General features: G+C 41.7%; 1 long non-coding RNA gene across 1 annotated transcript; it reads left to right on the top strand.

The window, feature by feature from the left end:
• The first annotated feature begins 530 nt into the window (after positions 1 to 530).
• On the top strand, positions 531 to 54,938 carry LOC126198863 (uncharacterized). Its single transcript, XR_007540106.1, has 3 exons — positions 531 to 630; positions 30,361 to 30,667; positions 53,156 to 54,938. It is a non-coding gene; the product is annotated as an uncharacterized LOC126198863 (long non-coding RNA).
• The last annotated feature ends 2,276 nt before the right edge of the window (positions 54,939 to 57,214 follow it).

Genomic DNA, 57,214 nt, shown 5'->3' with positions numbered 1-57,214 from the left:
AGACGAAGTTCACAAATGTAGGAAGAATGGATTACAATATATATATTGTATTTTAAGTATCGTAGTTTGTTTTCGCTGTTTTGAAAATACCTTCGATGTCTTATTTATTGGTAATCTATCTGGTGAGAATAATCGATGACTAATTACAGTACAGTGTAGAAACAGTGTAAGCGGAGCTCAGACTTGGAATTTCTGTTATTTTTCCAGAACGAAAGAATACTAAAGGCGACTTATGTAACTGTCTGTTTAACAAGCACTCATGCGCAAGAGCGCTTGCGCAAGCACGCAGAAATTCCGTGCGCGTCCACATGGCGATAGAATACATATTCTCCATTCTGTGATACGGCTAAACCATGTTTGTACAATCATCACTATCTTTGCCAGAAAATCTTAAGTTCGGCTTGCCCAAGGCTCACTATTCTTGGTACACACATGCAGAAAGAAGTATGCATAATCGAAATTCGATCAAACTTCAAATTGCTTGTGCAGTCTTGTTGCACAGATTTGTCGTACATACGGTAAAGCCGTGTTGAGCCAACATGCTTGCGCAAGAGTTTTTGTTGTGTGAAGTCGGTTTGAGGTGACGATGTAACAGGCTGCAGGGACATGACTGTTGAGGAACCCATCAAGGTGATTACTCCATGACCATTAAAAGCAGTATGATATGAACATTTAGATTGGACACTGATACTATTCCCCTCTACCTCTTCATTCCAGTGCGGTTTTTTGTGGCGAACAACCGTGAATAGGTACTCACCAACACACACTGAAGACAGTGTAGTGAGTCAGGCTTGAAAACTTTTTGATTCATGTAATGATTGGTTTCTAAAAAACGTATTGATTTGAGTGCTCTTGTGGGACGTGTTTGATATTACATGTGTTCATTTTGATTCCAGGCTCTGGAACAGAGAAGCACCCAAGCGTAGGCTGAGACTCCTGCGAGCATAACTCTGTTAAAATGTAACACTGTTGTTATGTCTTCTAACCAAATTCTGTAGGGCAGTGTAGCCTATAATGGGCAGGTTTTTCAGAGCCCCTGAATCCATTTGCATGTTCCAGTAATGTCAGTTTTCCAGTGTGGATAAAAGAAAATTGAGAGCATTGGATGGAGGGAACTAAGAATTGCTTTAGGCCACTGTGCATCTGCAGCCCCTTCTGTGGGAAGGAGGTGGTGGGGAGGGTTTACAGTACACATACACAAGAGTGCACCATAATCTCTTTTTCCATTTGAATTTAGCAGCAGTAGACGGGTCGACAGAAGCGTCCGATCCCACGCGTCGGCTTTGACCCGTGACGTAAGGGTGTTGTGTGTGACGTCATGACGGCGCGGAGTTTGGTTTGAGTGTGGCTGTCTCCAGTTCTGTTTTATCTTATTTTATTTACTTTTCTGATCTGTTCGTTATGTCTCGTGAGATTTTTTTTTTTTTAATTTAAAAACACTTATTACTTATTTTAATTATATGTTTCCTCCAATTTCTGTTTTAGTTTATTATATTTATCTTTCTGATCTGTTCGTTCTATCCCGTGAGATTTTTTTTTTAAAAGACAAAAAACACTAATCAGCTACTGAAGCATCTTTATCTTCTATGGGTTGCAGGGTTACGACCCCTGGGGAGGTGGGTGGGTATTCATGCATGGCTGTCTTCACTTACACGTTGTAGCTACGCAAGGCGTCTAAATTTGTTTATATTTAGTTTGCCCCCCACCCAAAACACCTCATTTCCCGCGCTTGTCCCGTTAGTGTCATTAGGCTTCTTGTGGAAAGTGTGTGTGTGTGTTTTTGTTTCCGCCATATTTGTGACGTCATGGGTCAAAGCAGACGGGCGGGATCGGACGCTTCCGTATTTCCCAGTAGACAGTATTCTGTTTTTGTGACTGCGGGTAGGTCTCAATAGTAGTGGAAAACCCAACCCTACAATTAATGAAGTTCCTTATTTCAACTACATTTTCAGTAGACATGATTAAAGTGATAGGTAGTTTAAAAATAGAGAAATTTGCCCACTCAGTACATTTCCTTTCAATAATGAATTATGCAACCATTTTTGGGGAAACTCAACTCAAAGTTGCACCATGTCCTTGTATTTCACTTTAATAAAATGTATAACTCGGACTTCCCTCCATACATCAGAAGCATCTTTCTACGAGATCAGTGGACTATGATTTATGTAATGAAGTAACATATGTCTGCCCCTGCTTGTCCTATATGTGAATTGTTTCATGATAGTTTTGTAAATCTAAATCTGATTGGCCAAATCACGAATTGGACCTTTTGTCAAACACTTCGTAGGAAAATAACTTTAGTGTACATAGCTTGCCCAGATGAAGTTAACTGAATTTTTCCTGGCCGCTAACAGGAGTAGTACGGAGTGTAGAGGAAGCAAGATGAATCAGCTACACAGTCTGCTGCAGGGAGAGGAACTGTAGAGTGGTTACAATGTGTGTCGTCTTCACACAAAGCTGGAACACTGCAGTTGCTTTATATGAGCACCTACGAAAGTAGTAGTTATGGAAACCACTGAAGGGAACAGTCATCAATAGGTAGTTGCATTTTGTCACTTGCAACAGTTAGCTGCATGTAACTCACTACCATCACATGATTTTCAAGCAGACCAGTTTGGAAAGCATGAAACACAACCCACTGAGCTACCTCATGTGCCTAACTTAAAGAGCATTGTACTCTTGGTCACCACAGCTGACAATGTTAATGATTCATAAAAACCACCTCAGCTGTATTGTTACACATTTATTGTGTCTCATCCAGGTGAACATCTTCAGGTTGCCGAGTTGTGCTAAAGATCATGATTAAAATTATTTTTTTTACAACCATTTATGTCATAACTTTAGCACAACTTCACAACTTAAAGATGCTCAACAAATTAAATTGCTTGTAACACAATAAATGTATAATAATACAGCTGAAATGGTTTTCAATTAACTGTTAAAGAACATTGGCTTGAGTGTGGACCACTTCAAAGATTATAGTTTGGTTGAGTTGATGAAACCAGCAAATGTGGATACAAAATGTTGGTTGTCATGACTAACATTAATGAATCACTGTCTGTCCATTCTCATCTTTTTTTTTTCCTTTGCCTTCCAAATGGCGCATGCTCTGACATTTGAGTAACATTGTGTCAATGGTCTTGTCCGCGCACAGTGCACAGCTACATGACCGCGTGAATTGTTGGTGCAGCGTCTCCTGCCCCAAATTCTTACCACTAATAATTAAATTATTCTTATTAAATTCATCCCCCCCCTCCCCCCCCCCCCGTACTCATTCTCCCGTATTTTTGCTTATTTGCCACACATACCCATGCCCCATGAACTTTTGAACTTCAACCTAACCATTCCCACCTCTCTCATTGCTCTACTATCTGTATTCTCAAAAACCATAGAAAAAATCTTTCAAAGAAGAGTAGCAGATTTTCTGGAAGAGCACAAAATACTGTCCACAGCACAACATAGTTTCTGGAAAGGCTGATCAACTGACACAGCAATTTTTGAGCTATCAAGTGAAGTACTTCAGAAACTAGATAACGGCGGAAATGTCATTGGAATATGTCTAGATCTATCTAAGGCTTTTGATATCATAGATCACACAAAACTATTGCCTAAGCTTGACAACATGGGGAATTGAGGAACATCTAACAACTGGGTAAAGTCATATCTAAGCGGTCGAAAACAAGTGGTTCAATTCAAACTCACTCAACACTATTCAAACTATGATACCATTAAATATGGAGAGCCACAAGGTTCAGTTCTGGAATCTCTTCTATTTCTGTTATATGTGAATGACCTAAACAAATTCTGTGAGAACATCATCCAGTTTGCTGATGGTACAAGTGTGATAGTTAGTGGGAAAGAAATGCAAATGCTTTAGAGGTCTACTACAGGCATACTGAACAATATTGATAACTGGCTCAGTCACAATAAGCTGGTAATAAATGCAAGTAAAACAATGCCACTAAATTTCTATAATGTGAAAAAAGGTGAGCAAAGTGCTCAGATTCAGTTATCTGACAAAGACCTTCAGTATGTAGACAACATTTAAGTTCTTGAGAGTAAGGCTCCAAGATAATCTTAAATGGGGGATGCATATCAAAGTCTGTAAGAAACGAACCACTACATGCTACGTAATGAGAATATTAGAGGGATGCTGCAACAAAGATTCTCTGAAAACTGTGTATTATGCCTATATACACTCACAACTGAAATATGGAATTATTTTCTGGAGTAACTCTTCTTTTAGCGAAAAGCTCTTTATGCTACAAAAAGGAATTATAAGAACAATGGAAGGTATAAAATGAAACAAAACCTGTAGACCAATCTTTAAAAAGTTAGAAATCCTCACACTTCCATGTATATATGTGTATGAGATAACCGTGTTTGTGAACAAATATTCAATGGAAAATCCCACTCTCTTCCAGAAAAATGAAAATATTCACTCCTATAACACCAGGCAACAGGGGACTTTCATTTAGAGTCCACCAACACCACCCTGAATGAAAAAGGAAAGTTATTTATAGAAAACTTCCCCCACAAATTAAATCAATAAATGACTCGCAAACTGTCAACTACTAAGGCATATTTGACTCATCACTGCTTCTATAGCCTCCACAAGTTCCTTCAGGAAGCTCACTATTGATTTGTGTCTTTGCCTTAGTGATGTATCATATAAATCTTACTAGAACTTTAATGATTTAGCATGTAAATGTTATTAATCAGCCAGTACAGTACATGCTCTTTCTCCTTTAAAATATGTACTCTTTATTTTGTACAATATTTGCTCTGTATATTGTAACTCAGTGATTATTTAATGTAGAAATAATGAAATTAATGCAAAATTAACATTACATTTTGTTATACATTGACTTAACCTACATCATAATGTACTATTTGTTCACTATATGATTACCAAGACCAATAAAACTGTACTCTACTCTACACATACCAACACATGAATATTCCCATACCTCCTCCGTCCCGTCCTTTTCTTTATGTATTTGTTTTGGCATATTTTTACACATTTTCTCGTATTTGTGCTCATTTTTTCATATTTTTGTGAGTCTGTATTTTTTCACGTCTTTTCTGTAATCTAGCTAGTCTCACAACCACCTAACGCCGTCATTTTTCAATTTCCTATGTTATTTCCTGCTTCCCCAATGCCATACCTGCCACAATGGAACCCTCCCTTCCCCCCTCCTCCTCCCAACGGCCTACCACAAACAACATTCCTTTCTCTAGATTCAACATCTTCTTTCACAGTGACCTTAACCTTTTCAGATTCTGCAAGTCCCTGTCCCTTACAAACCTGGCACTACAAAACACATCTCCTTGGCACAGGCATTCCTGAATCAGTTCTGTTCCTTCAAAAAGACACTGATACTGTACAATTCTTACTACATACTGTATATCACACCTCTGAAATTGAATACCTTACTCTCCAGCACCTGGAAGAGCATTCTAGACACCACCTCCGTAAGTTATTAAACTTGTTGACATTGTACTGCCACCTTGCGGCACCACTGTCCAACCCCTGCCCCACCCACAATGTTCCTCCTTGCTGATCCCTCATAGCACCCAGACCCTGCCTAACTGACCTTTTCCACTTGCCACATCCTCCAAAATTTCCTACCAACACTCCACCAAATCCAGAGCCCAATCAATCACAGAATACTGTTGTTAACCTTTCACCTAAGTCCCCAGAACCACAGAAGTTTCAGTCCTATCCAAAGCTCTCACCATTTTGCACAAACTACTGCCAATACAAGCCAGGCTCCAGCATTTCATCACTACTGTGCAACTGTCAAGAGGGAGAAGTTGAACTTTAGGTCAAACAGTTCTGGGGCCTACAACTCCTCTTTGTCCATGTGGGAGCTCGAATCGGCACTGACTGAGACTTCTGACACTGCACCTGGTCATGATCACATCCGGTACTGCATGCTTTGACATTTTCCAGTGGCATCAAAGGAAATCCTCCTCGAATGTTTTAATCTAACTTCCCCAACTCGTGGAGGGGGCAATTCTAATCCCTCTCCTAAAACCAGGTAAGGACCACACATGTCCCAGTAGTTATCGGAGTATTGCCTTGACGAGCTGTGTAGGAAAGACCCTGGAATGGCTTTCAGAGACCAGGCAACTCCTTTGCCGCTCTCAGTGTGTATTCCGAAAATTTCAGTCCACGGTCGACAACCTGATCCTCCTAGAAGCGGCTATTCAGCAGGATTTCCTCCGTCAGCATCACTGTATTGGCATATTATTTGATATCGGTAAGGCATACAATACTACTTGGAGACATTGTATTCTCGCACAACTGCATCAATGGGGCTTTCGTGGGCACATCCCCATTTTCATTTGGTCTTTCCTGTCTCGGCAGTTTTTTAGGACCCAAGTTGGTGACACATTTTCTGATCGATTTGAGCAGGAGAATGGTGTCCCCCAGGGCAGTGTTTTAAGTTCTAATCTCTTTGCCATCAACAGAATCACATCTACAGTAAGGAGTTCAGTACAGTGCTCCTTATTTGTGGATGATTTTGCTGTTTTCTGTTCCTCCTCCAGTGTTGCAATGGCGAGCCGTCAGTTGCAACTTACAGTGCGACAGTTAGAGGAGTGGGCTGCAAAGACGGGTTTTCTGCTGATAAGTGTGTGTGTGTGTGTGTGTGTGTGTGTGTGTGTGTGTGTGTGTGTTTTAATCGTTCTCATCATCTTTGTAATTTGCCTACCTGTCTTGAATGTGGGGGACACAATCTGTTGTGTCTAGACAAGACAGCCTAGACACAATGAGAGGAAGCCGAAAGGCATGCGCTTAAACTCACGCAGGCTGGCGTGAGGTCTGAAACAGGATACATAATGAATGCTTTAAAGAAAAGTATGTAGCTTCTGGAATACTTAACTTTAATCCACATTTGTAGAACATCACTCTTGATGATACATGTTATAACCACAATATATATAGCAAAGGATTATGGCGCCTTGCTAGGTCGTAGCAATTGTAGCTGAAGGCTAGGCTAACTATCGTCTCGGCAAATGAGAGCGTAGTTGTCAGTGATCCATCTCTGGCTAAGTCGGCTGTACAACTGGGGCGAGTGCCAGTACGTCTCTCTAGACCTGCCGTGTGGTGGCGCTCGGTCTGCAAGTACTGACAGTGGCGACACGCGGGTCCGGCGTATTCTAATGGACCGCGGCCGATTTAAAGGCTACCACCTAGCAAGTGTGGTGTCTGGCGGTGACACCACACAATCCTACATTTTAGAGGCACAGTGCGGTTTCTGGACCTCATTTTTGACTCCAGATTGTCCTGGTTGCTACACCTGTGAAACTTGAAAGCCAGAACCCTGAAGGCACTGACCATCCTCAAGTGTCTCAGCCGCAGGTCTTGGGGAGTGGAAAGGATGTATCTCCTCCAGTTTTATAGGGCTTTTGTGTGTTTGAGGCTGGACTACGGGTGCACTGTGTATGGGTCAGCGAGACCCTCTCATTTGCGGATCCTTGACACTGTCCACCATGTGGGGATTCGACTGGCCACAGGTGCTTATCGGACCAGTCCCATACCCAGCCTCTGTGCTGATGCCAGGGAACCATCTGGTGGCAGCTGCACCTGGTGCACCAGGTGTGTAAGTTTCTTGCAGCTCCAACTTCACCTGTTCACCATACTGTTGCTCATCTGCCTCTGGGCTGTCTTTTTTCTCACCATACCCGAGCCACGATTCCGTTTGGGATCCATGTGCAACACGTGCTGGAGTCCCTCAGTGCGGAACCTGTATGGCCCCAAATCCAGGGTTTTAACCGCCTTCCAACCTGGTTACTGGAGAGGCTCAGAGTGATTTTAGATTTGGTGCGGCACAAGAGAGATTGCAGTCCTGCTTCCATTATTAATGCAACATTTTCTGCCATTTTATCTGAGCACCACGACTATGTAACTGTTTTAACAAATGGGTCGAAACAGGGGTATTCCGTTGGTTACTCTGTTGTTTTTCCGGATCATGTTTTGAAGGTCCAACTGCCTCAAGCGTTTATTGTCTTTGATGCAGAATTGTCTGCGATCTTGCTGGCACTGGAGCATATGAGACACTCTTCCCGTCCTAAATTTCTTGTCTGTTCCTATTCACTAAGTGCCCTTCACTCGTTGCAACATTTATATCCAGCAGCTGAAATAGTCTAGACCACCCAGGATGCCCTCCTCTATCTACAATGACTGGGGAAGGAGGTGGCGTTCTGCTCGGTTCCAGGGCACGTCGGCATTGCTGGTAACGAGAGGCCAGATCTTGCAGCCAAGGAGGTGTGTCTTGATCCGCAGGTATTTCAGTGTGCCATGCCCCTGCACGCACTCACCTCACTGTTGAGCTCATGAGGCTTTTGTCGGTGGGAGGATGAGTGGTTGGAAATGACTGACAATAAGCTCCGTTTAGCCAAGCCCACAATGCGTGTGTGGTGTACTTCCTTACAGCCATGTCGACGGGACGAGGTTCTCTTCACTCATCTTTGCATAGGCCACAGTCCTATGACGCATGGCTTCTTGCTGTGGCGAGAGGACCCTCCAATGTGTGGTGCTTGTGGCATCCAAATCACTGTGTGCCACGTTTTATTGGATTGCGTTTTATTTTCTGACCCGCGGGCCACGGCTGACTTGTTGGTGGATCTGCCATCTCTTTTAGGAAATAATCAAGTGAATGTGGTTAAAGTTTAAAAGTTCTGTGACTTGTCCAATGTTTTTACCAAGATTTTAGGGAGAGGATTTTAATTTGTTCACATGGTGACTGGCTCGCCCATATTTTAAGTAAGTGGCCAGCCAGTGACAATTTCCTTGATGCTCCTTTCTCGTTTTCCTTACATTTTATTCTCTTATATAGTATTTTTCATCTTTTCATGCTTTCTTTGCGTGTATGCTTCCATTTTACTAATTTTGTCCACATATGATTCCTTTAATGTGTGTCAGGGCGCTGATAACCTCGGCATTGAGTGCCCATAAGCCCCAACACACACACACACACATACGCGCACACACACACGATTCACATCCTGTCTCCCTCATTGTGCTCATTCACTGCCAACGCATTCACTAGTCTTTTCCCCTCTCTGCTCCTCTCCTTTTCCACTCCCCGTTCTGCCCCCCCCCCCCATCCCCCCGCCCTCCCCCAGCTCTGCACAGTGCCTCTTGATGCTGCCTCTAGAAGACTTGTCCTGACGAATTCTAGCCTCTAACATTCCACCAGACTTTGTTCTTCTCTGCTCCCCCACCCGTACTCTGCTATCCCTTCTCCTTCCCCGCCCCACACTTAGTCGATGCTTTCATTCAATGTGACAGTTGCAGTCCAGCTAGAGTGGCCACAGATAGCGGTCGTGTGCATGAGGGGGTGTGTGTGTGTGTGTGTGTGTGTGTGTGTGTGTGTGTGTGTGTGTGTGTGTGTGTGTGTGTGTGTGTGTTTTTTTGTCTAGTTCTGATGAAGCCCTGTCTGGGGGAGGGGGGGGGGGGAGTTTTGTTTGGCAGTCTTCTTGTTGTGCCTATCTGCGACTCAGTACCTCTGCTACAAGGTGAGACTATCCTTTTCATAATGTAGTTATTGAAAACCGTTTTCTGCAGCCAGTGACAGTTTGGGCACAAAACTATACAAAACAAAATTGGTTGTATTCCAGTCACATCAGTGAATATTTTGTTGCATTAGACAGATGATGCAGAAAATAGAAGATATACCTATCATATCACCAAGTCATTGTTAGAACAGGCATCACTGAAGGATGGTACGAATTGTATTATAGTAGATGGAGCAAATTATGTTACTGAATTGAAAGCAGCCAAGCCTGAAGGGAGCTAACAGAAACATTAGAGAAAATTAAACAGGTAAATATGTTTGAAGTTAGCATTCAAAATAGATGTAAGTTAATGGATAACCACTGTGTAAACAAAGAGATAGCCATCATAAACGAAATGTTTGATGAGAGCTGCAGCAGATTCCAGCATGCCATATTTGTCGAAACAACAAATTATGTGAGAATCAAGCAGTGAAAAATCGAATATGGAATAACAATAATACTATGAAAAGGATAGACTGCTACTTACCACATAGAGGAGGCATTGAGTCACAGGCGGGCACAATGAAAAGGCTACTAAACGTTTATGCTTTTGGCCAAAAGTCCTCCTCCAGAAATAGAAAGCACACACACATTCACACAAGCACAACTCACTTACATATTCGCTGTGGCGTGATTGTAACTGCGTCTGATGTGAGCAGCAGGGTTGATTGTGGGAGTAAGGAGGAAGCCTCAAGGGAGGGGGAGGATCGCAGGCTGGAGGAAATTGTCTTGCCTGTGAGCATGTGCAGATAATGAGCCATGAGGCAAGGAGTTGGGAGCAGGGGTGGAGTAGAGATGGACAAGGCACTGCGTAGCTTTTATTGTGGTGTTATACCACTGTGAGAGGATGGGGAGGATAGTGGCTCAGATATTCCTCATTTCGGGTCACAACATGTCAGTTGAAACCCTGGTGGCGAATGCGATTCAGCAGCTCCAATCCTAGGTGTTACTGTGTCATGAGAGGAGAGCTTTGTGGCCAAATGATGGATATGTGGGAGGTGGTAGGGGACTGGAGAGACAAGGCACGGGAGATCTGTTTCTGAACACGCACCAGATATTACAAGCATTAAATAATGAAATAGCCCAGTTACGTATTTTCTGTGACCTGTCCAAGGCATTTGATTGTGTGAATCATAGTATACTCCCAGATAAATTGAAGTTTTATGCGACTGATGGTATAGCCAACCAATGGAAAAAAACATGTCATATCTAACCAAAGGAGTGCAGAAAGTTGTACTTAGTAGTAATTCAACCAACAGAATCCAGGGACATAATTCTGACTGGGGAGAAATCACGTATGGGGTTCACCAAGGCTCAGTTCTGATGTATGTATATGATCTACTGTCTAATGTACAACAAACAGAATTAGTTATTTTTGCAGATGACGCCAGTATTGCAATCACTCCCACTATACATACAGAAATGGAAGAAGTGGTGAACAAAGTTCTCAAAAGTATCATTGACTGGTTTTCTCTGAATGAATGGTCTCACCTTGGATTTCACAAAGACACATCACATTCAGTTCTGCATTTCTATATTTGTAATGTGTAAAAGGTAGTGGGTAGGAATTGCTAACTCAATCTGTATATCTTGTTTTCATTTCAGGAAAAAAAATTATATGGTGATGTTTAGAGTACAAATAGATGTACAAATTAATTTGTAATATGAATGTAAAATGACTCGTGCCACACATCATGATGATTTATCGTGCAAAATGATCCATGGAACATGAAAGCAACTAACTAACTAACACAGCTGATTGGAAATTTTTGGTCTGTGAAGCCTCAGTGAGGCACTTGGCATATTTGGAGAGGGAAGCCATGTCACTACAGATGGGATGACAATGGATGTCTAGGCTGTATGAGAGGGACTTCTTGTTATGGAATGGGTGGAAGCTGTCAAAGTGGAATTATTGCTGGTGGTTGCTGGGTTTGAAATGGACAAAGGTACTGATGTCATCTTTGAGGTGGCAGTCAACATTGAGGAAGATAAATAGTTGGCTTGAGGAAGATCAGGTGAAGCGAGCAAATAGGGGAGAAGGTGATGAGGTTCTGGAGAAATGTGCAAGAGTGTCCTCACCCTCATTCCAGATCATGAAGATGTCATCAGTGAATCTGGAACAGGGATTCCTCTAGATGGCCCATGAATAGGTTGGCATAGAATGGTGCTACAGTGGTGCCCACTGGTGTACTGTGGATTTGTCTGTAGGTGATGCCTCCAAAGGAGAAGAAATTGTGGGTGACCAGGAAGGATGTTGTAGGTTTGAAGTCAGTCAAGCATTGGGAAAGGTAGTGTTTAATAGCAGCAAGGCCATGGGCATTGAAGACATTACTATAGACAGAGGTGAAATTGGCAATGATGAGCAGGGCGTTGGGTGGTAAAGGAACGGGGATTTTGGAGAATCGGTGGAGGAAATGGTTCCTGCACTGCCACAGAGAGAATCTCTGCTCTTGTGGACCAACACCTTCAGCATACTATCCATTGAGCAAGATGATGCAGTGGTTAGCACACTGGACTCGCATTTGGGTGAATGATGGATCAAACCTGCATCTGGCCATCCGGATGTAGGTTTTCTGAGATTTTCCTACATTGCTTCAGGCAAATGCCGGGATGTTTCCTTTGAAAGGGCATGGTCGACTTCCTTCCTCATCCTTACCTAACCCGATGAGACCAATGACTTTGCTGTTTGGTCCCTCCCCCAAATCAGCCAAACAATGTACTACCCTTAACCCAGATTCCTATATAAAATACGCATTCTCCCTTAAAGGTATTTGTGGATAAAACAAGAGGAAATTTAGGTCCATCTTCGCATTTCACAAATACCTATGTAAGGGTTCAGAATTTAGTTTTAGTTTCCGGTGCTTATATCTCTAAAAGATTGGCATTACATATCAAGTGGAAAGTTGAAAATCCTATATATTCAAAACCAAAGTAAATAATACCTTATTCACCTTCTCTCCAACTTATTGGAATAATTGTATTCAGGCATATTAATTCTGTAGAGCTCTAATGTTTTTTTCAAACAGATTTTTAATTTGGGCAGTATATGGACATTTCATAGTTACCTCATCTAATTAAAGTTACATAAATTCTTAAGATGTATTATATAAAACCACAACTGGCTAGTGTAAGAAGAGAAGCAGTGTATTCTTTCCAAAGTATTGTTTTTATCCAAATATGCTTATGCTTATTATATTAAGTAATGTAGAAGTATAAAAGCAAAGCTCCGCATTCTGGCCCTGATGGGCTGATTGAGACCAACTGACCACCATGTCATCCTCTGCCAATGGCATCAGTAGATGTATGAAGGGGCATGGGGCCAGCACACAATTCCCTTGACCATTGTCGGCCTTCTTGACCTTGGAACCACTATTTCTCAAGCAAGCAGCTCCTCACTTGGCATCACATGCCTGAGTGCACTCCATTCCAGTCGCAAATGATGGACAAATTTCTGGCTGTACCAGAAAACAAACCCGAGTCCTCCACATTGCAGCCAGATATCCTGACCACTTAGCTACAGAGGTGAACAGTATAGAAGGTGCTCCTTAATTATCATTGTGGAAAGCTTAGCACTAGTCAGGCTTCAAATTTTGGAAAGATGACAGCAGTACAATGGTGTTGAATTAAAAGAAGCCCTGATACTACAAAATCTCAAAAGGGAGAACACTTTCCCTGCAACAATCAAAAAATTTATGATAGAAAAAGAATTTGTATAGTATGCAGAGTATATGAGCAGACAGTCAGCTGAAGTTACGTAGTCACCTTGTGACAAGAGAATTTTATTTGTCCTCGTAAGAAAAACTGGACTAACAGTTTTTGTATTATCTCACACATGTAAAATTAAGAATAACAGTATAGGTCATAAACATAGGCATCTGCAACAGTGAGGGGGGGTTTCAAGAGGGGACATTTCTCTGCTCCCCCTCCCCATTACCTGGATGTAGAGTTTTATTCATTAAAGGATTCTCATATACTAAACCTCTCATTTTGCCAATTGTAGCATTAAATTAGCTTAGTTGTGGTATGTCATTTCTTGAAAGTGACCAATTCATTTATATCAAAATGACAAAGCGATTTCACAGTTTTGCTCCTACCCCCAGCCACCATCCCTGCCACACGGGATACTTTCTGTGGATGCCTGTGGTCATATCATTTTATTTTTAAACACTCTGGTAAATGTTATCAGAACTTACATTACCAATATAAATTATGTATTGTATGTTGCCACACACAATCTGGAACAACAGCCATTCCGAGAGTACAGTTGTCAACAAGAATTAACACTTTACACTGAAAGCACATTTATGGACCACATACAAAAGTACACACAAATCATAACCACCTGCCTCAGCAGAGACGGCTCATTGTTATTCGTACAATGTTCTACCAGATTTCAATATTCCATTCTCAGAACTTTCCAGAAATTGATTGTGCACAGCACACAGGATTGATCCTGCTCCTTGCAAAACAGTAACCCATCATTTTGGAGTTTACAGTAGGTTGCTGGATCTGGATCTAGTCAGTAGTCCTTCATATAGCAATGCTGTTCCCTTGCATTCTGGTTGTGTCATATCTTCACCGTGATGATCAAAGAGAGGTAACTCTTTGAGGCTTTGTGATTGTCAGGAAGGTCTTCTTGTTCCTTGTATCAGAAACCCTTATTGTCGATCTGCACTTCAGACTTGTGAAAGACTTTCAAGTAAAAGATCTCTATGCTTTGTCTCCTTGATGAAGGATCACTGGCTTCAACTTCTTGGATGATGTCTGATAAGCTACACAGTATTCAGTGTGAATGAAAATAGCATTTAATATTTTTTCCTGATAGCCCACTCTTCTGTACAGAAATAAAAATCCTTACTAGATCACTGAGGCTGTAGCTTATAAGTCAGTGCATGGTTCTTCAGTTCTGATCGATGTAATTATCTTGAGTATTGTCAGGTTGAAATAGAAAGCAAGTATCTAATGTTGTTTCAGCATGTTGGAAAAAATGGCATGAAACCTATAGGGTCTTGCTTTGCTGTGTTATATGTGACTGTCATAACAGGCAGCATCATATCCATCTCTTTGTTCGATGTCATCATACATTGAGGGCATACCTAATAATGTCTTGTTAAAATATTTAATGTGGCCATTCATTTGTGACTGGTAGGTAGTTGTTGTCCTGTAAATGATGCTGCATTTTAAAATTACATCTGATGCCAATCTTGTTTGATTATTTTTTCATGATCAGGCATCATTACACTTGATGCTCCATGCTTCCTGGTGATGTCCAGAGCTTCAGCAGTCAGGGCAACTGTGGTGATACTGTTGCAGGTGAGGCTGTAAGTGCACACATCCATTTTATTCCCATTTTTTGATTTGGGAAACCTCCTTACAATTTCAGTTCCAACCAAATGAAATGGAGCACCTGCAGGAGATATTGTGATTTGATGTCCTAGGGGCAGGTGAGGCACATTCTTCCATCGTCAACATTCCCTACAGTAGGTTACATAATGTCTGACAGACTGTTAGTGGAGTATCTGCACTAGCAGAATAGAAATGCAGAATAAAGTCCGAAAACAATTTATTGGGCTCACCAAAACGAACCAATAATACAATCTTGAAAAGAACAACAGACTCGATCCCAACTGCAGATCATATAAAATTGCAAATAATAATAGAAAAGACCCGACTCTTCACGGGGAGAGATCACAATTCTACAATGTCAATATGTTTGTCGACTATACCAAGTCCATCTGCAAGAGATTGGCCATCTAGAAGAGGCATCTGGCCGTGGCTGCTGGGGTGGCAGCTCTGTATACTACCAAGCAATGCCGACCTCAGGGGACGCAGCATTCATTTGCTGGGTACGGGCTTGGCGAACCCGGGCTCCCCGAGCTGTGGACTGGTGTGCGCCGCCAATTCTCTGACACCGTAAGCTCTGGGCATGCTTCAGTGACCACCGTGTGGTGCAATGGTGGAACGTTGTGTGTCGCAGGGACCGGGGATCTTGGCTTGATTGCCTGGATCGCGATGATGGTACATATCTCTATAAACAACCCTTCAATCTTAAGGTGTGCTGCGTGCCGATAAGATGCATGGCTGTTGAGGTGGAACAGTCGCTAGCAGGTGACCTCTGAGGAACCTGCTGCACCTCAGTTGTATTAGGCTTACCCAGGCATGTGGGGCTCTGTCTGTGCGGACGTTTAGTTCCCTAGCTGCTAGTGGGATGCACATGGCAACCACGTATTTCCCTTCACCAACTTCACAATCAGTAAAGTGCATGATGGAGGCTAGTCCTCCAGATAAGCAGATAGTACAGAGTAAAAGGGCTCATGGAGTCATAAATGACAATGTTTTCATCTTGATTAAGAGGAAGGAGGGCTCATTTGAAAAAGTGTCTTCTTTCTACATACATAAAGGTTTAGAAGGACTCGCAGGTACACTGAAATCTATCAAATGCCTGAGGAATGGTACCCTGTTAGTTGAGACTACTAGGGCAAAGCAAGTGGAGCTGCTTCGAAAGTCAACCAAATTAGGTGAGTATGATATTACTGTCGAGTTGCACAATTCCCTCAACTCCAGTAAAGGCGTTGTCACCTGCCGTGATTTAATGGATATCGAGGTAGAAGAGCTGAAGCAAGAATGGGCAACACAGGGGATTGTAGACGTGGAACAACGGACACGTAGGAATAATGGAGTTGTTGAGAAATCTGCCACCTTCATTGTGACATTCAATTCGCCTGTCTTACCTGAATACGTTCTGGCTGGTTTCCTCCAACTTAGGGTTAGGCCTTATATACCTAACCCTATGCGCTGTTTCAAATGTCAGCGATTTAGCCATACGACAATGAGTTGTGTGGGTGAACCGACATGCGGTGTATGTGGCAAGGCAGCTCATGAAGCTGGGACCAACTTCACATCTCCAGCGCTGTGTATCAACTGCTCTGGGAGTCATCCCGTCTGGAGCAGAGACTGCCCCATCTTTGCGGAGGAAAGGAAAATTCAGAAGATCAAGGTGACAAAGAGGCTACCTTATGTGGAAGCCAAAAAAGAGTATAAGGCAACAAAATCCCCTGTCTTTGCCACATCCTATGCCTCCTTGGTGCACAATAGTGCGTCAAAAGTAGACGCTTTGACGCAGACCATGTCCAGCGTAGCAGTATCCTCCACCACTACCTGTACCTGCGTTTGTACCTGCCAGAGCACAACCGATAAAGATATAACTATTCAGGCTGCTCCGACTGCACCAAACGCTATTGCAGAGAAAGCTACAGTGAAGCCTTCGAAGGCCCTCCAGAAACAGAGTGCCTCTCCACTTCCCCCATCCCCTACTTCCACAAAGAAAACGGGACCAGGGAAAGGGGCACGAAGTTTGACGTCAAACCTGCCAAAGGCACCATCGGATGTCGCCATGGCATCCCTGACTGATGAGGAGGAAATCGTCATGGAGTTTGATACCTCTTCCCCAGAACCTGGCAGCCCCTCTGCTGCCACTCGCTCCACAAGTGCCTCACCAGCGCGGCGCAAAGATAGGGGGAAATCTAAACCGAAATGCTGATATGGCTCCCATACTTCAGTGGAATCTGAATGGAGTCAGACCTCGCTTTGATGAATTGCGGTTGTTAGTACAGGAAAACCCCTTTTGCATCTCTTTGCAAGAGACACATTTTAAAGAGACTGACCATGCCTGTACTTACAGGATATCACATGTACAGGAAAGATGACCTGACTGGTAATAGAGCGCAGGGTGGGGTGGCAGTATTCATTAAGGACACATTCCACTCTTCACCTGTGCCCTTAACCACAATGCTACAAGCGGTTGCAGCTCGGATCCTGGCCCAGGTTCATGTCACAGTGTGCTCCTTGTATTTACCACCCGCTGAGCTCATTGACAGTGAAGCCCTCGCACAGCTCATTGATCAGCTACCCCATCCCTTTCTCATTTTAGGAGATTTTAATGCTCATAATGCATTATGGGGTTCAAACAAAATCTGCCTCAGAGGCCAGATGATTGAGCAGTTGATCAGGACTTCCGACATCATACTACAGAACACAGGTCAGGCTACGCATTTTAGCACCGCTTCCAGTTCGTCCTCTGCCATAGACCTCTCTATTTGTTCGCCTGTGCTTGCGGACATTGCTCATTGGGTGGTAGACGACGACCTTCATGATAGCGACCATTATCCTATCTGGCTCCATCTGCCAGTTGAAATGGGTCGTGTCGAACAGCCATCAAAATGGTTGTTCCGGAAGGGAAACTGGACACTCTACAGGCAGTTGGCTGTTTTTGAACAGTGTGAAGGCGTCCAGGATTGGGTGGATCACATTACGGTGGTGATGTACCATGCCGCTGATGCATCCATACCAAAGTCAAAGGGAACACCTGTGACGCAGCCTGTCCCTTGGTGGAATGACAACTGTCGTACCGCAATCAGAGACAGAACGGCGGCTTTGAGAAGATTCCATCGGTGCCCCACTGATGCAAATCTGGCAACTTTCCGCATAGTACGGGCGCGGGCGAAGAGAATCGTTAGGGAGAGTAAACGGAGGTCTTGGCGTGAGTTCCTGAACTCCATCAATAGGTCCATATCTTCAAGCAAAGTATGGGAAGCCATTAGGAGGATCTCAAGGCGATACTCTCGACCGCCGATAGCAGCTATACGTGAGCGGGGATGTTTCCTAACATCTCCAAGAGACATCGCCCGCGCGTTGGCAGAATCATTTCAAACTATTACGGCCGATTCTAGCCAGGACCCAGAATTTCTTTGCTATTGGGGTACACAGGAGAGGGCTGGTTTTGATTTCCGTTCAAACAACACTGAGGAATACAACCAGCCTTTCTCTTTGTGGGAGTTGGACTCTGCACTATCAGTATCTCGGGATACTGCACCTGGTCCAGACCTGATATCGTATAGCATGCTGCAGCTGTTGGATCTGCGGTCAAAGGAAGTCCTCCTTCAACTTTTTAATGAAATTTGGAAGACAGGTGACTTTCCTAGTTCGTGGAAAGAATCGATTTTAATTCCACTTTTAAAACCAGGGAAGGATCGGAGCGAACCCAGTAGTTATCGTAGCGTTAGTCTCACGAGCTGCGTAGGAAAGATATTTGAGCGTATGGTCAATAGGCGCCTCGTGTGGGTTCTTGAATCCAGATTCTTACTTACCCGCTGCCAGTGTGGGTTCAGGAGGTATCATTCCACCCTAGATAACCTGATCCTACTCGAAACAGCGATACAAGATGCTTTCCTACGTAAACAACACCTTATCGGGGTTTTCTTTGACCTGGAGAAGGTGTACGATACTACCTGGAGGCATAACATTTTGCAGCAGCTTTATGAGTGGGGTTTCCGTAGGCGTTTACCCACAGAGAGGGGAAGAAAACCAATGTGCACTCCGTGTGCATACCGGAGGGAGTCATTCCAGATGTGGAAAGGGTCCTTCCGGATGCCATGAAGGGTACAGGGTGCACCCATCTGCAGGTGGTCACTCATGTCAGCACCAATGATGTGTGTCGCTATGGATCGGAAGAAATCCTCTCTGGCTTCTGGCGGCTATCTGATTTGGTGAAGACTGCCAGTCTCGCTAGCGGGATGAAAGCAGAGCTCACCATCTGCAGCATCGTCGGCAGGACTGACTGCGGACCTTTGATACAGAGCCGAGTGGAGGGTCTGAATCAGAGGCTGAGACGGTTCTGCGACCGTGTGGGCTGCAGATTCCTCGAATTGCGCCATAGGGTGGTGGGGTTTCGGGTTCTGCTGGATAGGTCAGGAGTCCACTACACGCAACAAGTGGCTACACGGGTAGCAGGGGTTGTGTGACGTGGGCTGGGCGGTTTTTTAGTTTAGATGGCCTTGGGCAAGTACAGAAAGGGCAACAGCCTCAACGGGTGCGGGGCAAAGTCAGGACATGCGGGGACCAAGCAGCAATCGGTATTGTAATTGTCAACTGTCGAAGCTGCGTTGGTAAAGTACCGGAACTTCAAGTGCTGATAGAAAGCACCGAAGCTGAAATCATTATAGGTACAGAAAGTTGGCTGAAGCCAGAGATAAATTCTGCCGAAATTTTTACAAAGGTACAGACGGTGTTTAGAAAGGATAGATTGCATGCAACCGGTGGTGGAGTGTTCGTCGCTGTTAGCAGTAGTTTATCCTGTAGTGAAGTAGAAGTGGATAGTTCCTGTGAATTATTATGGGTGGAGGTTACACTCAACAACTGAGCTAGGTTAATAATTGGCTCCTTTTACCGACCTCCCGACTCAGCAGCATTAGTGGCAGAACAACTGAGAGAAAATTTGGAATACATTTCACATAAATTTTCTCAGCATGTTATAGTCTTAGGTGGAGATTTCAATTTACCAGATATAGACTGGGACACTCAGATGTTTAAGACGGGTGGTAGGGACAGAGCATCGAGTGACATTATACTGAGTGCACTATCCGAAAATTACCTCGAGCAATTAAACAGAGAACCGACTCGTGGAGATAACATCTTGGACCTACTGATAACAAACAGACCCGAACTTTTCGACTCTGTATGTGCAGAACACGGAATCAGTGATCATAAGGCCATTGCAGCATCCCTGAATATGAAAGTTAATAGGAATATAAAAAAAGGGAGGAAGGTTTATCTGTTTAGCAAGAGTAATAGAAGGCAGATTTCAGACTACCTAACAGATCAAAACGAAAATTTCTGTTCCGGCACTGACAATGTTGAGTGTTTATGGAAAAAGTTCAAGGCAATCGTAAAATGCGTTTTAGACAGGTACGTGCCGAGTAAAACTGTGAGGGACGGGAAAAACCCACCGTGGTACAACAACAAAGTTAGGAAACTACTGCGAAAGCAAAGAGAGCTCCACTCCAAGTTTAAACGCAGCCAAAACCTCTCAGACAAACAGAAGCTAAACGATGTCAAAGTTAGCATAAGGAGGGCTATGCGTGAAGCGTTCAGTGAATTCGAAAGTAAAATTCTATGTACCGACTTGACAGAAAATCCTAGGAAGTTCTGGTCTTACGTTAAATCAGTAAGTGGCTCGAAACAGCATATCCAGACACTCCGGGATGATGATGGCATTGAAACAGAGGATGACATGCGTAAAGCTGAAATACTAAACACCTTTTTCCAAAGCTGTTTCACAGAGGAAGACCGCACTGCAGTTCCTTCTCTAAATCCTCGCACAAACGAAAAAATGGCTGACATCGAAATAAGTGTCCAAGGAATAGAAAAGCAACTGGAATCACTCAACAGAGGAAAGTCCACTGGACCTGACGGGATACCAATTCGATTCTACACAGAGTACGCGAAAGAACTTGCCCCCCTTCTAACAGCCATGTACCGCAAGTCTCTAGAGGAACGGAAGGTTCCAAATGATTGGAAAAGAGCATAGGTAGTCCCAGTCTTCAAGAAGGGTCGTCGAGCAAATGCGCAAAACTATAGACCTATATCTCTGACGTCGATCTGTTGTAGAATTTTAGAACATGTTTTTTGCTCGCGTATCATGTCGTTTTTGGAAACCCAGAATCTACTAAGTAGGAATCAACATGGATTCCGGAAACAGCGATCGTGTGAGACCCAACTCGCTTTATTTGTTTATGAGACCCAGAAAATATTAGATACAGGCTCCCAGGTAGATGCTATTTTTCTTGACTTCCGGAAGGCGTTCGATTCAGTTCCGCACTGTCGCCTGATAAACAAAGTAAGAGCCTACGGAATATCAGACCAGCTGTGTGGCTGGATTGAAGAGTTTTTAGCAAACAGAACACAGCATGTTGTCATCAATGGAGAGACGTCTACAGACGTTAAAGTAACCTCTGGCATGCCACAGGGGAGTGTTATGGGACCATTGCTTTTCACAATATATATAAATGACCTAGTAGATAGTGTCGGAAGTTCCATGCGGCTTTTCGCGGATGATGCTGTAGTATACAGAGAAGTTGCAGCATTAGAAAATTGTAGCGAAATGCAGGAAGATCTGCAGCGGATAGTCACTTGGTGCAGGGAGTGGCAACTGTCCCTTAACATAGACAAATGTAATGTATTGCGAATACATAGAAAGAAGGATCCTTTATTGTATGATTATATGATAGCGGAACAAACACTGGTAGCAGTTACTTCTGTAAAATATCTGGGAGTATGCGTGCGGAACGATTTGAAGTGGAATGATCATATAAAATTAATTGTTGGTAAGGCGGGTACCAGGTTGAGATTCATTGGGAGAGTGCTTAGAAAATGTAGTCCATCAACAAAGGAGGCGGCTTACAAAACACTCGTTCGACCTATACTTGAGTATTGCTCATCAGTGTGGGATCCGTACCAAATCGGGTTGACGGAGGGGAGAGAGAAGATCCAAAGAAGAGCGGCGCGTTTCGTCACAGGGTTATTTGGTAACCGTGATAGCGTTACGGAGATGTTTAATAAACTCAAGTGGCAGACTCTGCAAGAGAGGCGCTCTGCATCGCGGTGTAGCTTGCTCGCCAGGTTTCGAGAGGGTGCGTTTCTGGATGAGGTATTGAATATATTGCTTCCTCCTACTTATACCTCCCGAGGAGATCACGAATGTAAAATTAGAGAGATTAGAGCACGCACGGAGGGTTTCAGCCAGTCGTTCTTCCCGTGAACCATATGCGACTGGAGCAGGAAAGGGAGGTAATGACAGTGGCACGTAAAGTGCCCTCCGCCACACACCGTCGGGTGGCTTGCGGAGTATAAATGTAGATGTAGATGTAGATGTAGTCATCAGATCCTTTCTGTCGGACAGGTATTTTAGGTATAAGGTTGGTAATGTCCTGTCTGACCGTTTTAAGCAGGAGAACGGTGTCCCTCAAGGAAGTGTCGTCAGTGTGACAGCTTTCGCAATTGCCATCAATAGTATTGCGTCCACAATACGATGGCCCGTGCGTCCACAATACGACGGCCTGTGCAGTGCTCCTTGTTTGTGGACGATTTCTCCATTTTCTGTGCGTCTTCCTACCTCACCGCTGCTACATGCCAATTACAGCTGACAATCCTGCAATTGGAGGCATGGTCTAAGACCACAGGCTTTAAATTCTCTTTGGACAAGACTGTTTGTGTAGATTTTAACCGTTCCCTTTCTCTTTTTAATCTCCCTGTTTTAAAACTAGGAGACACTGTTCTCACCTTTATGGAAAAGGAGAAATATCTCGTGCTTATTTTTGATGAGAAGCTCACATAGTTGCCACACCTAAAGGATCTAAAAGTCCGCTGTTTCAAGGCTTTAAATGTCCTTAAATGCGTCAGTCATAGATCCTGGGGCGCTGACAGGGCATGTCTGCTCCAACTTTATAAGGCCTTTGTGTGACCTCAGCTGTAATATGGATGTCAAGCTTATGGATCTGCAAGACCTTCGTACCTCAAAATGTTGGATGTGATTCACCATGAGGGTATTAGGCTTTCAACGGGTGCTTATCGCACGAGTCCAGTTGCTAGTCTATGTGTCGAGGCTGGAGAGCCTCCGCTGTCCATTCGGCGTCTTCTCCTCGTGGTTCGGCAAGCATACAGGGCCAAGTCCACTCCTCTTCGTTGGCGTCCAACACCTTTTCCCAGCCGGCACTGGAACGTCTCTTCCGCCACCGTCCGAAGGCAACAAAGCCGTTTGGCATCCGTGCAAAGGAGAGTCTCGAGTCAGTACACCTGGAGGGCATTAAGGTCCTCCGCCAGGGATGGAGTAGGGCATCTCCCTGGCTACTACAAAAGCCAAGATTACTTCTTGATCTGGCTGCTTACAAGAAGTATTGCACCCCGGACCACCTTTTAATAATTAAACTTACTGAGATTTTAGACCGCCATTCAAATTTTATTACTGTTTACACGGATTGGTTTAAACAGGGGGATTTTATGGGCTGCTCTGCTGTGTTTCCCTATACTGTCCGTAGGATAGGGCTCCCAGAGCAGTTCTCAGTTTACTATGCAGAACTGTTTGCCATTCTGCAAGCATTAGAGCATATGCGCCGACATCATGGCACGAAATTCATCATCTGCTCCGATTCCCAAAGTGCTCTTCATGCTCTTGAACAGATGTACCCAACAGATTGGATGGTGCAAGAAGTGCAGGACACACTCCTGCTCTTGCAAAAGCAGGGTAGTAATTTTCTGCTGGGTTCCAGGGCACATAGGGATTCCTGGAAATGAACTTGCAGATGCGGCTGCCAAGGAGGCTTGCTCCATCCCACCTCCTACTCACTGTGCCGTCCGCCTGCAGGCAATAACATCATTCATGACTCGGGAGGTCATGCGTTGGTGGGAGGCTCAGTGGCTGGAAGTGAGGGATAATAAGTTGCGAGGGGTGAAGGATTCTGTCCGACCGTGGCTCACCTCCTTCCGACAATGGCGAGCTGAGGAAGTAGCCCTTACACGGCTTAGAATAGGAGATTGTCCGTTGACACATGGTTTTCTGTTATGTCGTGAGGAGCCACCAACGTGTCAGACATGTGAGACACAGCTGTCGATACGACATATTTTAACTGAGTGTGTTTTATATGCGGGTTTGAGGGAAGATTTAAGTTTCCCACCAGACCTGTCCTCTCTTTTAACTAATAATGAGGCGAGTGTCGCTAGGGTTTTACGTTTTTGTGTGATGTCTGGACTTCTTCCCAAAATATTGGGATTGAGGTCTTAATGTGCTGTACAGTGGTTTGGTCACCCATTATTTGTAAGTGGTCACTCAGCCACCGTTAATTGTTTTTACCTGTTTTGTACTGCTATTTTATTTTTAGTTTTATCTACCTGTTTGATGTGCTATGTCCAATCTTGCAATTTGAACATTTCCAATTCTCGCCAAGATCGGCTCTGAATTGATCTTTGTTTAATAGATCTTGGCTGCACTCGTCAACATTTCTTTTGGGAATGGGCACTGATAACCTCGCTGTTGTGCGCCCTAAAACACTAATCATCATCATCATCACCAAGCAATGCGTTGAACTGAACTGCCCTTTTCTGGCAGTGCACCACTCTATAAAGCCCGTTTGGCACATGTATCTGCCAGAACTATTTGGATCATGTGCCTGGTGTATTGAAGTAATTCCTGGGCTAGCTGCTACCTCTGGTGAAGCAGTTCTGCAGGCCCTGTGAACGAGTAGCGGTCCCTGGCGGCCGTTGGTGGAGACCTGGTGTTGTGTTGTGTTGTGGCCGCCAGAAAATATTTGTGTTAACAACACAGACAACGTAGGCTTTTGTGGTGAATATATGCCCTGTGATGCAGGCATCCCTTATTGGTTGGATGTTAAGTGGCAGAGGACATGTCTGGGAAGTCATACAGAAGCTGCTGCAAGTGATTGTGTGCCAACAACGACTGGACGCCGGGCTCGAGTCATGTATCTCATGGCCCAGTAAAGGAAAAAGATCCATTCCCATATAAGTTGGTGGCCTTGGGGGAGGCAAGGACCACAACCCAGGCCGTGACACCGTGAGGGAGGTACTGGGCTTGAGCCAAGAACCACCCCTGTATGTGGATGATGTAATTGCTGTAGCTCTTCAGGGAAGTATGGAATGGATGAAGCAGCAGTGAAACCAACTAACAGTGGGAATCCCCATCGGTGATGGTGACGAAGGACCCCGTATCCACTTGAAAACGGAGAGGAGTGCCTTCCAGTCACACAGTCAGAGTGATAGCTGCTGTCATGTGCAGAAAAACCATCTGCATGAAGGAAATCAGTGGCAGCAGGTCCCTCTCATCCACCATGGAGTTGGAGGCATCAAAAATAGTGTGGTCCACAGACATCAACGATGATGACCGACAGACCTTGGCTTTGTGACCCTGCTTTCTGCTGGCCGAACAGGTCACCCTTTGGAAGTGGCAATCTTGCTTCTGATGTGTGACAAAGCATTGACTGCAGAAGAGCAACCATTGTCGCTGCTGCCGCTGCGGCCACCATTGGCGCAGGTGAGGACCGGCGCCTGGTCCTGGAGGGTGGGTTCGGCCGCAGGAGGGGGCCCCTGGCACTGCTGCAGCAGCTGCGGTGATGGGAACTGGTATCGCGGGGGGCAGACAGCAAAGACCTGTGCCAAGGACTTCAGTGTGGAAGCAGAGCGAAAGAACTGCTCATGAGTGCGGATAATGGATAAACACATGTGTAAAGAGGTATCTTTCATCTTCAGAAGATCAGTCTGTAAGGTATCAACTGGGCAATGGACAAGAGTCATATCACGAATGAGTGCCAAACCATAAGACTGCTTGCAACGGGGGTTGCCACAGAAAAATTGACAGTCACAGCAGAGACCTAGCAGCATAGCAATCTATTCCCTGTAGGACTGTGCGAGAAGCTTCTGACAACAGAAGAACTTGTGACGTGTTGCCGCCATGTGGACCTCAGAGTCAAAATAACCCAATAGGCTAAAAGTCAACGCCTAGTAGGGGAGGGCATGAGGTTCTGCATCGGGATGCAACTGTTGCAGAAGGTGGTAAACTTCCGTGCCCACATAGGCGAGAAAAAATGCACATTGCTGAACGTCACTAGTAACATCACGAGCAATAAATTGTTCCTCCAGATGAGCCACGTAGTTGCCCCAAGGCTCAAAGGATTTGACAAACTTGGGAAATGCAGGGGGTACGGCACAGAGCCCCAGAAGCAGGGAAGCTGGTTGGGACCCCTGCATAGACACCCCAAAGGGGGATGGGGGTAAGGGGTGGATATCGCCTGTAATCGCTGAATAATGAGCTCATTTGTTTGTTGCATACTTTCCAACAGCACTGTGACTCGCACTGAAGGTTCATCAATAACTGGAATACCATCTACCACAGTTGACAACAACCAAGCAAATGCCGGAAACTCTTAAACCATCTCGTCACCGCTTATGTATCCGTGCTAGCTGAATAGAAATGCCGAATACTCAAGTCTGAAAGCAATTTATTGGGCTCACCAAAATGAACTATAATACAATCACCAAAAGAACAACAGATTCGATCCCAACTGCAGATCATATAAAATAACAAATAATAATAGAAAAGACCCAACCCTTTGTGGAGAGAGATCACAATAAAACAATTCTACAATGTCAAGATGTTTGTCGACTATACCAAATCCATCTGCAAGAGATCACCCAGCTAGAAGAGGCGTCTGTCCATGGCTACCAGGGTTCCAGCTCTGTATACTTCCAAGCGGTGTGTCGAAGTGCCCTTTGCTGGCAGTATGCCACTCTATAAAGTCCGTTTGGCGGACATATCTGCCGGAACTATTTGCGGTCACATGCCTGGTGTATCAAAGTAGTTTTTGGGCTAGCTGCGACCTCTGGTGAAGCTGTTCTGCAGGCTCCATGAATAGGCAGTGGTCCCTGGTGGAGACCTGGTGTGGTGTGGTTTGTGTGTTGTGTTGTGTTGTGGCCACCGGTAAATATTTGTGTTGACAACAGAGACGACATAGGTTTTTGTGGTGAATACATGCCCTGTGATGCAGGCTTCCCGTGTTGGTTGGACGTGAAGTGGGATGCTGATGCATTAGGCGCTACGGTGTATGAAATGGACGGCCACAGCAGTTAAAGACCTGGCATTTGATAACTGCTTCTGAATCCAACAAGGATATTCACAATTTCCAGTTGACGTACTGTCAGAGCAGCATACTTCAGGATGATTGCCTATAAATGAGCTGGGATGACACACAATCTACCCCATTTTCTTTTATACAGTGTTCCATCTGTTAGTCTGAATTATCTTTTGACAGCTTCTTCTTTCTCTAAGGTGTCTGTGGTCTTCATTTATTCTGTAGCTTCCCTTTGTTTGGCTGTAATGTTTGTCAGTGCAATGATAAGGATTTCATCAGCACCGTAATGTTTCTCCTGTGGATTCTGTGAAAGGCAGTTTCACTGTCAGGGAAGATGTCAGCACCTCCTTAAGGATACAGAAATCTCTTTCTTGTAGTTTGCTGCAAGAAAATTAGGTGTCTGCATACAGCAGTTCTTGTCAAGGCTGTGCTTGGAAACAGAAATCCTTTTGTGAAATTTCTGTAGCAGGAGCACATTCTGAGGAAGATTCTCGTATCACAGAAAGTTTGTTGTGGCTCTTCCTTTTTCTGGACCAGGACAGACTCCATTTGCATTAACTAGATCTATGTGTCTTGGGGAACAGAGATGTTTTGTAAGATTCTGGCTAAAGCCTGTGTTGTAGATAAATTTCACCACCGTTATCAGGTGTTTTAGATGCTCTACAAATTTCTTCACTAAAACAACAATGTCATTCAGGTAGCAAAGGCATGTCATCCATTCAAGACATCAAATTAGGTTGTCGATTGTACATTCAAAGGTGACTGGAACAATGCACAGACCAAGTGGCATAATTTTGAACTTAAAGAGACCATCAGATATTATGAAAGCAGTCTTTTCCAGTCAGTCTTCAAGCTTGTTCTGCCAGCAGGTAGTTTGCATACACATAGTGAAGAAAATCTTCACTCCCTTCAAACCACCCAATGTGGCATTAATTAATGGCAATGGGTATATACACTTTACATTGATTCTATTCAGATGTCAGTAATGGACCCAGAAACTCCAAGTGCCATCTTTCTTCTAGGTGGTGATTTTCTCAAGAATGAACTATGTCATTCCACAGCATCTATTTCATCTGAATTATCTGTTATACAGTTGGAGTTTCCCCGTGTGAGCATTGATCTATACAGGAATGACCCCTAGTGTTGATAGGTGTTACACATTAGGTTGTTTCTGTCTTGACTCCCAATCTGAATGCACCTAAAATTTGACAAAGAATGACGAACACCTACCTGTGTTGCTCCTTTATCAAACCTGGGCCTATTGGTGGCTGGATAGCAGATTCGTCTGGTGGTTACTCAGTAATGGTAGCATAGTACAATTCTCCATTGTTGGCATTGGCATGACTCTCTTAGTCTGGTTTAGCTGTTCCTATATACATATCCTTACTGATATGTTGTGGCTGTTAAAGGCAGTTTGTGTGCCAAGCTTCGTCCACTTGTGGGTGGCTATGATCATCACTGATATAAAGGTTTCTTTTGTGAGGCTGACTAGAGGCTTCACAGTTTAATTGAATGTCCAGACTGCTGAACAGAATTCCTCTCATTTATGACAGTGAGAGTGTGTCTTCAATGGTAGAAAGTCACCCAAAGCAATTGCATTTGCATGGACTTCTTGGAGTAGCTCTGTCAATTTGTGCTCTACTCTTCCACACTCAGTACTGCATTGATGCTATGATGGATGAAGCAAGAAGAACGGAAAAAAACAGACTTGCATGGGCAATGAGAGCATTTGTAGGCAAAAGGAGTTTGCTATTATCAAACACGAACCTTAATTTAAGGAATAAATTTCTGAGAATGTACATTCAAAGCACAGGATTGCATGGAAGTGAATCATGGATATGGAAAAACTGTCACTGGAACTGAAGCATTTGAGACGTGGTGCTGTAAAAGTATGATTAAATTTATGTGGACCTCTAAGATAAGATGTGAAGAGGTTCTCTGTGGACTCGTCATGAAAAGGAGCATGTGGAAGACCCTGGCAGCAAGTACAAGATAACAGGAAAAATGTTAGGACATCAGGAAATAGCTTTTGTGATATCAAAGGGAGCTGTAGAGGGTAAAAGCCATAGGGGAACACAGAGATTGGAATACATCCAATAAATAATTAAGGCCATTTTGTGTAAATACTACTTTGAGATGATGAAGTTGTCACAAGGAAAATGTTTAAACAGTAGTGTGAGGTCCTGACATTTTCTTGTAACTGCCGTTAGAATAACATTCAGAAATCTGTAAAACTTCTTTTTGATGTGCTATTTTTCTGGTGCAGTACCTATTTCTGGAAACACACGATGAAGTCCTCTGATACAACAACATCCTTCAAAATAAGTGCTTAACAGAGGCCTTTTGCTATGCCAGCCATTAAATGTGAAACCTTGTATGCTTCCATTACATTTAAATTCACTCTGTGACAAAGCATCAGAGGATTCTGTATATATGATTGTGTTATCTTTCCCTGGTGCTGGACTCTGTTCTTCAGTTCTTCTTTTACTGTGTGAATCTGTTGTTGGTTGTTACCAACTGTTTTCTAATTTACACCTGAAATTTGTCCCAGATCTTATGCTTTCTATTGTGGTTTTCAAACCACTGCTGGCTGTGCCATCAAAGTAAAAGTAGACATTGGCAAGACACATCATATCATTCCACCTGTTAGGTGGATTCTGACTGTCATCTTGAGAAAACACTGCTTGATGCCTGATGTGCATTTTAATTCATCAATGTTTTTGTATTTGTTGGTTCCTTGACAATACAGGTCATAGGAGGAATGTATTGTTTGTACTCTGGCTCACGAATGTAGTAGCTTGTGCATAGTTTTATGAATCACAGTGATGTTTGTGTCCAAGATACCTGGTGTCTCTAACAAACTGTATCATGCAGAATGTAGAATCAAATACCTGTTATGAGAGAAGAGCAAGGTGATTGACAAAAACTAATACATCACATAGAGAGCACTTTTACTGACTACCTGTGAAAGTTCAGTTGGAGTTGAGCTGCCTATTTAAACATTCATAGAATAGTCTACCAAGTTCCAAAATTCTATACATAAGTAATACCCAGAACCTTCCAAAAACTACAGATGTTAAATAATGAGAGGAGGTGGCGATCAAACTGGTGACCCAGCAGCCAGTGACTATTACTTCTACACTACAGTGAGTGAGACACAGTCCACAGCAGCAATATTTGTGTGTGTGTGTGTGTGTGTGTGTGTGTGTGTGTGTGTGTGTGTGTACTGCATAGGTTATTATATGTATGTATTGTCTAGACTGTAAGCATGATGACTTGTCTTGTGTTACAAGTACATACATGTACAAAATGTAATTTCTAGGACCAGTAATGTCACAAACAAACACATTGCCTAATCACACTGCTCATTGAGCTTCGAATCGATGTACTATGGCCCCAGAAGAGATGAAAACACGGGCATCAATCTCAATAACATCAGAAGCAATACTAACAGCAGAACAATTGCCAGCAGCAAAAACATCTCATGGACTAGAAGAAGCAGCATGTAAAAAGATCATAAAGAAATCAACACTACCAAGAGCACCAAAAGCAGCACAGAAGAGAGGTGGAAGGAATAAAAGAAAGCAGGGGCCTATGTATTTGATGGGAGAGTATTTTTACATCCACAGGTAGGAAAAAATAACATAGTGAATGTAAATACATCTGCATCTACATTTGTACTCCACCATAAGTGTATGGGGGAGTTGTAGTAATTCCCTTTTCTGTTTCACTCACAAGTGTAGTGAGGGAAAGATGACTATCTACATGACTCTGTATGAGTTCTAATTTCTCTTATCTTGTCTTCAAACAACAGAAACTCCAGGATGGTATGTCAACACTATTAGGAAAAGAGTAGATTGATACTCAGTATAAAGATGACCTGTTGAGTTGCAGACAGGGCACAACGAAAAGACTGTTACACATGATAGCTTTTGGTCAAAGCCTTCTTCAGAAAGTAAGCACGCACGCACGCGCGCGCGCGCACACACACACACACACACACACACACACACACACACACACACACACACACACACACACGCACACAAAAGTAATCACACCTCATACACACATGATCGCTTCTGCTGGCAGCTCTGATCAGAATGCGACTGTCATGTGAATAGCAATCTAGAATGGGGTGCTGAAAGAGGAGGGACCACAATGTATGGGGATGGGAAGAGAAGAGCACTGTGTGGCGGGACATGCAGGGCCTAACAAGGGTGCCAAGTGCAGCGTCAGAAGGTAGGGTGCACGGGAGAAAACAGGGAGTGGAAAATTATTTTCGGCTGCATGTTGTGCCACAAGGTAGTCTACTTTGATCTTAACCACACTTTGATGGTGGCCGTTCACCCTGGTGGACAGCTGGTTGATTGTCACACCAATATAAAAAGCTGTGCAGTGGTTGCAGCAGAGCTGGTATACTACATGGCTGCTTTTACAGGTGGCCCAGCTCTTAATGGGGTAGGATAAGCCTGTGACAAGACTGGAATAGAAAGTCCTGGGTGGGTGGACCAGGCAGGTTGTGCACCTGGGTCGTACACAGGGATTTGATCCCTGTGGCAAGGGGATGGGATTGGGAGTGGCATAGGTATGGATTAGGATGTTGAGTGGGTGATGGAGCAACACTATAGGAGGGGTGGGAAGGATCTTGGGTGGGATTCCCCCATCACTCTTTTAGAGCTGACTCCTGCAGGTGGTGGGAGGATTAGGGGTGCACAGGGAAATGGTAAGGGATATCTGTTTTTGACTCAGTTCGTGGGATAGTGCCTGTCTGTTAAGGCCTTGGTGAGACTTTCAGTTGCCTATTGGTCAGTGTTGACACCATTTTCTGTATACCAACATCCTCATACCCGTGATCTTGCCGCAGTTGAACACTACCTTTCCCAAAGTCCATCACTCCAAATCATTACCTCATTCCTCATATGCCTAACTAACTTTATCCTAAGATATAACTACTTGTCCTTTGAAGGGAAGGTATACAAACAAATCTGCAGCACAGCAATAGGCACCCACATGGCACCCTCCTATGCCAAGCTGTTTATTGGCCATCTAGAAGAAACTTTCCTAGCCTCCCAAAACCCAGTTTCATTGATGATATGTTCATGATCTGGACTCCCAGCCAAGACACCCTATCCCCATTTCTTCATTACTCCAACACCTTCTATTCCATTCACTTCACCTAGTCCTCCTCGACTCAGCATGGCACCTTCCTGGATGTTGACCTCCTCCTCTCTAATGGCTCCATCCACACCTCTGTCCACATTAAACCCACCAACTACAAAGGGTACCTGCATTTCAACAGCTGCGTCCTTTCCACACCAAAAAATCCCTTCCATACAGCCTGGCCACCCAAGGATTATGTATCTGCTAATGCCTTAACAAACAGGCACTACCCACAGACCTAGTGCACAAACATATTTCCCCATGTCATTTCCCTGCACACCCCCAATCCTCCCACCACTCCCAAGAGCCAGCTATGAAAGAGTGTCCCTTTCATCACCTAATACCAGCCTGGACTGGAACAACTGGATCACATCCTTCATCAGGGATTTGATTATCTATTATCATGTCCTGAAATGAGGGGCACCCTACCCGAGATCCTTCCCACCCCTCCTAAAGTGTTGTTCCATCACCAACCCAACCTCCACAACATCCTAATCCATACCTATCCCACTCCCAATTCAGCCCCTTGCCACAGGGATCATATCACTCTAGAACACCAAGGTGCAAGACCTGCCCAATCCACCCACCCAACACTTCCTATTCCAGTCCTGTCACAGGCTTATCTTACCCCATCAAAGGCTGGGCCCCCTGTGAAAGCAGGTATGTCATATACCAGCTCTGATGCAACCATTGCACAGCTCTTTATATTGGTATGACTACCAACCAGCAGTCTTCCAGGTTGAGCAGCCACCACCAAAGTGTGGCCAAGAGCATAGTAGACCACTCCATGGCACAACATGCAGCTGAACATAAAACACTTCATTTCAACAGCTGCTTCATAATCTGGGCCATCTGGATCCTCTCCTCTGCCACCAGCTTTTCTGAACTGCGCTGATGGGAGTTATCATTACAACACATTCTCAGCCCTTGAAATTATCTCGGTCTCAACCTATGGTAACAAACTGTCCTCACACCTGCCACCCAATAGCTTCCACCCCCCGGCCTTTCACCTCCTCCCCCACCCTCATTGTGTGCTGCCTGTCCTTGCCCCTTCCCTGCTCCTCTACTTTTCCACTTTCTGTTTTTTCCCCCCACACATCACCTCCTGACACTGCATCTGACAGTCTCATTGGGCCAAAATTTAGTTCCTGCAGATGCCACCAGACAGCATTCTTCTCTCCCTCCACCCAGACACTGCTGTCCCTCCCCCTTCCCCACCCCACTAAAGATAGTTATTCATACGACAGTTGCATTCTGGTAACAGTTACTGCATTCAGTCATGAAGTATGCTTGCTTGTATTAATATGTGTGTGTGTGTGTGTGTGTGTGTGTGTGTGTGTGTGCTTTGCTGAAGAAGGGTTTGGCTAAAAATCTATAATGTTTAACAGTCTTTTTGTTATGCCTGTTCACCTCAAAGGGTTATCTCTTCTTCGTAGCTCTTATACAAAACGTATGTTGGCAGTAGTAGAATTGTTGTATAGTCAGCCACAACTGCCAGTTATCTAAATTTTCTCAATAGTGTTCACAAAAAGAATGTTGTCTTCCCTCCAGGTATTCCCATTTAAGTCCAGGAAGCATCTCCATCAAACATATCAGTAACAAATCTGTCAGCATGCATCTGAATTGCTTTAATGTTTTCTTTTAATCCAATCTCGTGGAAATCCTAAACATTCCAGCAGTATTCAAGAATGGGTCATACCCAAAGACATAGAATACCATAGAGTGGCAGCACTGTGACCAGGATGAAGCAAATTGAACAACCCACTACCATGTTCTTGGAAGTCAAAGGAAAGGGGCATGGTACATGATAGTACATAAGAAAATTCAAAAATCTAGGATAAAATAATGAAGTTTAACAAATGGAAGTTGTTTCTGTGCTGGTGCATAACACAAATGTACATTACAACTAACAGATAATATATTTAAACAGTATGCACTTGAAATAAGATATATTTGTATTTTTATTGTTTTATGCATACAATTATAAGCTGTGCAAATGTTAGGATGATTTCAAAAAGAAATTTGGCAGTGCTTATCTTACAAGTATGCACATATACTCTACTTTCAAAATACCCACAGAATATGAGTGACTAAAATGAGGAAACCATAACCACTTTCATCTGGCATTTGGCTGAAATCGAAAATCAATCATGTGACATCCCTCACTCATGACTTTTAAGAGGATTCATTTCATTTCACTGTTTCCTTTCTATAACTTCCTTGTTATGACACTGTGTCATTTCAAATCAATGTCACATTGAATATTTATCAGAAACGTGTCACAGGAAGGAGAGGACTAAGGGTGAAGTGGCTGTTTTCAGCAATGATAGATGACGCTCCTCTCCTGTCTCTCTTACCATGTTAAATTCCATCCTGGATTTTGCATTGTTTGTTCCATGGCCATAGAAGCAATTGAAGTGGAAGTTCTCATGCCAGTTACAATCTCATTGCTAAGGCTTCTGTGGCCACTTGTTGAGAAACTGCCTGTAGGGTACTGTCTCAGGTTCTTCGGCCAATGTTGTTGAGATTTTTGTAACATTTCACCAGCAGGAGTGGCTGACATCGTCAAAGCTTCACCCTCCATTACTTGTGCTGGACTGGAGTGGAGTCAAGTTCACATCTGCAGATTATATGTACCTCACTCACTACCGTCCAAGGGGTTTCCCATGGTCGTTTCCACTGTGGTTCTCCCCTAGCTACCTGCAATGGCAATTCACTGCAGCACAGGAATGAAGCTCTGTTCATCTTGAGGCTTTCTTCTTTCTTGTTGAAGCTATTGTCAAGTTTGTGTATTTCTGTAGCTTCTCTGAACAAGCATGTGTGATAGCTCTTCTCTACAGTAAGCATGTTGGATAGCTCTCCTGTACAGCAAGAACTTGCATATCAGCAAATTTTACTGTGTGATCAGTCTCACACAGACATGCTTCGCCACAGCCAGTTTCATCACTTGCTTCAACCTGCAGTGCTGCTTATGTATGGTGAACCTGTGTTGATTGATTGTCCAGTCATTCTAATGTAGATTTTCCACATGTACATGGAATGCAGTATATTCCCTATATTGCAAGTGAGCCTCTTTCCCTCCTTTGCTGATTTGAGGCACTGTTTGATCTTCTTTTTCAATTAATAAATAATCTTGAAGCCTTGTTTGCACAATATATGGCTGATCCTCTCCATCATTCTAGGAATGTATGACAGAAAGGCTGTACAACATTTCTTTTTCTGATGTGTCACTTCGCCGAGTGTTTGATGCTGTTCCATTCCTTGTGTAACTGGGGGGAGTACCCATTGCTCCACAGAATGCTTTCCAGGTGTTGCATCTCACATCTGAGGTGCTGCAGCTCACATATCCAGAATAAAGAAGAGTTACAAGCTATCAGGAGTCTTAAATGCCGACAAGAGTATATTGATATGACCATTGTAATGAAGACTGAACATTATGAGCAGAAGATCTGAATCATATTAGATCTGACAATGTGCAAAAAGCTAAGTACGGATCGAATGCAGCGGATGACACAGAATATGAATTGATTAATCAGGGCATCTTGTCTCACGGTGGACATACAGAGGAACCTCCACAACACAGAAGCCCTACTATCTCATTTATATGGATTACCAAAGGTCCAGAAGACTAGCTGTTAGTACTCCTGGCTCACCGATTTATAAACTGGTGAAATTCTTGGCCTCTCTGCTCCAGCCACATGTGGGAAAGGCTGACACATACATAAAGGACTCATGACATTTCATTCAGAAGCTGAAGAAACTAAAACTTTGATCAAACGACATCCTGGTCAACTTTGTTGTTGTTTCTTTGTTTAACAAACTGCCACTCAGTGACTCTCTGGAGTACACTCGTTCCATTTTCTTGCAAGACGTCACCAAACTCTTTCTTGCATGTCTCACCACAAGCTATTTCATGTGGAATGGCAATTTTTACAAACTACTGGAAGGTGTCACCATGGGTAGTCCACTTAGTCCAGTGGTGGCCAACTTCTTCATGGAACATTTTGAAGCACAGACACTGGACTTGGCACGTTGTAAACCTAAGGTGTGCTGCAGATATGTCAACATTACCTTCATTGTGTGGAGCCATGGTGAGGAACAGCTCGATGACTTCCTAAAACACCTGAATGGCATCCATGCAAACATAAAGTATACTATTGAGATAGAAAAGGACAAACAACTATCATTTCTAGATGTGCTCATCACAAGGAATGGTGAAAACCTGGGACACAGCGTGTATTGAAAAGTGACACACACAGATCAATACCAGCCAAATTGTCAGATCACCACCAGAGGCAGAAAAGAGGCATGGCTGATAAGATGCTAACATGAGCATGTTGAATATTTGAGCTGTAGCACCTGAGAGGTGAGATGCAACATCTGGAAATTGTTCTGTGGAGCAATGGGTACTACACCAGTTCTGTAAGAAATGTCACAGAATCAAACATTCAGTGAAATGACACATCAAAAAAGAAATATCGGGTACAGCCTTCCTGCCATGCATTCCAAGACTGATGGACAGAATCAGCTGTATATTATGCAAACACAGTGTAAATACTAGTTATAAACTCATAAAGAATATCAAAGAGTTTCTCAGATCGGCAAAGGAGAAAATGGACCCACTTGAAGCATCGGGAATATATCGCATTCCGTGCACATGTGGAAAAGTCTGTGCTGGAATGGCTGGACGATCAATCAACACCAGGATCACCGAACATAAGTGGCATTGTAGGTTGGGGCAGGTGGAGAAATCAGCAATGGCGGAGCACTTGCTGTGTGAGACCGACCATATAGTAAAAATGGCTGACACAGAAGTTCTTGCTGTAGAAAAAAGCTATCACACCAGCTTGTTCAGATAAGCTATAAAAATACACAAACAGGATAACAGTTTCAACAAGAAAGAAGAAAGCCTCAAGGTGAATGGATCCTGGATTCCCACGCTGCAGCAAACGACCGTTGCAGGTAGCAAGAGGAGAACCAGAGCACAAATCACCACAGAAAAGCCCTTGGAAGAGACATGCCAGTACATATAATCTGCAGCCATGAGCTTGAATTCAGTCCATCACCATCAATGTAGGGTGAAGCTTCAACAATGTCAGCCACTCATGCTAGTGAAACATCAAAAAAATCGTCAAACCAACAGGCAGTTTGTTCCTTAAATATTTCACCTTGTGATCCCTTATTTGCAGATAAACTTACAGAACTCATCAGACACTCCCCCACCCGTTCCTCCTCGTGAGGGGCTTCAATGCACACAATGTGCTGTGGGGCTCAATTACCACTTGCTCCTAGGGTCAAAATATCGATCACCTTGTCTTTCAGAGGATATCAGCCTTTTTAACTCTGATAAGATGACACACTTTTCCACAGTTACAGGGTCGTCTTCAGCCATTGGCCCTTTTCTTGCTCTTGGCTACTGCAGACTTAGTTCAGTGGGAAGTGGCCACAGATTTGCATTCCAGTGACCACTTTCCATTGTTGATTCATCTACTGACTTGGATGGTGATCAACAGTAGACCATAAAGACGGGTGGTTCTAAGGGAAAACCGACTGCAATACAGTCATCAGATCATCTTCAAACATGAGGTTGTACCCAAGAAATGGTAGACTATATCACCTGAGGGATCTAATGAGCAGCCGCAGATTCAGTTCTCCAGTCTAGCGACCACCTGAAACGATGGTCTGTGCCTTGGTGAAATAATGAATGTCACTCAACAATCAGAGACAGACATACAGTTTTGTGGAAATTCAAACATCATGCAACTACAGAAAACCTTCATGCCTTCAGATCTGTGAAAGCACAAGCAAGGTGAATGATAAAAGAAGGAAGGAATTTGCAACTTCCATTAACTGCTACACTTCCACTGCACAAGTTTGGGACTCAATGATATGGATTTCAAACAAGGGAAATTCACCCCTATGACTGTGTTAAGGAGTGGGATCTTAGTGGATGTGCCTAAATACATGGCTCAGGTTTTAACTGAACACTTTTTTACTTTCACTGTATCATTCAAACAAACTCCTGCATTCCAGGTATTTTGTAGGACTGTGGAGATGAGGAGGCTCTGCTTTTTCTTGTGTAATGAGGTGGTCCACCGTCTTCCATTCTACATATGGAAACTATGGAAACTGGAATCAGCTCTATCTGTAGCCAGAGACACTGATGCAGGACCAGATTAGATTCATTATGCCATCCTCTGTCATCTGTGCCCTGAAACCAAAGGCAAGTTTATATCTTGTTTCAGTCAGATCTTGTTTGGTGGGCAGTACCTCATGATTTGGAAGGAGGCAATTTTAATTCCATTGTGAAAATCAGTCAAGCATTGTACTGGCCCTAACAGTTAGCGGAGTGTAGCCCTCATCAGTTGTATGGGTAAGACTGTCAAATGCATGGTCAACTGCCATCTCATCTGGCTCCTTGAATCCCAAGGCCATTTGTGCCACTCTCAGTGCAGTTTCAGGCACTAGCATTCTCACTTAATTCTATGGAGATGGTGATACAGGATTCCTTCTTATGCCAAAAACCGTTTGGCTGGTTTGTGTTTTGACCCCAAGAAGGACTACATCACCACTTGGAAGTGCAAGTGTCTTTGTCAACTTCATAAGTAGGGGATACGTGGATGTCGGCCATCTCTGACCCAGTCCTTCCTCATGGATCAGTGCTTTTGATATTTCATTGATGATGCCTTTTCTGATTTCTATGTTCAGAAGAATGGGATTGCCCAGGTTAGTGACCTCAGTGTCACATTATATGCAGTCGCTGTCAATGCCATCTCCTCTGCAGTCAGGGGCCCTGGTAAATGCTCTTTCTTTGTGGGCCACTTAGCAATTTTCTACTTTTTCTCTGATTTTACAGTGACAATGAGACAAATACAGCTGACCATAAGGAGGCTGGAAGCTTGGAGAAATAAAACTGGTTTTGGTTTCTCACTATATGTGTCAGTTTTGACCATGCTTGTCAAAAGTTTTCACCAACCGGAGATCACAATGAGGGATAATATTTTACATTTTAAGGACACTGTGCTTCCTGTGCTTGCTATTTGACTTGGAATTAACCTGAATGCTGCACCTGAAAGGCCTGCGATAAAGGACTTAAAACCATTGAATAAATTGAAATGCCTCTGCGGAAAGGCTTGGAGAGCTGACAGGTGCCACCTCCTTCAGCTTCATAGGCCACTTGTCAGGTTGTGGTCAAATTACAGCAGTGTAGTTTATGGGTCATCCCATATTTCCTATCTCAAGATGTTATATGCTGTTCAACATGAGGGCTTTTGGATACTGACTGGAGCTTTTTGGAGCAGCCCAGTTCAGAGTCAGTATGCAGACAATGAATAACCATCACTCTGGATTTGGCTCAAATGGCTGTGAGAATCTCAGTGTTGGCTCAGTTATTGGCACTAAGTGCAACAATCCACCCTAACTTTGAGCAGTTGTTCAGGAATTGGCACCATGCGACGAAGCCATTCAGGACACATGCCACTGCTGTCTCAAGGGTCTGGGTGTATCAGACCTCTGAAAACATGGCCAGGGATGGCCCAAATTGCCAACTTGTTATCCTCAGAGGTCCAATGTGAATTTAAGCTTGACACAGTACAAGAAAACTTGTACACCAAATTACATTTTTACAGCTCTGCTTTCTTCAGTGTGTAAGTATGAACCACAGTTTTATCATTGTGTATATGGATGGACCCCAGCAAGAGAATGCCCTTTGCTGTACAGCTGTTTTCCCTAATAGGGTTTTCAAAGCATGCCTTCCAGATCAATGTACAAATTATGATGCAGTGATGTATGACATTATGATAACACTGGAGTGGATTCACAGGCATCGCAGTACGAAGTTTCTCATCTGTTATAACTCACTCGGATCACTACAAGTAGTCCACCAAATGTATTTGGTACACCGACTAATTCATCTCATCAGCAACCCCTTATAGTAGCTCTAACACTGTGGCAAGTGGTGATCATTTGCTTGATATCTGGACTCATCGGGATACAGGGCAATGATGTAGCCAACAAGCAGCCAAAGAGACATGTCAGGATGGTGCCATCCCCTTGCACTCTGACATCTCATTATCTGAAAGGTGAATTATATGTCAGTGGGAAACTGAATGGTTGGAGATGGCAGAAGACAAACTACAGTCACTCAAAGTCACCACATAGACATGGGGGACTTCATGCCAGCCTCACTAATGGAAGGAAGTGCTGCTCACCAGACTGCACATAGAACGTAGTCCTGCAACACACAGTTTCCTCCACTGACAGGAAGTCAGTGAAGTTTGGCATGTGCCACTTTCAGTTTAGCATATTTGGGCTATGTATGTCCTACATACTGACATCAGGGCAGTCCTCAGTTTGGCAGGCATCTGCCCACTGTCTGTGGCAACACTGAACCCATGTTACATGGGTTCTGACATTTTGTGAATTGTTGAGACTCATACATAAAGTACTTGGGAGTGGAGGCAATTGTTAATGCATTATAAACTACTCCTCATGTGTCCCACCCTCTCCCTCCACCCTATGAGAATGGCATGCTGACTTTTAGGCATTGTTGACCATGATGTTGAGCACTCCACATCCAAAATCATCATTGTCATCAACTTCTGCTGTGAGGTAGCTGAAGGCTTAACTATGAGCATAAGTGCAAACCATTAGTTAGTCATTGATTCAAAACACCAGTCAAGTAAGATAGCCGCAGTTGCCACACAAGCAATGACAATCACCCAAAATGCTGCCATCTCACACGTAAGCAAAGATATGGTTAGCAAAGAAATAAAGTTAGTTTTTGTTAAGAATGCTCTTGTTGACACTACCAGTTTAACACAGAAGAGGAAATGAAAGGATGACAATATATCACTGAATGTGATTACAAATACCGACAAAGAAATTTCGATACTTGCAAGCAATATTATGTCCCAAATCAACAAAGGTGTGGAAAGAAACCACCTGCATTAATGAATAAAGACATAAAACAAATGAATGTGCAGAGGCTGAGTCTGAGTTCAGCTCGTACTGACAATAAAAAGAGGAGGAATCATAAGAACACACAAAGACATTCAGTGTCTTTGTTAAACATTTGTCAATGAAAAATTTGTTAATCAGATTTTTCAAGGAATCCTCTCTCGTAACTACTGTTCCAAACTCTTGAAACGCTAATTATAAGTTATGTGACACAAGCCTCATATAGACACAATCTGTTTCAAGGTCAAAAGTTCCTGCTGCCTTACTGCTTTGTGAGTGGCAAACTAATTTTGCAGTTACTTTTTCCTTTGTTGAAACAAACTTTTGGTGTGAGATAATCATGAGAGTATGTAACATTGTGGTATTTTCAGGAAAATTAAAATGATTACAGATTATTTACTTTAATGTTCCTCAGACTGAATGAAAAAATAAAAGAAGCAAAAGCAACACCTCAATAAGGTACATAGATTCATGCAATGCTGACAGAAAAGAATATCAATGTCTGCCATGAAGCCAGGTCCTGCACATAAAACACTGTCCACTACTCAACTAAGATGGTAAACTGACACTATACAGTTTGTGAAGAAATGTCATCTTGCCCATTCCTATGTCAAAATTTTCCATCATCATTAGTAACCATAAGGTTTGGGCTAAAATGTAGTTGAATACCAGTACCTGTAAAGTCACTTCTGACCAGCTTAAGTTATTCACAACTCCACTCATGGAAGTCAAAGTTAGATGGCTTGTCTTTGTTCCGTTGAATGTGCACTACACAGTACTTTTTTGGTTTGTCACTAATTTTTTTTTCACACAGACTCACACAACAATAAATAGCATTATGATTGCCAAAAACAGATCAGTAATTCACTCTCCCAATCGCAAGTGCTTCCTGCTGTTTGAGGACACAGCAAGCTTCAACCATCAACTCCTGAACAAATAATAGTTGGACAGTAAGCCAAGAACATTGCCATTAAAATGGTTTTGTGTGGATCTGCTTTACTGGCATGTCAGAAAGTGAAACAAATTGTGTTTGCACTAATATTGGGTAATAATTTTGAGGTATAAGAGAAATGTGGTTTTATAATAACCTATACGAAGATATGTTGTCATTGATTCCTCCATGGGTTAATCTGGCATTATTTGTTAAATAGTTTGTAGCACCTTTTGTAATGTTATTACAGATCTCATGATGATAATGTAGTTTACCAAAACTGTTTATCCACAACTCAGTGTTTTATTGTTATCTTGGCTGAGAAGTTTTTCTTCTCCTAAGAAATTTTCTTTATTGGCTGGCAAGTCAACCAAGTCCTCATTATCACGTAATAAGCACATGCCATGTCATTCCTTCCAGTTAATACTGGATTTCAGTGACTTAGCTTTCACTAGGATGTGGCTAGTCGTAGTGTGACATCCTCAGCTGCGTTGTGCAAGAGGTTCCCAATGTACAGCCCTCTTCCACTAACAGTATCCAATATTGGCAGACATTATGGTCTGGAGGAAAATAAGGCCTTTATTCAGCACTGCAACAGAGCTGTCATCGTGGTTCAAAAGGTTAACAACTATTCTGCGGGCCTTATTGGACTCCAGGTCAGCATCGCCATGAGTTAAGCGGTCAAACTTGGAACTTTGCTTGGATTTCATCTTCCACAAACTCGCACGATGTTGCATGTGGTGGGTGTATCTACCTGCTGTTGAAAGCTTTAGTGTTTCATTCGAAGTGGCATGACTTGTAAACTGAGAAGATTTTATTCTCTCATTCTATATATGGAAAATTGAATTTACACTCTATTACAAATTCCTGATCAGAAAACATATACACAAAATTATGCAAATTCATCCTAAATCCATCTACCACTATAGTTCCTGATGCAGGCAGTCTATAAAAGCAGCTGATTACCATTTTTGACGCACCTTTGATGCTTAACTTCACCAAGATTAATTCAGATTTAGAATTCATGGTAACCTCACTAGATATTATCGAATTCCTTACCAGTACTGCAATAAATATGCCACCACCATTGGAGACTTACCTATCCTCGTGATAAATATTCGATACTGAATTCAGGATTCCAACAAAATTTCTGTAATACTATTTGGGCATTATATCATCCAATAAGTGATACTAATTCTGTAACATCACCACGAAAGCTCCTGCAGTTTACTAATATCATATTAACCTGTTCCATTTCTGACCTGTGAGTATGAGCATTCTCTGAGAGTAGTGTGGCTGATGTATATTTTTGGTAGGCAGTTCTGGGCTCCGATTTAAATCTTCCACTCTGATACAAGGCTAGTTGTGTTCATGAAATCAGCAGTCCACCAGAAGGAATTGAGGACAGTTTCAGAATCTAAGTGGTAGATATCATTCATGCTGATATGAATCATTATTTGCAGATATTTGCACCCAGTGCTCTGAATAGCTGCCAGCAGAGCCTGCCCTATGTCTTGGATGGACCCCCTGATGAATATACTTAGAGCACGCTTGCAGTCAGAGACAATCCAGTGAAAGACAATGCTTGCACAACAAATTACCATATCTTATAGTGTTGTCAATTTGTGCAGATTGCAGCACACAAAGTCAACATATAGCAAAGTTTATTGTCATGTTGTGCAGTCCACTTGGACTTGGACACCCCTATGGCAGCCCAGCAACAAGACTGATATTTTAAGCAAAGTCTGGACATAAAAGTTGGCCTGAATTTCCATTTAGAGTGCAGGCTATGGCTAGGACGGGTAACCATTCCTTGTACTTGGTCCTTTTTAACATGTAATAGTCAGTGAAACGATGCAACACACATTATGGCTGAGCAAGTAACATGCATCTTTATCATTCCAAGAGTATTGTAGGTTCACAGAATGACTATGATCAATTTTTGTTTTGCTTTTTACAGTGATTAACATAATAAAATCACAAAACCTATGTCTCGTCTACATCCAGTTCAAAGTGATGGCATTTTTGTCATGCTTAGTAAATCTTTCATAAAAAGGTGCAAATTAAAGGTTGATTCATATGTGATTGAACAGAATGTCAAAAGATTCTACAGTGCATTTCAAATGACGGCATTCACACAAGACATGAACTGAACTGAATGGAGCAAGATGTCAACATCAAACATTTCTCGTGAAGAAGTTTCGATGTTGACATTGGTGGGGAAGCAGTGGGACCATTTGCTAACATCAGCAGTTACCTTATTCCCCTTGCACTCCTCATGTTGTTTTTGGCTTATTAGTTGTTAATTTATTGTTTGCTTTGTGGGTTCCATGAGGACCTAGTAATTTTCCTACAAGAGTTCTTCAACAAAAGAGGCCAGTTATCTGAAAGCAAAAAATGATTTAGAAATTACAGTATTTGGGCTGAGAAAAGCCCTTCACTTTGCATAAGTAAGAACATAAACTGAAGAAACAATTTTCATTCAATATTGTTTTTCGTTAACAAGGACAATGGAATGTAGTCAAATTAAATAAGGCAATGCTGGGGGATCAAGATTAGGATATGAAGCACTAAAAATATCTGATGATAGCTCAAGCAGAATCAGACAGTGGAAACTCCAGTTTGGAATATCAACAAGTAAGGAAGATAGATTGCTACTCACTGTAAAGATGACACATTGAGATGCAAACAGGTACAGCCACCTTTTCGTTGTGTCTGTCTGCAGCTCCACATGTCATCTTTACAGTGAATAGCAACCTATTGTTTTCCTTATTCTGTTGATGGCTGAAGTAGGAAGGATATAAACTGCAGTCTGCCAATAGCAAGAGAAGTATTTCTGAAAAAGAGAAATTTGCTAACACTGAGAAAAAAGATAAGAAGTGAAACATGGGTGATAAACATTTCAGATGAAAACAGTATAGAAACTTCTGAAATGTAGTGTTATAGAGGAATTCTAAAAGCAGATGGGTAGAATGAATAATTAATGAATAAGTGTTAAATAGAAATGATGAGAAAAGAGCTTTATAGCATAACTTGACTAAAAGGAGGGGTCACCTCCTGAGGCAACAAGGAAGAAATGGCTGAAAGACAAAGAATTTTACACTCTTAATACATTGACTGCCACAAGGTCATGGCAGCCACAGCAGAGCCTTATACCTGATGCAACAGGCCCATCAGCAGCCATACCAGAAGCTGATGCTGTAGCCTGGTGGCAAAATATCCATCACTATACCTGTGGCAATCAACATCTCAAAAAATTTGAAAACTGTTGTAAAGTTAACTTGGAATAATACATAACTTATAATACTGATTGTTTCTATCTTCTTTCTATGCACGTTTGTTGCTTCTGGTATATTTTCTGATGTATATAGTGAACAAGCAAGTAACTAGTCTTCAGCTCATGTTTTACTATTAAACACATTGGGGAATTTTTTTGTATGCCCTCTATTATTTTATTGTGTGTACCTTAGTAAGTAACTAAACAAGGTTTCATTTCATATTAAACTATTAACCATGTGGAGGAATCTTAATATACAGTATCACCTATGTTGTTTTATTTTGCATATTCTTTTGTTACACATACTCTAGTTATGCGTAATTCATAGTGTATGTAGGTTTCTCCTAAGATGGCAATCATACTTCTTAAATCTCTTGTATAGTACTTAAGACAACATCAATCATAATGACACTGATTGCATGCAAATCCTTAATTATAGATGAATAAATAAACAAAGACATACTGAATCATCAGTTTGACAATGGAAGGAAGTGTGGCGTAAAACTTGTAATGGGGGGGCCATGGTCTGATTACAGTGAACAGGCTCAAATGGATCTAGGCTGCACTAGTTATCTATCAGCATCTATGCAGAGATGAAGAGGTTTCCACAGGATAGCATGGATAGCTGCATCAACACAGTCTAACGAAAGAAGACGACGACGACGACGAGAACAACAACAACAAGAATAATAATAATGACAACATCAGCTTACCTTAAACGCCCATCACATTTGTGCAGATAGATCATAGTGATTGGATAGGTGATTTGCACTGATATGTGTGCAAAACTGAAGTTTTTAGGAAAATTGCTCAAATCTGTGGATGCAGATCATATCTGTACTAAAAGATTGTTGGGTGTAGTTGCCACAAATGAGTCTGAGGAAAGAAAACAACAACAACAACATCACCATCATCATCAATATCTTTTAAATGCAAGTCCACACACTACAATCTGTCTGCACTCATCACATTTGCACAGACATCTCATGTGGACAGGTGATTTGCACAAATATTAGATGTGCATAAACCTGGAGGTTTGAGCAAAATTGCTCAAATCTGTGAGCACAAATCATACCTGCACAGATAGATTGTAGTGTGTGGACAGTAGATCAATGCAAATCTGATATTTGGGTGTGTGGAAAGTGAAGACTGGGGATTCCAACAATCGAGATAAGCAGGTGGGTGTTTATAATTCATTAGTACAGGAAACGAACAGTTGACCCTACAGCAAACAGGAAAACTGTAATAATAAAAAATATCATTGCAGACTTGACCAAAATTATTAGTACTGCCTGGTTTGTGCTTAGAAATCTGTCTCATTACATTGATCTGAATAAAGGATTCCAAGCATATTTTCACTCAGTACTGTTATACCACAATCTTTTGTGGCACTGTAGATAAAATAAAAGTATTTATTCTATAGAAAAGTGCAGTCAGAATATTGTGCTAAGTTGATAAAGAAACATCTTGCAGCAGTGTCTTCAGTGGCAAAGGGTTTCTTATATTGTTCATCAACATGTTTACTCCCTGATATAAATGTGGGTTGTTACATTAGTGGTTTAAAGCTAAACTGCATAAATCACTACCACATTATTAAAACTTTTCATATAGACTATAAATTCCTATCTATACAACATAACTTAGTTTTATATTTGAGAGCAGGAATGAATTTACGACAGGTTGCTGCTAAACTTCAGACAGAGAACTGAAGATTCCTATACACTCTGAAATAAACAGATACCACACTGGCCATTCATATGAAAAAATATTATCTGTTAATCAGTTACACTGTTAAATACTTTGTCTCCATGAAATTCTTCTTCAGGGCACTTAAATAGCTTTGCATGTGCCAAGTATTGTTTCACTCAGTGTTCGTTTGGACATTGCTGTCAAAAATTTTAAATCTTTGTAACTTCTTCCTGAATCACAATGTTGCTATCAACAATTCAAGTTGCGAAATTACTCTCTTCATTGAGGTATTTCACCATATTACATGAGAAACTACAAGCGTCAATTGATATGCCTCTATGGCTGTTCGCAAATAATTTCCACCCATCATTAGGGTTGCCATGTAAATTGCCAAGTAAATTATTAGGTGAAAACTGCCGTCACTTACAAATTCTAAACTGCCTGCCATCACATCACATCAAAACATTCTACAGTGCATTTCAAATGGCAGAATTCACAGAGACCGTCAGTGGACCATTATGTCATGTCCTGTCATGTCAGATTATTGTCAGGATTTTTCAGGAAGAAACTTATGACAGTGTTGTCATCCGCTAGCATCAGAAGTTAACCTATTTTCACTGCTCTCACTTATGTTATGGTAGTGGATTTCATGCTTTTGTCTTCTTGTAAACTTTACTTTATTATTTTGCTTTGCTTTCATGGAATATTGCAAATATTCAATGATGACTTGGATATTTTTTTCATTGTGTGTCCTTCCATAAGCAAGGTCAGTTATATGAAGGTGAAAAATTATTTATGTTTTACATTAACAGAACAGAGATGATACTTACACTCTGTATAAATAAGAATATAAGTTGATGAAGCAATTTACGAGTACATTAAATAATTAAGGAGAAAAATAAAATTGTTAAGAATTTATTAGTTATGTAAAAAACATAATAGGTAAGGTAAACAGTCTATATTTATTCTCTTATAAATATTGTTTGATTTGTTTGTATGCACCCTACATTTTTTGGTAACAAACAAATGTTGCTGTTTTAAAATGTTATTCAACTTCTCAGTGCTTTACCATAGAAATTGATTAAGTTTACTTTGGCTGTTAATAAACTTATTCATTGTTAGTTGCTCAATTCCAACACTATACAGGCCAATTCACATTAACTATCACATCTCATCCCATCAAAACATTCCTCAGTGCATTTCAAATGGCGGCATCCACACTGGCTGTCACGTCACACTGTGTCACATTACAGCACCGTCAAGATTTCTAGGGAAGAAAGTTTTGATGGCAAACATCATCATCTGTTGTGGATCATGTGGCCCCTAAGCTCATTTCCTATGGATACACAATTGTTTGCCCATTCTCCATACTTCATGTCATTGTGCTTTTCATTGTTGATATCAGTTGTTATTCTAAGTTTTTATTATTTGTTATTTTCTGTAAATTGTTTCATTTTGTTATTTCATTAGTTAAAACTGTTAGTTTTATATGAATGACAAAAGATTAATTGAAGCAATGAGGCAGCAGTCTGAACTGTACAACATGAGCAATTGGAGGTACTCAAACTCTGCTAGGAAAGGAACATTGTGGAACAAACAAAGAATGTATGAAGTCTGATTCCTAAACATCTTGAGCCTTCTCACATTTATTTATAATGCCATGATTATCAATATACCAGTATTTAATATTTTACAATGAAATAGACTGTGATATGGCTGCAACTTGAAGTGAAGAAAGCACTGTGGGAAGAGTTAGACTGATTAGTAAATGAAATTTATTTGTATGTTGTTAAGCATTTGTAATGTTTGATAAGGAAGTGGACTGAAACCTTCAGACACTGAAACAGTGGAAAAATGCGTTTTTGTGAAGTATACATCAAGTAACATATTAAAGTTGTTTGTTTAAATATATATATTTGTGGTAGGCTATATTATTAAACAGCTCTGTGGACTGTGTGTGAAACAGTTTTGCAAGCATCAGTGGTCAATATTTATGCAGTTTCACTAGCTAACTCCAGCACAAATAAGGCACTTACTCTATTAAAAGCCATATACAGCATATGAAGAAAACTCATAAATCTTGAAGGGAAAGCTGTTGAGGGAGATATGCGCAATGCACAGATATTTGCACTGGACTGACAACTAAACTTAACCATAAGCAAACCAATTTTTCACACATTGTGATGGGAGATCATAACACTGTGTTTTTTTTAGTAATTCTGGATGCAATTTGGTGTAATAAATTTAAAAAAGTGGGTGCTTCAACAATCCAAAATATTTATAAAATGCAGATTCCTCTTTCTCAGGCTCCTTGCAGTATGTGTGAAATTCACCTTCTGTACCATGTAAAGAATTTTTCAGACCTCACACTTTTTTTCTTTTTTTTTTCCCCTTCTTCGCACTTCTGTCTTCCTGCTCTAATACACATGCTACTCCTGCAAGCTGCAAACCAATATGAGTCTGATAAATGTCATTTTCATAAAAATGAATCCCATCATCTACATATATAAGCTTCCATGTTGTGTATGTCCACTTCCTGCATAACAACAGTTGGGAATTATTTTGGGAAGATCACAGTTCCCATGAGGAAACAACTGAGGATAGTCATGTGAGTTAAGATTGCGTGACCTGAATGGACTTGACATGAAGGACAGTGTGAATACACTCTGACATGACAGTGCCACAACAGCCTGTATGGATTGTCCTTATTTCGACTTTTTGTATAATGTGTGGTATCTCATAACCACACTTTCACCATCCTGTACAGTGCGTAAGTGAATAGGCATGATGTGATGTAACAGCGAAATGATGTGACGTGGCATGACGATCCATTGATGCCTAGTGTGTTTCAGCCTTAAGGAGCTACTGTCTTGACCATTTAAATTGTTCTTTCTGCCACTGACACTTTTTTAACATTGCTAAGACTGTTTATGAACAGAAACCACAGCAGAATTTCCTGCATTATCTGTTAGTGTCTAGAACTGAAATATCCTTCACAACAGCATATTCACTTGCCTCTGACAGCCCTTTCCACCACTGACAATTGGCAGACCAGCAGTAGACTGAAACTTTGTCATGTAAATGCACAATATTTACAAGAGTTTATTGCATGCACAGATATTTGTGCAGATATCTGCGCAGACAGATTGTTTTGGACCTGATATGGGCCTGCCTAAGGTGAAAAAGTCAGATCTGGAGAATTAGAAAAACAGTTTTTTGTTGTATTTGATGCTTAGAAAGGTAGAAAAAATCAGTGCATGAGGTAGAAATATTCTTGGTATTGACTTCTAAATATTGTTTGATGTGTTTGTATGTATATACATTTGCTTTAACAAATAAATGTCAATCTTTTGAAATATTTGGATGAAACTATTGTTTCATTCCTCAGCAGTTTACCATACAAACTCTGTCAAGAACATTTGTTATGACTTTTGATTTGCCTGTTAATAACCTGCACGTTTCTAGTTCCTTAATTCTGAGACTATTGCAAGTTTTTGTTTCATGGATGATATCTCATAACGAAACTTTCACTGTTCACTGCTGGGCTAAGTGAAGTGATGTTGCATTGGCGTTCTGTGTAGTGTGAACATACCACCATTTAATGGTTAGGTTGTCTTCCATTCCATCCATTAACACCAGTGTAAATTGATCTTAAAAGCTATCTCCGACCAGATCACTGCTTGCAACAATTGTGTCAGTGGGTTTGTAAACGTGTTGGTTTGCTGAAAGTGAGGAGTCGAATTTAGTCCTCACAATAGGAGTAGAATTGCTATTCACTCAGTTCAAAAGAAACCAACCTACATTACAACATTACATAATAGTTACTACAGTGCTACATACAGCATTATTAGATCTCTGAATCTGGCAGTGGGCAGACGCAAAGCAGCGATAACTTTTAATTGGCAGAACATTACAATACAGGGATATGAAAACAAACTTGCAATTATTATAATTATTATTTTTTGTGACTTGTTTTGTTGTGCATAAACATTTCTAATTATCAAGGGCATCATTATTACTCTGTGCTTACATGTAAGTTGCTAAGTATGAAGTTAATTTTAATGATCTTGTTCCTTATGCTTCAGATTTGTAAAACCAAATACCGGGGTTTCACCAAAAATGTTGATAATTTGACGCTGATCTAGTCCACTTAAGATTTATCTAAATCTGTAGTATTTTAGTTCATGGCACCCATGGCATTTTATTTTTCTATCATTATTTCATGAACACAGTACATATTTTTTTCGTTTTTATATGTCCTCCCACTTATTCTGATATTGTGTTGGAAGCATTATTGTGTTATCTATCAAACATTATTGTGTTACACTGAAGCTAGTGTTAGTTAGCTAGTTAGTTGTACCACATATCCAATTCGCGATAAATGTTATGATGTGGAATGTGTCAACAGAACAAACATAGAAAACTTATGTAAACTAAATAAAAAATATTAAATAATATTTATATGGCAGCATGCTGGCCATTTACAGTTTGTTTTAATGACTAATTATCTCTTTTAATGACTAATTATCTTGACTCAGGAATTCCTCTTTGGTTTAGAAGGTTTGTTAAGGAGAAAGCTCTATAATCTACATTTAAAAACATTTATGCTCTCTGTCAGACATTTTGTTTCCATAGGTAAAATGTCAAAAAGTTTTTAGCTGCATATCTCACCTCTTTTTGTGCCAAAATTAGACTCTTTAAAGGATAATACAAATCATTTTTCCATCTAGTGATGTACTTGTGAATAGCTCTGAAACTTACATGGATTGTTGATAACAAACTTCATAAGTGAATAAATATACTGTGAGGCTGTGGGTAATATTCTCAGCTGCTTAAAGAGATATGTGCAAGATGTATGTGTGTGAATGCCACACATAATTCTAATTACTTTCATTTGTGCATTGAATGCTTTTAGCCTAAGCAAGGAGTTACCCCAGAACACTACTGTATAAGACATCAATGGATGAAAATATGTAGACTGTATTAACTTACTGACTTCTATATCCCCAAAGTTGACAATTATTTTAATGCAAAAGTATCAGAACCTAAATGTTTTAGCAGATCTACTTTACGGTTTTTCAATTAAGAACTTACAATTTTCCACCTGTTTATTATTTTTTGCTGGTATACTAGGTTAATAGGAGGGTAGGCATATTTTTTACAGTACAAAACTGGATGAACTGTGTTTTTTCGAAGTTTAAAGTTGGCCCATTAGTGCAAAACCATTTAGTGATTTACACAAAAACGTCATTCACTACTTTGTTGATGCATATTTTCTCAGCTTCACAATAATGCTAGTTTCATCTGCAAAAAGGATTAATTCTGCCTTCTGCCTCAAATAAAATGACAGATCATTAACATAAAGCTTGCACAGTAATGGGTCCATGATCGAACCCTGTGGGACTCCCATTGTGATTTCTCCTATTGTAGCTGATGTGATGTCCCTCTTCATATTACTAAAGTAACTTTCTGATTTCTGTTTCCTAAATAGGACATAAACCAGATATTTACTGAACCACATATTCCTTAAAACTTAATTGCTCTTACGTTGATTCATAGTAGATGTCAACAACTGCCATGTCACATCACTTCACATCACCATCACATTAGGGTGTATCCACACTAGACGTCACATCAGTTTGCTTAAGCCCAATACTAAATGGTGAAAGAGGTTATGAGATACCATCCATGATAGAAATAGAGTATAACGTTTGATTGAGTAACTAACAACTAAAATTTGTATTAATGGTCAAATCAAACTTCAAAAAGTACATTCTTAATTACTTTTGTACGGTAAAGTCCTGAGAAGTGAAACAACATTTAAGACATCAACATTTATTTGTTAGTGAAAATATATACATACACACACATATCAAATATTGTTGTAAAGGAATAAATAGAACCCATTTACATTATCCATTTGTTTACATGACTAATAACATCATAAACAAATGTTTTTCCTTCATTAGGGCTGGTTTTATTCACTTAAAAACTTTATTTAATGAAAATTTCTTCAATGAATTATGGTCTTATTTATACACAGTGTAGGCATCTGCTGTGGTCTGTTCTTGTAAAACCTAAATCATCTTTCGATTTCAGATATCTGACCTCACTTATGGAAGAACACTCAATGGAAAAAAATATCCAAGTCATCATGGAGCATTGCAATTTGTCATGAAAGCAAAGTAAAATGGCAAAATAAATGTTAAGAAGGTACCAAAGCACGTAATCGAGTGAGTGCAGCAAAAACAGATTAACTTCCAATGCTACAGCTGGGTGCATGCAAGAAGGTGGCAGTGTGATGTATTCTGCACAGTGGGAGAAAGAGAATAATATGTAAATTGAAGGTGGAGAGGGAGAAATAGTAGGAAAGGGAAGGCATTACTTATGTCAGCTGCAGCATAACTTTATACGGAATCAGCGGTGATGAGTGAAAATGTATTCTAGGCAATTGCATTAACCATTGCACCATCTGGACACAGTGTTTATTGTGGACTATCTTAGCACATCTCCAGGCCAAACCACATTTCACCTGTTGCAGTCCCGATTGTGTCCTCCTTGAGACTCCTACAGGAGTTTGAACAAAATTGTGCATCCACACCGAATGTGGTGGTTTTATCGCCCATTGAGGTGAATCAGTTATATGAATGTGTGTTGTCTGTTCTTTCAGGCATGTCCAAAAGAACAGGCACCATATGGAATCCACAGCTGTTATACATATTATGTAAACTGAAGGTGGAGGGAGAGAAAGGAAATGAAAGGGAAGGAACTATTGATGTCAGCTGCATTGGTACTTTATACAAAATCGTTGGTGATGAGTGAAAATGTGTGCTCTTCCAGGACTCAAACACAAGATCTCCTGCTTACTAGGCAGTTGCATTCACCACTATGTCATCCAGACATAGTGTTATCAAAATTATGTGGACTATCTCAGGATGCCTCCCAGGTGACCCACATTCTCAAGTAGGCCACCTATCTGCCATCCCCATCCATGTCCTCCATGCTCACTACTTTGAAAGTCCCACAGGAGGTCGAACACAATTGTGCATCCACACTAAATGTGGAGGATTCATCATAAATCGAGGCAAATCAGTTATATGAATGCACGGTGTCTGTTCTTTCAGACACATTTGAAAGAACAGACTCCACAGCTGTGCCATATATTATGTAAACTAAAGGTGGAGGGGGGAAGAAAGGACAGCAAAGCTACTATTGACATCAGCTGCATTGGGACTACATGTGGTGCCTGTACTTTTATATATCTCCGAAAGAACAGACACCGCGAATTCGTATATAGACTGTCCCACAATTCTTACTACAGCCACCACCTACCCTAATAGCTGGCAACACAGGGATGAGCACTACACCTGGCGACTGTTTCTGCTTCTGACTTGGCAGTATTTATATGCTCGGGAACTATTACTGTTGCTTCTTAATGTAATACTTCCTGTGTTTGCATTACTTCATCCTTAATTAGCACTATCGTGGGAAAGTAACCACAATATATATATAAACTAACATGAAAATAAACAATTAATGTTCTGAGCACACCCTGATGTGTCTGCTATAGATGTATGCAGCAAAATGGTATTGGCTCGAGCATCACATGGTACACTGCTGCTTGCCACTGAGCATCGCCCACCAACCACCATCTTACGTGCACACCGCTGTCAGCAGACGATGACACCAGCAAAACTTTCTTCCTGACAATTCCTAATGGTGATGTGATATGAAGGCCAGTGATGGCTTGTGTGAATGCCACTATTTGAAATGCATTGTGGAATTTTGATGTCAAGTGATGTGACAGCATGTGTGTATTGGCCTTAATAGGATATCGTGATTGACCCAAGCAAATGACTTCAATAAATGGCAGAAGATCCCAGTTGGTGATGTTTTAACATTCAAAGATTTTATTATGTGCTCAGTAAATGTATAAGTAGCTAACTCAGAAGAATGGTCCGTTTTGAAATACTTTAGCAAGTGAGGAGATGAGAATGATACGGTGTCAGGGCATAAAAACATAGCAGTCACCCAGAAAATATTTTATTTAAAATGCTGTAAAATATTTTTTGTTTCTGTTAAACCCATGAAAGCCCAAATGAATGTAAGAAAACAAGAATAAGATTTAATATTTGAAAATTGAGAAACCTCCACCTGACCTCTGTCAAAATAATTGCAATAAAGCACATTATGAAATTCAGGCATTACTATAACAGACAGAAAAAATGGATTTCAGTTAACACATGTTCAAAGAAACAAAATAAATCAGTCATCACTAAACATTTAGTCAGCACATCAAATGACAGGCCTGCAAACCAAGCAACTAATGGGAAATTATAAAATAAAGTGACACACAAGCTTTACCTAAATGAAATGTTAATTGAACTCTTTAAGTAGAATGCAAAAGGCTCAGACTAGTTCTACAAGAGAATATATTAATAAACCACCACCCACAAGGCTTCAACTGAAACAGTGATTAGTAAAATTTATCCTGAACACCATAATAAATTAAACAAAGCAGCACAAATATTCATATATTTCAAATTGGTCTCAATGCTGATGAACAGGAATAAATGGGACACAGACAGACAAAAATCTCTACCTGTTTCAGTTAGCTGAGTGGAACTGATAAAATCTAAAACAGATGACATAAAGAAGCCTGCAGCACAGCAGATAGCTGAGGATAATGTTGATACATACTGAGGTGTTCGACTACAGCTCAGTAATTCTGCTTTCCACAGTAAATTCTGTAGCCTCAAATAGCAGACTCAGTTCCAGGGCCATCCTCTACCAAATCCAAGTCACATACTTCTTGGGCATGTAATCTGATAGAATGGTGGCATACATTTGCTCATAATGATATTCAGTTTCAGCAGTTGCTCATAACATCCATGTCCAACGTGACTGCCTGCATTTGTCCTTGAAGGGCCAACCTCCAGTTATTGGTGCTCAATGACTGAGATTGAGCTCATCCACATTAAGTCAGCACAGTAAGGAGGGAGACATGAAGGGGGTTGTTGCTTAGCTAAGGGGCAAAGAGATTATATCATGCTTTCAGTATGATATTGAAGCAACACATGGGTCATTTAGAAATCCAAACTCTGATTAGCTACATATGCTATTACTATAAAGATGGATAACAATCCTGGGTTACATTGTCTTCTCAAAAACTTTAGATAATGATGTAAAGAGTGAGAATGGGGAGTAGTTATTGATGTCTGTGGAGTCATCCTTTTTATAGAGAAGCCTAACAATGGCATATTTCAATCTTTCTGGGAAAACGCTATGTGTTAATGATGTGTTGTTGTTGTTGTTGTTGTTGTGGTCTTCAGTCCTGAGACTGGTTTGGTGCAGCTCTCCATGCTACCCTATCCTGTGCAAGCTTCTTCATCTCCCAGTACTTACTGCAACCCACATCCTTCTGAATCTGCTTAGTGTATTCACCTCTTGGTCTCGCTCTACAGTTTTTACCCTCCACGCTGCCCTCCAATGCTAAATTTGTGATCCCTTGATGCCTCAGAATATGTCCTACTAACCGGTCCCTTCTTTTTGTCAAGTTGTGCCACATACTACTCTTCTCCCCAATTCTATTCAATACTTCATCATTAGTTATGTGATCTACCCATCTAATCTTCAGCATTCTTCTGTAGCACCACATTTCGAAAGCTTCTATTTTCTTCTTGTCCAAACTATTTATCGTCCATGTTTCACTTCCATACATGGCTACACTCCATACAAATACTTTCAGAAATGACTTCCTGACACTTAAATCTACACTCCTGGAAATGAAAAAAAAGAACACATTGACACCGGTGTGTCAGACCCACCATACTTGCTCCGGACACTGCGAGAGGGCTGTACAAGCAATGATCACACGCACGGCACAGCGGACACACCAGGAACCGCGGTGTTGGCCGTCGAATGGCGCTAGCTGCACAGCATTTGTGCACCGCCGCCGTCAGTGTCAGCCAGTTTGCCGTGGCATACGGAGCTCCATCGCAGTCTTTAACACTGGTAGCATGCCGCGACAGCGTGGACGTGAACCGTATGTGCAGTTGACGGACTTTGAGCGAGGGCGTATAGTGGGCATGCGGGAGGCCGGGTGGACGTACCGCCGAATTGCTCAACACGTGGGGCGTGAGGTCTCCACAGTACATC

This window comes from Schistocerca nitens, chromosome 1 (genome assembly GCF_023898315.1).
Source record: "Schistocerca nitens isolate TAMUIC-IGC-003100 chromosome 1, iqSchNite1.1, whole genome shotgun sequence".
NCBI lineage: Eukaryota > Metazoa > Arthropoda > Insecta > Orthoptera > Acrididae > Schistocerca > Schistocerca nitens.
Note: the sequence above shows the minus strand (reverse complement) of the source record. Positions and strands in the feature narration are given on the sequence as shown.